This window comes from Anabrus simplex, chromosome 1 (genome assembly GCF_040414725.1).
Source record: "Anabrus simplex isolate iqAnaSimp1 chromosome 1, ASM4041472v1, whole genome shotgun sequence".
Classification (NCBI taxonomy): Eukaryota; Metazoa; Arthropoda; class Insecta; order Orthoptera; family Tettigoniidae; genus Anabrus; species Anabrus simplex.
In genome coordinates, this window is record NC_090265.1 from 992,422,578 (window position 1) to 992,494,666 (window position 72,089).

The window sequence follows — 72,089 nt, forward strand, 5'->3', positions numbered from 1 at the left end:
CTGTAATAAGAAAATATTAATAGGAATTGTATATAAGCCACCTAATATTAGACAAATGGGGGAATTCGAAGCAGCTTTAACTGATCTTATCTCGGTCTACGAAGATGTCATAGTCATGGGGGATTTTAATACTGACTTGTTAAAACAAACTAGTGAATCGGATAAGTTGTGTCACATATTCCATGCTCTGAACATGGAAATCCTACCACTTAAAGCTACGAATCATGTCTACTACCCTGACCACTCGACTCACACTTTAATTGACCTTATAATTTCAAATCAACCCCAGAAAGTCGTTAAGCACGGACAGATCCCTGCTCCTGGGATTTCAACTCACGACTTATTGTACTTATGTTACTCTATCCGAGGACCGAAGTATAAAGCACGCTATGTTATTTTAAGAGACATAAAACATATTGAATTAGATGACCTACGTAATGACGCATATAACTTACCGTGGGATGACATACGTAATTTTCATGACATTGACTCAAAAGTCAACAGATTCAACTCATTAGTGCTGAACTTGTATGACAAACATGCTCCGGAGAGGCAGGTAAGATTTACCCGCCCCCCTTCTCCCTGGCTGACGACCGAGATAAGATCTGTTATGGCCAGCCGTGACCGTTGGTACAGACAATTCAAACGAACACGTGGCAAATATGACTTTGAGCAATACAGGATACTTAGAAACAAAGTTAAACAGCTAATTAGAAACAGTAAATGCCGCTACTTTCAACAATTAGCGGGAAATAATAATTTAAACCAAACTTGGAAGAAGTTACGATCTCTGGGCATAGGCAAAGCCATAGAAGAGCACATTCCCACCATATCTCTAGATACCTTAAATGATTACTTTTCTCAGCCTAAAGTCGGACCAGTTCCATTACCAGCTAATCCCACAAACTTAGCACGCTCTTCCGAGTGCGACCAGTTCTCTTTCCACACCGTTAGCGCAAATGATGTTAAACGTGTACTGTACTCTATCACTTCCGATGCGACAGGTAATGACGGTATCTCTATAAAATTAATTAAAAACATCATCGGGGCTGTACTACCAATACTGACTCACATATTCAACTACTGCCTGACCAATGGAGTATTCCCTAACGTTTGGAAAGACGCACTAATAAGGCCTATCCCGAAAAACAATACCTTGGATTCTCCATCAGATTACCGCCCTGTGTCCATCCTGCCACCCCTCGCAAAAGCACTCGAACGTCTGATTCATGCACAAATCACTGTATACCTGACCCAAAATTCCCTCCTTGACCCTTTTCAATCCGGCTTTAAAAAAGGACATAGTACCGCGACAGCATTACTGCGAGTTACGGACGACATCAGACAAGCGATAGACCAACGATATGTGACTGTAGCAACACTACTAGACCTAAGCAGCGCCTTTGACACAGTTAGCCCTGGGTTACTATTGCTGAAACTCAGTAGTCTCAACTTTAATATGACATCTCTTAAATTTTTTAGCTCCTACCTCACTGACCGTCGGCAACGAGTATCAGTAGGAACAATGTACTCAGGATGGCACAGCAAATCAATAGGTGTCCCGCAGGGGTCGGTTTTGGGCCCACTTATATTTGTTGTTAGTGTGAACGACATAGGGGACGCATTGAAATATAGCAAGTACCATATCTATGCAGATGATCTTCAGATTTATTATCACTCATATCCACAAGACATAGATGTAGCCATTGACAGAGTAAATTTTGACTTACGACGACTGAATGACTATGCAAAAAATAACTGCTTGTTAATAAATCCTAACAAAACTCAGGCTATTATATTTGGTACCAAAATAAACCTCAACTTGTTAAAAAGTAGACATGTACCCCCAATTATTTTAAATAACATTGTCGTGCCCTATTGTACGTCAGTGAGAAACTTAGGCGTTATAATGACTGAGACCCTCAACTGGACTGAACAAGTGACAAATACATGCCGTAAAGTGCAGAAATCCCTTTTTCCTCTCAAACGCTACTCTACTATATTTCCAAAAAATCTTAAAATACAACTGGTAAAATCCCTAATCTTACCAATTCTAGACTACTGCGACACTGTACTTACGGACATATCTCAAGACAGTAACAAGATGCTTGAACGGAGTTTAAACACCTGTATTCGATTCATATTTAAGCTGCGATATGGTTCTCACATTTCACCTTATTACACGGAGTTGTCATGGCTTCGTGTTCATGAGCGTCGCAGTCTCCACATGTTGTCTCTTCTGCATGGAGTTCTAAACACAGGTGTACCGAATTATCTCTCTTCAAAATTTAATTACCTCTCCTCCTATCATAACCACGATACACGATCTGGCTCCTGTTTAACAATATCTCTCAGTCACTCCAGGACCTACAACCGCTCCTTTGTAGTCACTGCCGCGAGGCTGTGGAATACCCTACCTGCTACCATTAGGGATTTGCGTTCTCGTAGGAGATTTAAGATGGATTGCCGAAATCACTTTCTGAATACCTCTAGCTGACTTTCGATGTGTGTAGTGTGAATGAGTGCGTGAATGAGCATATATTCATAAAAATTAGAAATATATTTGCTAGTTATAGGTTTTTTTTTTCTTCTGTGTTTCCGTCTCTTATTATCACTAGTGTTAGTTTTATATTTATTATCATGTACACTTAGATTGTAGTGTTGTACATTCTATAATAGTTTTTTTTATTACAATCTCATAATTTTCTATTAGTACCATATTATTTTAAAAGATCTGTTTATTTAAATATTATATGTACGTTACTCATTTTAAATATTGTGGTTAAGTGTAAGAGAGGGCCTTGAGCCCTAACTTCGCCACGAATAAAGACGAATTACTTACTTACTTACATATTTGTCGTCATCCGGCTGTCCTCAGTTATAATCTATTTTCTCTATTAATTTCAACTTTTAAAACTGTATTATTTTCTTCCTTAATTACTCCGTATGCATGCTAGAGCTAATCCCGGAAGCTGGGCACTCCTTTCCTTGAGGAATTATTCTAAGCTATGCAAATGTATAAGTTTGGGCCCCGTAAAATATCGAAATATGGATGCAATTTTAACGACGGTGCAGACCTTCGTTTCGAGATAATTGGTGGCTAATCGGTAAGCCGTATCACAAATCAGAAAGCACAATCGCGTTTCATTTTGTAGAGATCTACAACTTCGGTCCTATGACTTTTTGATGTTTTTCTATCCTTATACGTTAAGTATAGCTGTATTTCTCGATTTCAAGTTAATTTTGTACTTTTACAAGTATATGTTATCATTTGGCACACTTATAGGAAAGATAGAATCATGACATTCGGCACGTACATTGGCATGACCAGTAGCAATGTGATAGCCAGCTGTCACATGAGTATCAAAACAGTAGTATGTGAAAACTCTACAAAATTTCACCCCATTCAATGACTGTAACTCAATCTATCCTATCAATATAGGAGATACGAGAAGATGTCGTAAGTCCAACCATGTAGAACATTGAAAGAGGCGTCTGATGGTGGAGTCCGTTAGATATGTCGTACAGTTTCCAAGCAGTAACTCTCGAAATAAAGGTCTGCACTTCTAGAGTGTGTCTGGACATTGACTGTTTTGGCGAAATTTCCGTACAGTTATCCGTTTCAGGTGTAATAATGACCATCTGCATATTTTTAGCTCTGGTGTCTGTTTTTGTTTGTTTGTTTGTCTGTTTGTCTATAACTTGGAAACTACTGGATATATTTCCACCAAACTTTATATTTAGAATGCACCTGTCCTTGGGTAGGTTTTAGGGCATGTATTGTTTCTAAATCCCTGAAATGACTGGTGGTTTATAGGAAACCGAAACCATGATTTTGCACTCCCACAAAATATACACAACCAAACTTAATGGAAATCTACCTGCCTTTATGGAAATTAATTTCTAAACTTTTTTCTCATGTGCATCATTTCGATTCGCGGATTAATAAGGGAGATATCATTAACAGACCGTTTTTCCGTACAAGTCCCACCGGACTTAACTCAAAAGCGGGTACGTGTAAAGCGTATTTCTTACCAATTGAAAACTACTGAAGATATTTGAACCAAACTTTATATTTAGCATCCACCTGTCCAAAGGTTGGATTTAAAGGTCAAGAACATTTCATGTTCCATGAATGGACTAGCGGTTTATAGGGAACCGAAATGGTGTTTTTACTCTTCCACAACATATACAGTACAAGACCAACCTGACTGGAAATCGACCAAACTTGATGGAAATCCATTTCTAAAACATTTCTTTCATGTGCATTTTTTCGACAGGAGTATTAATAAGGGAGATATCATGAACGGTCGGTTTTACAGGTTAAGTCCAGTGCACATGGTCCAAAAAGTGTTGTACATGTAGTAGATTCCTTATCTATGTACATAAATAAAATCGTAACGACTGTGTGCATGTACATTGACTATTTGGGAGAAATTTTCGTACAGGATAATAATGACCATCTGCGTATTTTTTGGTTTAGTTTCCTGAAAGTCCTAATTTTTACTCTCCTCGCCCCAAAACTAGAAGAAGAAGAAGAAAATTGAAATTTGAAAAATTATACGTTTTAGCCTGTAACAGACGGAAAACTTCCAAGATATTTAAATTTTTCACTTTCAATCCCCGAAGAATATCGAAATATTGAGGCAATTTTAATGACGGTGCAGACGTTCGGGAAGTCTTATCATATAACGAACGGCACAACCTCCGTTCAATTTGGCGTGATCTACAACCTTGGTCTTATGACTTTTTGTCGTATCTGTATGACTATGACGTTTGATTTTTTTTATTTCTCGATGTTAACTAAATTTGGGCTTTTCACGTGCATAATTCACACTTTCAATCATTTATAGGACAGATAGAATCATCAAACTCTACACGGAAATTGGTCCACCCAGTAGCCATATGTGAGCCAAATGCTATGTATGTAGCTGTCACATAATTATCCGAAAAGTAATGCAATGTGAGATAATCTTACACGAATTTTACCCTATTCAACACTTCTAACTCAATCTGACCCATGAATAGATGAGATATCATAGGATCAGCTATTTAGGACGCTAAATCCGGCGTCTTATGATACAATCCTTTGTCGATATGACGTACGTTTAGCAGCAGTTAAACTGTAAATGAAGGTCTTCAATATTGTAAACAAGCATATACTTTCGTATGTCGATCTATATATATTCAATGATTTGTAGCGATCGAGAAAGGGTGTGTCTGCTATTGTAGTCAGCACCTACTCCCCACACCGACTTTGACTGGCAGTAGGAATGGGGTCCTTCTCCAACTCCTGTGTAACTGGCATTAGTAAGGAAGGCCTACCATTGTAATGAATAATTCACTTCTCGAATTGACTTGCAGAAGGCAAGGGAGCATGCAGTTTTGTTTTAAACTCCGCTACCCGATTGTGTTTGGCTGGAGGCAATATAAACAAATGTACCCATCTAAAATGTGACTTGCATTAGGCATAGTGCCCTGCTACTTTGATGGAAACTCACCAACTTACGCCAACTCTACGCAGACAGTCAAGGGCGAGGTATGGCAGAAGGCATCAAGGATGAGCTGCAGAATCCAGAAACTGAGGTTTTAGGACTAATAAAACCAGGTGCCAAAACTGAAGACGTCCTTTCAAGTTGTGATCCTGTGTTAGAGAAGGACAACTATGTGGTAATTGTGAGTGGTACAAATGACATTGCTGCAAATGAAGGTGAGGAACTAATTACGACTCTCAGAGGTAAGATTTCCAAACTACCTGACTCAAAAGTAATTGTAGTTAATGTGCCACCTAGGTATGACCTTTCAGAGGACTCGTGTGTGAACAAAGCTGTACATGATGTAAATATAAAAATCAAGAGATTAAGTAAGAGTTTTAGAAATGTCTATGTAGTAGATACTTTAGGTCTTGGCAGGCAAATGTTCACTAGGCATGGGTTACATCTGAATGGTAATGGAAAAGCTAATCTCTGAAGACAAATTGCTACAATTATCAACAGAGATTTGCAAACTAATCTGTACTTAAGAAAACCCATACCACTAAACTGGCACATACAGGGAAACTTGCCAGAAAACCCAGACCCTTAAATCAAGATCTATGTACAAGGATCTGGGTTCCAGGGACGTTCTCCACTCATGAATCAAACGTTACCCAATTGCAACAGTCAAGTTTTAGGGAGGAAGGAGGTCTGAGATTGCTCTTGGTAAACTGTCAGAGTGTAGTAAATAAACAATTAAAATTCGGTACATTGATTGAATCTTATGAGACTGATGTGGTGATAGGAGTAGAATCATGGTTGAGAGAAGGGGTGGGTAATAGAGAAGTATTTCCAGAAGGGTACACAGTCTATCGTAGAGACCGAGGAGATAAAAAAGGAGGGGGGGGGTGTTTATTCTGGTGAAGGAAACTTATTGTTCACATGAATGGTTTACCGATGAAAGGGATGAAATATTAGGGATAAAATTAGTTTGTCATAATATGAAGGAGGTGGGAATTATAGGAACATACAGGCCTGGAAGAGAGGAAAGAGATATGGAAATATTTGAGAAAATAATAGATTATACTCATAAAAACAATAATAATGATATGGTAATAATTGGGGGAGATCTAAACTTGCCTGAAGTTGAATGGAATGGAGCTGCAAGTGAAGCCCATGAACAGAAACTGGCAAATAAGTTAATTTGGGAGGGAGGATTTACACAAGTAGTACAAGAACCGACTCGTCTCAATAACTTACTAGATGTATTCCTGGTTAAACCATGGGAAATTGTTGATAAAACTGAGGTAATTGAAGGAATAGGTGACCATAAGGCTGTAATAATGGATGTAGGACTGGTACCAAAAAGGCTTAATAAGAGGGTCACACCAGACAAGAAATTATACAGAAAAACTAAAGTTGATGAATTTGGGACTTACCTTAAATCACAATTCAGTTGTTGGATAAGTGAAGGGAGTAATGTGGATACACTTTGGGCTAAATTTAAAGGAATCATTTGGGAAGGAGAGAAGAGATTTGTACCTATTAAGAAGGGTAAAATGACCTCAGACCCTGTTTATTACACAAGGGAAATAAGAAAATTAAAAAGAAAATGTAGAATAGTAAACAGGAAAATCAAAGAGGGTAGGGAGAATAGAGAAACTAGAAAACAGCTAATGAGGGAACTGAATAGAGTGAAAAAGGAAGCAAAAGAGAATTATATGAATGGCATTCTTCAAGAGGGTAATGACCACAAAGGGAAATGGAAAAAGCTGTATTCATATATCAGGAATCAAAAAGGAAAAGGAATCCAAATTCCTACAATGGTGGGAGAAGGGGGTGAACACTATTTAACAGATACTGAGAAAGCAAACCTCTTCAGTAGGGAATTCAGAGATTCAGTAGAAGATTGTCAGGACTTGGAAACCATAACAGAAGATAGAGAGGGAGAGACACATAGGGAAACAAGAAGCTTCTCAATCACAAATGAAGATATTTTCAGAGAAATCCAACTGCTTCAGCAAGGAAAAGCAGCAGGAAGTGATCAAATTACTGGGGAGGTATTAAAGACAATGGGGTGGTATATAGTGCCTTATTTAAAATTTCTCTTTGACTATGTCATAAATAATAGTGTAATACCAAAGGAATGGAAGGAATCTATAATAATACCAATTTATAAAGGAAAGGGTGATAAAAGGAAACCAGAGAACTACAGACCAATCAGCCTGACCAGTATAGTTTGTAAAATACTGGAGAGCTTAATAGCAAAATACATCAGAGGGATATGTGATGATAAAAATTGGTTCATGAGGAGCCAGTATGGATTTAGAAAGAAATTTTCTTGTGAGGCACAACTGGTGGGATTTCAGCAGGACATATCAGATCAGTTGGATTCAGGAGGCCAGTTAGATTGCATAGCCATAGATCTTTCCAAAGCCTTTGATAGAGTGGAACATGGAATATTATTAAAGAAATTGGAGGGAATAGGATTGGACGTAAGGGTTATACGTTGGATAAGAACATTTCTAAATTCAAGGGTTCAGAAAGTCAAAGTAGGAAATAATATATCACAGGAAGAGAAAGTTTGGAAGGGAATTGCACAGGGTAGTATAATCGGTCCGTTACTTTTCTTAATATACGCAAATGATTTAGGGAACAATATAACATCGAAAATAAGATTGTATGCAGATGACATAATTGTTTATAGGGAAATAAATAACATTGAGGATTGCTCAGAATTACAAAGGGACCTTGAGAGTATCCAAGAATGGGTTGAAGAAAATAATATGAAGATTAATGGAGGCAAATCAACTGTTACAACATTTACAAACAGGTGCTTTAAAACTGAATTTGAATATACTTTGGATGAGGTAGTTATCCCTAAAGATGGCAAGTGCAAATACTTAGGTGTGAGATTTGAAAGTAATTTGCACTGGAAGGGTCATGTTGATGACATTGTTGGGAAAGCATACAGATCGTTACATGTCATAATGAGGCTACTTAAAGGATGCAACAAAGAATTAAAAGAAAAAAGTTACTTAAGTATGGTTCGTCCATTATTGGAATATGCAAACAGTGTTTGGGATCCTCACCAAGAATACCTAATAAAAGAACTAGATAGTGTGCAGAGGAAAGCAGCAAGGTTTGTAACAGGGGATTTCAGGAGAAAGAGTAGTGTATCAGAAATGTTAAAGGAACTTGGGTGGGAAACTTTAAGTAAGAGAAGGGAGAAAAGTAGACTTATAGGATTATATAGAGCCTATACAAGAGAAGAAGCATGGAGAGATATCCGCGAGAGGCTTCAGTTGGAAAATAATTATATTGGTAGAACTGACCACAAGTACAAAATTAGAAGGAATTTTAGCAGAAGCGATTGGGGTAAATTTTCATTCATTGGGAAGGGCGTAAAGGAGTGGAACAGTTTACCAGGGGTAGTGTTTGATCCTTTTCCAAAATCTGTACAGATATTCAAGAAGAGAATAAACAACAGAGAAAATAAATGAAATGTTAGAGGGCATTCGACCAGTGCAGGATATTGTAAATAAAAAATGTGTGTGATTAAATTAATTCCATCCCCTTGTCTATGGAATTTGGACAGCCCAAGTAGGGGACTGCCTGTAGGGGTGAAGTACAGTGGGGACTTCGAGGGCCCTGGGACCGCTACGGTAGCTGTGAAGGCCCTTCAGGAACTCTGAAAAGTGGTGGCAAAAGGGGCTCTGGTTAAGACGCAGCAGGTCGTTATGCTACTTAGGTTCCAAAATGGGTAAAATATAAATATGTAAATAAATTCAATGTTAATTTTAATCTTATACCAGTTGTATATTATTATTATTAGAAGTAATTTCACATACTGTATATGAGTTGTCTATGTTTGTAAGATATTATATAAGTAGAATTTTGTAAACAATATAAATTTATTAAGGATGATTATTAGCGTAAATTGTATAATATTGTATTCTAGGAAAATTTTCTTCATATCTTGTTAATTTAAAATTTAGTGCTTGACAATAATGTATTTTAGTGTACCATTTGCCACCGAGGTAGACACCTCATTTGCAAATAAAGAGATTTTGATTTGATTTGACTTAGTGTGACTGACATAAGCTGGCTGGCAGTAGGAAAAGAGGCCTGTCATTATAATGATAACTGCACAACTCAATTTCGACTGGTAGTAGAGAAGTTGCCTGCCTTTATAATAAAAACTCCTCAACTCTAATCTGTCTGGAAGTAGGATATGGGCCTGCTATTGTAACGAAAACTCCCCAAATCGATTGTGACCGCGCAGTAGACAGTGGGGCCTGCAATTATAATGTAAACCTCCCAACTCAATTGTGAATGGCAGTAGGCAAGTGAGCCTGCCGTTATCATCACAAATCCGTAACAAACACTTTACATTGGAAACAACGTATGGGGACCTCCCCATGCTGTTTCTTGGATAACGCTAAGAGACATGCGATTTTAAAACAATCATATTTACTGCATGTACAGTATTTACTTCGGTATTCGAATACAATGTAGAATATCGTAGCGAAGCACGGGTACATTCGCTAGTTACCAATAAATGAACACATGAATACATTGGTTTCGCATTCCCTTCTTGGGCAACTTTGACTTTGAAAAACTGTTGACGAAAAACCAAAATTTAAAGAGTGATTCCAAGTGAAACCGAAAGTTAATTTTCTTTAGCAGGTTTATCCCCAAATGGATAACAATGCAACGTATTGAGTGGATCCTTCGTCAAAACGAGGTATCATATGTTATCTTATGTTGGAACAGTCATATACTTTAAGAAAGATCTATAGAGTAAAATATACTCATTAAAAATATCTGACACTCAAATAATCAGTTCATGACTAAGAAAAATACACGGAAATGATTGCGTCACTTGAAAAAGAGTGATGTCGTTAACAATTGAAAATAATGCTCAAACAAGCAAATGACTTAAATATTGTGAACAAGTAAACGATCAAGAAATGATCTCCCAGTACCTGAAATAAAAGTCTGATCTCATAAATTTAACAGTTAAAATACCCACGGTATCCCCTGCCTGTCGTGAGAGGCGACTAAAAGAGGCCCCGGCGGCTCTCAACTTGGGAGAGTGGGTTGGCGACCACGGTGCCCTTAGCTGAGTTCTGGCATTGCTCCCACTCACTTGTGCCAGGCTCCTCACTTTCATCTATCCTATCCGACCTAACTTGGTCACCTCTTGTTCTTTCATAATCCCGACGGTATCAGAGCATTCGAGGCCTAGGAAGACTTTCGTTTTCACGCCCATCGTGGCCCTTGCCTTTCTTTGGCCGATACCTTCATTTTCGAAGTGTCGGATCTCTTTAGTTTTCCTCTCTGATTAATGTTATACAGAGAATGGCTGCCTAGTTGTACTTCCTCTGAAAACAATCACCGCCACCATCTAACAGTTAAAATTAATTTTAAGTAATTAAATTTAACAAATTTGCTTAATTCAAGAAATTTGGGGATTTAACCTGCAAGCTAGTGATTGGTTTTAGTTTAGATTATCAACACTGTCAGCTCCTGACGTAGATAAAAACTATTGCATACCAATTTGAACTTTTCGCCTTAACGTTCCATAAAACAAACACAAACACAAAATGCACTCACATGTGGACTACTAATGAGAGCAACAGCTTCACTGCTCTTGAGTCCACCTGGCACTCAAAAAAAAAACCGTAAGAAGTGCTGAACAACACTATCCAACAATACAGTAAACATACGACAGTCAAAAACCCTCTATGTCCTGCAAATAAAACAAAATATATAATATAAACACACTATATGGTTACACAAACGTAGATGAGTGGTCAGAGGCACGGGCCGTTAAAATTGGGGTTCACGCGGTGGAGCTGTTCACGTCTGACTAGGTTACACAACGGCTGTTCGGAATGTGGGACCTATCAGATATGTTGACAACACGCACAGTGACAAATAACTGACCCCACTAATGTCCTTACTCAAGAAACAAATTCAAAAATATCAAAAATAGAATTACATACACTCAGTGGCTCTGATTTTAGGGGGGGTCAAGCCGTTTTCTGCTCCCCATAAATGAGCTTAGGAAGGCAGAGTGCCATCCCCCCTCCCGAAAAAGAAAAATTTCTCGCCCTAGATGTTAAGTTCCGTTAAAAAGTAGAGTTTGGTAGTCTTCGGGAGGCTGCTAAGACGTTAAATCTGAAGAAGATAGTACCGATCTTATGTCAAGAAATGAGATTAGAAAACGGGCAATCCTTCACAGAACTAGAATGGAGATTGTTCTGACGATATGTCTGTTGGTAGAGCTTTTCACATTTCGTATCATGAAATGCACAATATGCAGTAATAGGACATTTATTAAGAAAATGTATTTATGAAGCAAGTTCTATTTTTATAACTTGTGATTCTTTTTGATAGCTTCGTACATAAACATTCCTTCCAAATATGTATTTATGAAAAGTTCTATCTTTTTGTTTACTTCTGAATATTATTGAAAACTCCGTACATAAGACTCGTACAGAAATGTATTTGAGAAACAAGCTCTATTATTGTTTTTTTAATGTTTTGAATGGGAATGTTTGCATTAATAACTGTTCCTCATTTCACATGCCTGTGCTCGTGTTAATCATGCTTCCACAATAATTAACGCCTGCATACACTACGAGAATTACTTATTCCTACTAGTCAAACCACAACAATAAGCTTACATCATACCAACGTTCCATACCAGCATCCTATGTCCAACGAGATTACTTGCATTCAATAGTGAATGGTCACATCACACTACACTAGGGATGGCCATTAGTGAGGATTCAAACAACGTACACAATTCAAATAAAGTCTAGAAATCAATCTGCTAGAAAAGTGACTCTGCTTAATGCATTTAAATATAAAATATCCTCACTCTCGTGAAGGTCTATCCTCACATCTCACACACATACTATGCATTAACTTGACATGGTGTTCATAAAGGACAACAGTAACTTGACATGATGTTCTTAAATATATTTCTCTCATAAACTTACAAATTCCAATATCTTCGAAGCCAAATAAAATATATAACATTTAGCAAGCTTCATTTGGTTACGGTGGAAACTATATCTACAACTGCACTTCTGGACTATACGGTATCACCTAAAATCGTAACTGTGGGATCACCAAGAACTAGAGGGTTCATCTACTGAAAGATCCTGACAAACATTGTGACGTAGATTGTGCGATTTAGTTAAGATATCTTGAGGGCTTTCTCCAAAACTAATCTTTCCATCCCGGTTGTAAGAAAGAACTACCAAACGATGTCTGTGCATAGGCAACACTGCACCGAGGAGTGGATCACATCAACCAAGAAAAGAGCAGAGTGAGCGGAAGCAGTACTGGGGGGGATAGGAGAGGTTTACCGTGGTAGGTACCAAACATCAAAAAAGAACACCACCTTTCAAAAAAATTAGATGACCAAGTGTATTGGAACAGCAGATTTAACGAGAATACAGTACACACTAACATTTTTGGAGAAAATAGATCCTCGAATGTACCCTGGACATTTTAGGAATAGTAGCAAAGGGATAATTAAGCTAAACCATACAGAATTAAATTGACCAAAATGTATATATAAGAGATTAAAAAGGAACTGCCATGCAAGGTCCGTGTTTTTTACAGTTTTTCCAAAGTTATACAGATAATCATCTCAGATGATATATTTCTTAAATGGAGTTTCTAAACCTTTGAAAGAACAACTCTTATTTTTTGTCAATAAAATTGGTGAAAAAAGTTTATCACAGTACACACCTTGTTAACCAAGGAGATATAGTCCGAGCAAAAATCCCAGACATTGATTACAAAGGCAAAATAGCTCGGGTCCCCGTTTAAAGGAAAAGTTTTCGAAAGGGGACTAACCCACAGATAAGTTTGACAAAATTACAAAAATCGTTACATAGAACACTGTGTCAGCGTGAGTCTTAACCATATAATGGAACTAGATCACAAAACCAGTTTCCTCAATTATTATTATTTATTTTTTTGAAAAGGGAGGTGTCACACACACACAATCACCTCAAATGATAATTATTAATATTATTATCTAATCAAATTTGGAGGGAACAAGTACACTTTTACCATGAAGATCAAGAAATATTTGGCCACACTAAAAAAACCGAATACGCCTCCAGGGCGCCCTAATATCAAAAGCATATACACCTAATAAAAGAGAAAAGGGTAGGGTAAAAAGGAGGATCAATACAATAAGGATAAGTGAGGATTAAAGAAAGGAAACTCCGACTGCGTAATGCTGGAGAATGTTTGATCTGCCAATTGTTGTTTTCCAGAATCATCTAAGTTTGAGAAAGTTCTGTTTGACGATGTTTAGGCTCAGTCCACATCACCAATTATTTCAGCACTTAAAATTAATAATCTCAATAAGTTTTGAAGGTGGCAAGGAGTTAGGCTCGAACCAAGCCCTTGAAAGTTTTCGTAGCATGCCATCACTCAAAATGCCGAACAGGCCGAGTTTAAAGTTTTCATAGCATGTCATCACTCAAAATCCCGAACAGGCCGAGTTTAAAGTTTTCCAAACAAGTTTACTAAATGATATGTTTAGCTCAGCAACGTCCTTTCAGAATAACTCCATCAGCTGGTAGGGAAGAAAATGGCGCAGCACACGGCAAGCCGTGCGAGGTCGTAGCCCCTCCACACACACACACACACACACACACACACACACACACACACACACACACTATTTACAGAAGATGATGCCAGTCTGCCCAAGACGGGCCAAGCAGTCCAATATATACACGCCCGGAAGCGAAGACCAGTTCATTCGAGAACATGTGATGTGGCAGATGACGTAGTAGGTGCGAGGCAGACAGAAAGACAGCAGTCAGTGTGTCGAAAAATGTCGGAGGGTAACGACAGGTGAGTAAGGTAATTCCGATGATAGGAAGAAGTATTGATAACCAGAGCAGATAATAATAATAGCATATAGTCCTGTAGAAACATAAAATTGTAGAGTATGTGGAGATGTACATGCGACGAAGTTTGCAGAAACTCGTAGAACGTCGATCGAGAGGTTATGGCAGTAGCACGTTACAACATCGCTCCAGGCTCTATTAATTCCTGAGGGTTTGTCATGCGTCGCTCCGTACAATATCCCAAACTCCATATAACAACATAACATCTCAAGGGTTCACGGGCTACATTCTGGACAATAAACTGTGCGCAACACATAACATCTCAGGGGTTCTCATAGCATTATCCTGGATAATATCCACTCACTGAGACAACACAAATTATCTGAAACAATATCCTACAAGACAAAACATAAATACGCGTCAGCCCATAACTTACGAACATAACCTCAAAAAAATATCAATTTAGACTTGGACCTCAAATCTATCCTGAATTATACTAAATACACCTACTGCTTTCAAAATGAGGTTATTTTGTTACTTCCGCGCGAGCGATTTAGTTGACGAACTTGCCAGATTTGCTATGCCAGAGAGCCGGCCGCTGCATGTTGCTGTTCCTCGGAGGAGGGGAGGGAATGGAGGGGAAGTGGGAGACAGAGACGTGACATACGACACATCCTGAACAGAGTCCAAAGGTTGTGAACTGTGCATCTAAATAGGAGGAGAACATATTGAACATCTACTGTAATCAAACCATTGGGCGTATTGTTTCCTTCGTTCAGTATTTCAATTTACAACGTTGTGAGTAAAGGAATACACAATCGTGAGGCGGCAGCGTTGTATCTTTGAGCTTGTTAAATAATAAAGAACGTTACTGCGACCAACGTACGAGAGGAGAAACGATCTGTTGCATTCCTCGACTGACAAGTGTGTCTTAATTACAGTGTGTTCTTGTACTGTGTTTGCAGTTACGGCTGTTTAATAAACGAACTGTGGATATTGCCTGTAAGGCCCGGCACACACGTTCCGGTATACCGGAGAGGTTTACCTGTACAGGTCACCTGTACAGGCAAACAGGAGCGTGTGTGCCAGCCGCTTCAGGCCAAACTGCACAGGCGAAGCGACTTGTGCAGGCGACCGGAGAAGAATCGAAATTCAGTTCTTTTTACCTGCGCAGGCGTGTAGATCTGAGCGTGTGTGTGAGTCAGTCCGGCACGCCTGTACAGTTTTTGGATAGTTCTGGCTAGTTCCTTGAGTAGGGAGCGTCGGTCGTTTTTGTATTTTCGTGTAGGGCCTACAAAGCGTTAACTAGTGACTGCGCGTACGATAGTACTAGTGACTTTTGAGCTCATCATGTCAAGCCGAAAACGGAACCAAGTGATAGAAGAGTTTATTGAAATATATAGGTCGGAACTTTCTCTGTGGCGGGTGCAAAGTAAAGAGTACCACGACCGTGAAAAGAAAGATGCAGCCTATGATAGACTTGTAATTAAATTAAAGGAGTTAGAACCTGATGCTACAAAGAAATCTGTTGTTAAAAAAATAATTTAAGGAGCAATGTATGTAAAGAGAATAAGAAATGTGACATGTCAATGAAATCCGGAGCTCAACAGAAAATGTCTACATATCAAAATTGTGGTACTTAGATTTGATTTTCTTGGTGATCAAGATATTCCTGCTGCGTCTGTGTCAAACTTGGATGACGAGGATGGAAGTGAGATCGATGAAGTAAGTACTCAGATTAGTTATATACTCATATAATTATATACCTAATAATCATACTCATATAATTTATATTTATTTATAATTATTAATTAAAACTCGTATTTTGAAGTGTAAGAATTATTAACTCACCATCGCCAAACTTCTGTCTGTCTATTTTGTGTTTCGAAGAACCCTATTGTCTTGCCATGGAACTTTGCCTTCATTCATGAAGTAGGATGTGAACAACTCATTGCTAAGCTGTTTAGCAGCAGAAGTTATGTTCCCTTGGTTCAGACGTTTCAATGCGATCATATTCGATTCCGAGGTATCCAAACCTGCAATAGTAGTATTTCCATCGTAATGCTCCTGATAGACACTGTTTGGAGGAGCGTAAAATGAATATTTTTCCATAAAAATATGCAATGTACACGATGCCTTCACCACTTTTGTTATGTCCACTGGTTCTAAATTTATGTGAGTATGAAATATACGGAATCTGTACGCAAGTATTCCAAAACTATTTTCGACATCGTGTCTTACTCTTGAAATGCGGTAGTTGTAAATTTCTTTACTAGCTGAATCTAGTTGCGCTTTTCGAAAATATTAATTGTAAGAGGGAAGGCGTCATCAGCCACAAAAACATACGGGAACTTTTCAGTAACATTGTATGGCGTTGGAAGTTTTCCATAGAATTTAGTATTCTGAAGAACGCCTCCATCAGAAACACATCCATTAGTTCCAAAATCCACTAAAAGGAACCGATAGTTAGCATCCACTATTGCAAGAAGTACCATACTGCGTCTGCCTTTGTAGCTGAACTAAAATGATCCGGAATTCGCTGGGGGAACTATGTCTATATGTTTACCATCCATGGCACCAACACAATGTGGGAAATTCCATGTTTCAAATGTTTTGGCAGTAACTTTCTATTTCTCAGCGGAATCTGGAAACTGAAAATAAAAGTAAATTAGTAATATTTATTCACAGTGTGGATGTATAGCTACGATGACTACAGCAGTCTTTATAAATTTTGTTTTATATGTAAAATGAAAATAACACAAAACCAAGGCTTGTTTAAAAATGTTGGTTATAAATAAAAATAATAGAATTTTACAATAGTACAGTACCACTACTTGTTTAACAGTTTTTTTAAAAAAAGGTTTGTGTTATTTTTATCTCCCATTTTTGTCCTATTTTAAATTGTAATCTTGATCTAAACAATAAATACAGGGTAAAGGACTTTTAATGTTTAATAATATACTTCTTTCAGGAGGGAATCGAAGATCCTGTCCCACAAACACCCAGCAATGAAGAACTCTCGGAGAAAAACGAGAATCCTCCAAATCATGCAAGACCGAATTCAGACGAACGTGCGGTACTCCCGAAATCACGACCTAATTTGGCTAAAAAAAGGACAACTGAGGAATTGACCAATGATGTTCTGCTGTCAGTGAGAGATCATTTTAGAAAGCTTTCTCTCCAAGAGGTCAGGTATGACCTAATTGGAAAATCTATTGCAATGTGAGTTAGGTCAATGGAAAAACGCCAGCGTTTGATTGTTGAGAAAAGAATTAATGACCTCCTATTTGAATGGGAATGCTTAGCGTGCCAACGAGTTCTTACACCTTCGGATATCTGGGCAGTCCCAGCTCAAGTACGAGCTCACCAAGTACTTCCGAAGCTGCTTCATATGATCCATTTACTGAACAAACAACGACTGCAAGATTTGTAACCATTGAAGAACATCCGCTTCCACATTCAATTGCTACCTACATAGGTAACTTTAATAATATTTGATTTTTAATTGACCAATACTATTTTTTCTAGTTTCGTCTATTATTTATTATTATGCTTCAGTTAAAATGTTGTCTTTGAACTGTAACAAGAATTATTAAGATAACAAGTTTTTAAAAATCTGTATTTATTATACATACCTGAAGATACACTTTTTTCAGCACCTTGTAGATGGCTTCACATGTCTCCGGAATTATTCTGCCAAGAGCTTGGAGTGATATTACAGTACAATATTTGAGGCATTCATACGATCGACCCGTTGCAAGAAAATTCAGAGTAGCTGTCAGTCTTTCATGGAGAGAAATAGAAGTTCCCATAATTGTATTTTTTTTTTTTTTTTTTTTTTTGTATTACAGGAGTTACTAGTGACAAGAGTTTTTGGTAGATTTCTTCAATTCATCCGCAAATAATTACGGTAATCTGTAGGATCTGAACTTAACTCTTTTAGTAAACTTGTACGAGTGTATTCATTTTTCTTTGTAAGCCACTCTTTACACCAGACTTTGCGTTTTTGCTTCTTTTGACACTTCACGGCCACTAACAAACCGACTAAAGCGATCGCGTCGTCTTGTTGGCTCGCCATCTCTCGACTTTTTAGTTAAAATCTTCTTGTTTACCGTAACGTGTGTGAGCTCTAGCCTGCACAGGTTTACCTGGAGGGTATACCGAAACGAATGTGCCGGGCCTAAGGCCGGCCATACACGTTGCGGCGTACCGGAGAGTTTTACCTGTACAGTTGACCTGCACAGTAAACCTATACAGGCGACGACCTCATACACGGTACGGTTTGCCCATCAGTTGAACTTATGGCATCGACATGACGATTCCTCGGATTTCTTCAACTTTGTCAATAATTTTATAAAAGCGGCATCTCTCAGTGCACGATTATGATATTCCTTGCTCTTCACACGCCACAGACAAGGTTCAGATTTGTACAACTCGATAAACTCCTCTAAAACTTGAGTTCGCTTACGGTTTGACATCTTTCGTATAGTATTCTATCAAAAGAAAACAAAAAATCACCGGTAACCAAAAAGAAATTACAAAACAAAACAAACCGAGTGGTTTTGTAAAAAAGTAAACAGAACGCAAGACCCTCTTCCTACGCTTGTCCTGTTTCAACTGAGCTGAAACCTGTGCAGGTCTTGGGTGAATCACACAGACGAGCAGTTATGTTCAACTGCGCAGGTAACGGAATTGTTTTCCGATTCTTCCTGGCTCGCCTGTACAGGTCTGGCCACCTGTGCAGGTTCATCGAACGTAGGTGCCATCCACGCTCCGGTTTACCTGTGCAGGTCAACTGTACAGGTAAACCTCTCCGGTACGCCGCAACGTGTATGGCCGGCCTAAGAGACAAGGGCAATTGTGTGCGAGTCGAACGAGGAAACTGCTTGTGTATAAGCCCTGAGCATTATCTCTGTCTCAATCATACACCCCTTCTCTTCCCTGAAGTACGACAGCGGCTGGCTCTCTGGCACAGCAAATACGGCGAGTTCGTCAATTTGAATCGCGCACCCGGAAGTGACAAAGTAACCTCATTTCTTCGAAAAGAAACATTTTCTCCGCCGATCCTATTGCACCATTGTTTTCAACATAACACGGAGAGCATCCCTGATTTGTTTGTCGGAATAGCTGTATATTATGAAGCTGCTTACTGTCCATTGTTTACCGAGCTCGATAGCTGCAGTCGCTTAAGTGCGTCCAATATCCAGTATTCGGGAGATAGTGGATTCGAACCCCACTGTCGGCAGCCCTGAAGGTGGTTTTCTGTAGTTTCCCATTTGCACACCAAGCAAATGCTGGGGCTGTACCTTAATTAAGGCCTTTCCTCTCCCATCGTCGCGATAAGACCTATCTGCGTCGGTGCGACTTAAGGCAACTTGCAAAAAAATGTCCATTGTTTGGAACTTTCCACTAATCATACTATGTACTTCTGTCTGTGCCGGTGCGACATAAAGCAAAATTCTAAAAATAAATGTGTGTGGCTTGATATGATGTTACACTAACCTAAAACAAACGACTCTAGTGGGATTTGAACCCCGTCTTAACCTTTCGACCGTCCCTCAGGATATTTACCCTTGCGCTTAAAGCAGGATGCGTTGCGAGTGGCTTCGACTTCGAAGTTAACCCATTATTTGGTACCACTATCTATTACTTGATGCTACTTATTTATTTGGAGACCTCCCCTAGTAAGGCTAGCGCGATAGGTTTCGATCCAAGTACCCAAGTTGAAGAGCACAGACGTCGTTCAGGCTCTGTAACGTATTGACTATTGGTTCCTTTCTCTCAGAAAATCGCTTGTTATACAGGTGTTGCGACTGTGATGACTTCTGTCATTTTTCCCCGTAGATAAATAACATATCATCGTACTCGTCAGTGGGATATATCGTGAATGTAGATTAGTAATAACAATTATGTTCTCTTCCGTTAGTTAAGTGAATGAACAGCTTAGTGATATGAACCTTCTTTCATAGAATCCGAGTTCAGGTAGCATAATGTACGTTCTTAATAAAACACTATCGTTTCAAAGGAGACGCTCTTCCATACATAGGTGATATTAATAATTTCAAAACCGAGCAAGTGTCCGGGCGGTTAGGATCGCTCAGCTGTGAGCTTGTTGTATTCGGGAGATAGTGCGTTCTAACCCCACTGTCGACAGCCCTGAAGATGGTTTTCCGTGGTTTCCCATTTTCACAGCAGGAAAATGCTAGGGTTGTACCTTAATTAAGGCCACGGCCGATTCCTTCCCACGCCTAGCTCTTTCCTATCTAAACATCGGCTATAAGCAAATTGTAACAAAAAATAAAAGAACTGTACATATACTAAATTCGAACCATCGGTCCATTTTCAGAACTCAAAGATGGTTGGTACCTTACCAATTCATCCAGAATATCCACATACCATTGTTCAAAAAGAAACGCCCTCCTAAGCATGTCCTTCCACCATGACATGTAATTTCCATGAGATACATCTCATTCATTTTTTTTTTTTTTTTGCTAGGGGCTTTACGTCGCACCGACACAGATAGGTCTTATGGCGACGATGGGATAGGAAAGGCCTAGGAGTTGGAAGGAAGCGGCCGTGGCCTTAATTAAGGTACAGCCCCAGCATTTTCCTGGTGTGAAAATGGGAAACCACGGAAAACCATTTTCAGGGCTGCCGATAGTGGGATTCGAACCTACTATCTCCCGGATGCAAGCTCACAGCCGCGCGCCTCTACACGCACGGCCATTCATGTTTTACAGCGATCATTTTGCGTTCTACTACAACAGATCACTTCTTAGAACCTATTTACTACAGTAGTTCGTAATAGCGGAACGTGTGGTGTAAAATCATTCAATAAATTATTATAAAATAACTCAATAAATAGCATGTTTCTGGAACGGTCCTTTCGTTTTGGCGCCAAGATTGCATATAGTCGTTTTTCCTGTGCAAATCTACTTTGCTTGTACGTTCCCGGCATATAGGTAGTAAGCAGAGCAATATCGACTCTAAGGACTAACTGTGTTACATGGGTTGCCTACCTTCCTGAATTATACGAGGCTGATGGACAAAATAATCTGTATATCGGTATATAATTTTAATTGTAGTATACTTTGCTACAGTCATATATCATTTATTAATTTTTACTGCGGGGTCAGTATCAGACAGATGAAAGATTAATGAAACCACAAAAAAGACGATGGAATTTATAACTGGCCTACCTAGAGATATTCACTGTAGGACTTCTCCTTTTGTTAAGGATTATGCCATTCTTGTGTTCCACTGTCTGGTATGGCCTGTACAAGATCAAATTATCATTATGAGCGGCCAACGGAGACGAACGATTACAGGACCAGAAAAAGGGATAATTTATGATGATTCGCTTATAATTATAGTAAGATTCAAAAGGCCTATTATTACAGTCAATAAAATGTATTAATGGTTTCCCTCCGACCGTCAGGCTACTTCATTATAATGGAGTGTCTGCTAGTAAATCGTCGTCGACGGTGAATACTCGTTTCCGAGCATACAATTTTCCTGGCTAACAGCTCACTTCAAATTCACAGCAGTTCGTGTTTATACTTCCGGTGGCTGTACAGGCCGATTCTTGAGTAGAGATGAAACCGTGCAGCTTGAGGACGGGGGAGATCTTGACTGGGTTTGGCGAAGTTTGTATTCCTGTCACTTCATTTCTTCATGTCTTCGGCGTCCTTGTTCGAACTGTAGAACTGAGGCGCAGATAGCTTCCCGACAAAGTATATCGCCTTCAGCGAGTGCTTCACAGGTTTATGAGTTTATTTCCGTTGTCATTCATCCGGCGCACATGCCATGCCCATCGAAGGCGATGGCCAACGGCCAATTCTACCAATCCTTCTACACTCTTTACTAGTATGCCCATCCCGCGGCCAGGATAGCTAACGTAAAGATATCCCGACTAGATCTCAGGGGTCATTATTTTCGCAAAGATTTCATCGAGGGATTCAAACAACGCTGATACGCTATGTAAACCTATCTATCATCGGAACTGATGGACGTCTCCATCCGACATATCATGAAATTGCAAGAAAACGGATAATTCTACAGCTTAAATCTAAGTTGATCTTTGTTACTATGGAAAACATCAATAACACATCATATTAACCTTAATTAATGTTATTTATTCAAGAAAGTAAGAGTCCGACTCGTTGGCTGAATGGTTAGCGTACTGGCCTTCGGTTCAGAGGATCCCGGGTTCGATTCCTGGCCGGGTCAGGGATTTTAATCGCTTCTGATTAATTCTTGTGGCTCCGGGACCGGGTGTTTGTGTCCGTCCCAACACTCTCCTCTTCATATTCACACAACACACTACACTACCAACCACAATAGAAACACGCTATAGTGATTACATCCCTCCTTATAGGGTTGCGTCAGGAAGGCATCCGGCCATAAAACGGGGCCAAATCCACATGTACGACTCGGTTCCCACCCGCGACCCCACATGTGTGAGAAAAGCGGTAGGAAAAGAAGAAGAAAATTCAAGAAATTAATAATTAAGTGGATGAGAAAGGTAAAATGTGAGAATTAAGTTTAAAATTTGATTAATATTCATTCCTCTCATATGTAATAATCACCTGTGCTCATATAATCGGCATCAGTTATGCTATTTGGCTTCTTGCCTCCCCTATTTTTCACTATTTTTACAATATATCACAATTGAAATGGATCATTAATTATATCCAATAAAATTTCCATTAAAATATATGTATTATCCGCACACTTTATCTTGGTGCATTTACACTCTAGTGCTGATTCGGTCGACCTCGGCGATCTTCGAGATTCGTACTGGCAACCTTTAAAACACAAACTATGAATCGCTTAAGCATCGTTGTGCGACATCTGGAGTACACTTTACGTACTAGTACTGTTGTTGTTTACAAAACAAAGCCAAAGTATAGAATTCATGCTAGGAACAAGATTCGCATCGAGAAATATTTTATAATGTTATATAATGTGTATGTGACATAGTTGTTGGCTTAAGATGATAACGGTTTAGAAATTTCATATCGATCGATCATATTCTCGATTCAATTCAGATTTCATTTTCATTCAGTTGGCAGCACCAGGCAGCACTATCGATACCGGGACAGCTCCCTCCTTACTCCTCACCCCCGTACACAAATGCACCAAGATAAAGTGTGCGGATAATATATAAATTGCATCTTGACATGGGACATTATTGGTTGTATCGATCTAAAGGATCATTCTGTACATTATCATATCGTTTGTTTTTCAAGAATCACCTAAATCGCAACTTGCTTCCTTATTTTACATTACTTTTCATTAACTTTGCTTAGGACAAGTTTTGTTAACAAAAGACTGATATTTTATTTCGTAGCATTTCAATACAAGCTTCTGGAAAAGATAAGTTTCTCACTCGACAGCATAAATCTGCTTCTATTCAAGTTAAAATTACTATGTTAACAAAACAACATATGGGTCAGAGGGTTCCAAAAGAGGAGCATAAGTTCATATTACACAACCAAGAATAGATGATAATGATGATGATGATGATGATTGTTGTTTAAAGGGGCCTAACATCTAGGTCATCAGCCTTGACCAAGAATCACTTAAATGAAACGTTAAATAGAAAGGGCTGAAAAAATAGGCTAGGTTGCCGAACCCACTCAAGCAATCCCGTGACATGACGTGCAGTAGAACCTAATGGGGCAGAAGGCCCGATGACACAGAGGATAAGCCATACTACATTGCGACTAGGAGGTGGAGGTGGGGTATAAATGTCCAGAAGCAAGAAGGAATAAATTAAATTTTTAAAATCTTCAGTTGCAATAATACAAAATGAATAAGGAAAACGAAGGTCTACACTCGTGCAACCTTAAGACACAGAACCTGCTTAGGATTTTACACTCGTGACAGGAAAGCCTAGAAAGCTGTACTTTACAAAATTAAGTTCAATTAAGGAATACCTACGATAAGGTAAATGCGGCTCGACCCTAACCGTTACATGCTAGAGGGGAACGCTGGTATTTTCCCGTCACCACACACAAGTTAAGTTCACATGATAGAGTAAGATTTTAGCCTACCTACCTTAGGTGTTGCCCAAGCTCGCCTGTAGCCTTATGTGAAGAGAAACTCACTGGTCATCGCATTGATCAAGATATAAGATCCAAGTTTGCTCTAAATTATAGAGACGAGCTGGGCGATGATTGGTTGACAAAATTTGAAAGAGTAGTGGAACTTAGAAACAGAAAACATGCACTAGCTAGTGCCAACCCATAACAGTTATAACACTCCACTAAAGAGTGTTCATTCTAGGTCCCTAGGTGACACTCCAAACGCAAGTAGTGACATCTGTCAAGAAACTTGTAAATGATGTGTTTTTCATAAAGTTCCATCTGTCTCCACGAGACTTCAAGACATTCAGGCATTTAAGGTGTTGCCTACCACTAGGGTGAAGCCTTACAGATGTAATAATAATAATAATAATAATAATAATAATAATAATAATAATAATAATAATAATAATAATAATAATAATAATAATAATTGTATTGGTTTGACGTCCCACTAATTCGTTTACGTGCCGGTAAATCGACATGAGCACCTTCCAAATCCACTGGAATGAGTAAGAACCGAGCTCGCCGATTTGGGCACAGGCGAACACCCTACCGCACCAGTCACTCGGCATATCCATAAGGAGAAGGATTTATCATAGACAGAGGATAGATTATTATAAGAGTATGAAGAGGAGATACTTCCGTTGCACTAACAGCTGCACTAATTCTCTGAGAGGCAAGTGTTTACATTGTACCAGGTCTTAGTGAGATCAGAGACAAGTTGGTATAAAATAGTGGAACATTCGTTTAAGGTATTGCAACGAGTATACGATTCGTTCTGGTGAACATTTAACAGTTACCCACAGAATACAATACGTGCTTCAGCTGAGGTCTCATTGTCATCGCTTCATGTTCAAAAGTGTTGAGCGCCTGACGGCTTCTTAATTTATATTTTCATTAACGTAAATTTCCTTATTGACACCTTCAATACATAATGACCCTGTATCATGCAATGGATCATGATGATAGTTTCCGTTTTAAGAGGACAAACAACAAGATGCCGGGATAAGTGGCTCAGAATGGTGGAAGCGCTGACTTTTCGAGCCTAAATAGACCCGTTCGATCCTAGCTCAGTTTGGTGGTATTTGAAGGACCTGAAATATGCCAGCATCATTTTGACAAATTTACTAGCATGTCCTGCTACTTGGCTAAATGGTTAGCGTGCTGGCCTTTGGTCCAGAGAGTTCCGGGTTCGATTCCCGGTGGGGTCAGGGATTTTAACCTTCATTGGTTAATTCCAATTGGTGTTACGCGGTGCAGGGTAAACCAGAAGAAATGGGGTTTCGAAGTGGACAGTACCTTGTGTGTATGTGGAGAAGAGCAGACCACAGTCCATTTGCTGCAATGCAGTTCATGCCCATTCAGCTGCACAACAGAAGACCTGGTTAAAGCAAAGCCAAATGCACTTGGTGTTGCAAGGTTTTGGGCTCACATAGTTCAATGTGGCTCTTCGCCATTGGAGTATTTATATTATGTTTTATGTTTTTCCTTATCTTTAATTTTAAACTTATGTATGCTTCTGACACGATATAAATAAATAAATAAGGGGCATGGTTGTTTGTGCTGTCACCAACATCCCTGCAACTCACAAACCCTACATAACACTATCCTCCACCACAATAACATGCAGTTACCTACACATTGCAGATGCCGCCCACCCTCATCGAAGGGTCTTCCTTACAAGGGCTGCACCTGGCTAGAAATGAATAGCCACACAAAATTATTATTATTATTATTATTATTATTATTATTATTATTATTATTATTACTATTATTATTATTAGCATGTGAAAGAACTCCTTCGCGTTCAAAATTCGAGCATCTGGGTGTCTCCTAAAACCGTAAAAGTAGTTAATTTTCCTAAAGTTTTACTTTACTTCTCATCGACACATAGGTCTTATGCGACGTAAAGCAACTAGCAAAATAAAGAGCAAAAGATAGGTCTTATGGCGACGATGGGACAGCATAAGACTGGGAGAGCAAAGAAAGTGGCCCATGGGCTTAATTAAGATATAGCCCCAGCATTTGCCTGCTGTTAAACTGGGAAACCACGGAAAACCATCTCCAGAGCTGCCAACAGTCACTCTCTTCCGAATGCAAGCTCACAACTGCGCGACCCTAACCGCACGGCCAACTTTCTCGGTAAAAGTACTTCGTGGGACATAGAACGTTTATGTCTTCGGTCCTGATCAGGTAAGGGGTTGAGTGGTAAACAAATGCGATCGCTACATTTTCAGATAATATAGTATCCGACGCGACAAATGCATTTATTCCATGGCAACGCAATTCTTTACGTAGGATTGTCGAAGGAAAGGAATGAAACATAAGGACAAAATTTCAAAATGTATTGATAGAAATTACAACTGTACAGGAGAGAAATGATATTAATGCTATTAGTTTTACAACACCGATATGCCAGAATTTTGTTCAGTAGAGTTATTTTACGTGCCTGCAAATCTTATGTATGTGAGCAACTTCAAATACCTTCCAGACTAAGCCAGGATCAAACCCACCAATTTGGGCTCAGAAAGTCAGCGCCTTAGCCGTCTGAGCCAGTTAGTCCTGCGACTTATCAGGTTAATTCATTTCTAACGTTTGATATCCTTGTGGCAAAAGCTGAAGATGTGAAGTAGGGAGCCAATTAAATATAATTAGGTAAGAAAAGTTTATTGAAAAATTTATGGTTAACATTGAAGCTTTCCACGAGATCAATTGCCGAGTCTGTCATTACTTAACAATTATTTGAGAATCTCAGTCTTGGGAATACAAGCAAGTATAAGTTAATATCACACTCCCGTTAAGCCAACGGCCGTAGCCATGTTGAAACACCGGATCCCGGGAGAACTCCGAAGTTAAGCAACATTGGGCGTGGTCAAGATTTGGATGGGTTGCCACGCGCTGTTGGTGGGGGTAAGGGAATGGAGGAGCGGAAAGGAACTGGCCACCCTACCGTACGCAAACTTTGGCTCAGGCACGCCTCTACGGAGGTTCGGACCTGCCTTCGGGCAGAATACACCCTTACCTTATACTCCCGTTCATAACTCAAGACGTTTCTCGTCGTTTCTTCTTTCGAACTGAGGGAAATCCTAACATGAATCCTATTAGTACCGGGCGAGTTGACCGCAGCTGTGAGCTTGCATCCGGAAGATAGTGGGTTCGAACCGTACCGTCGGCAGCCCTGAAGATGGTTTTCCGTGGTTTCCCATTTTCACACCAGGCAAATGCTGGAGATGTACCTCCTATCGTCGCCATAAGACCTATCTGTGTCAGTGTGACCTAAAGCAAATTGTTAAAAAAAATCCTAGTAGCCGCACTAGCTTTCATCTACACTAGTGTTGGCTACTGAATGCATGATTCGAAGCAGTGTATCGAGTCATTCAAGTGCCCGAGTGAATCAATTCACAGGAACGGCGAGCTCCAGGCACACGATTCAGCTTAATCCCAGCGGACAGTGCTGAGTGGCGCATTCACGGCTCTCTAGCGGGACACTGGACGTTGGCGGGGAGCCGAGTTTCTGCTACAGCGAGACAGTGAATTATGGCAAACCTAAAGAATCGTGCGCAAGCACGGCTCAGTGAGACACAACGCACGCATGGTTCATTATCGGTACACTGGACATTGGCGGGAGCCGAACTTCCTCTGAAGCAACACATACAGAGCCATAGTACACTGGAAGAATCGTATTGTGCCATTTCATTGCCCTGATTATTTTAGAACAGAATATTAAAATCGTCATTTTTGCCGTGAATAACGATAAAGTTTCGTAAATCAAGCGGCAGAAAATACGAGTTCGAACATACAGACAAGTGGAATCAACGAGGCCGTAAATATGAGATAAAATATGCAGACAAACGGAATCCAAGTGGCCGTGATTAAGATAAATGCACCAATTTCAAATTGTTAAACCAACAGTAGGAACAATCGAACATTGCATTGGGATACGACACGAAGATTTTCAAGGAGCTACTTACGCGAAGAAAATAGCCGATTTTAAGAAAATAATTTCAAAATTATCGAGAAAATCAGTTAGAATATAAAGTCGTAACGCTATACTTCTCATAATTATATACCAAGTGGCTCACGAACGCCGTACTTTCTACATATAAATGTCCCGCATGCACAAATGATGAATGGGATGTCTACCAATTATTTTCACAGGGGAACTACTGTCAGCGGGCAGGTTATGTCAGAATAAGAAGAGATAAGAATCGGAGTGTCGCTCGCAGCATGTTACTCAGCGACACCGGTCTAATGCACCCCTTGCATTAGTAAACCTCGTTTTCCACCGCATACTTCTAGGTTGGTGTATGGTACAGCCGCACTATATTTGCTGCCTGCATATCGGCAGTGCCTAGTGTGATCAGCAGCGATGAATAGACAGACATTATTTTAAACTGGACAACCTGGTCGGAATGCAACAGAAGCTCCAAACAGGGGTATGCCTTCTACTCACGTGTTTCACCGAACAGTATTAGTTTTTGTTTCATGCAATCAACTCTTTTATCGAGCGGAATGTCTACACGTGTAAATTTACATTTACATAATAAAATAACATAATAAAAACGAAAGAATTTATTATTCTCTCGCGTTGAAATTACAATTAAATTAAATATATCTTTTGTTTACAATTGACTTTACGTCGCACTGACACAGCGGGAAGGAAGCGGCCGTGGCCTTAATTAATGTACAGCCCCAGCATTTGCCTGGTATGAAAATGAGAAACCACGCAAATTCATCTTCAGGGCGGCCGACAGTGGAATTCGAAACCACTATCTCCCGAGTGCAAGCTCACAGCTGCGCAACCGTAACTCCACGGTCAGTTCACCCGGTACAATTACATAGAAATACGGCATGATAATGAAATTAAAAATCATTTAGTATTTGAACACACACTAATAAACTAACCGACACTAAAGTGGCTGCCAGACTGACGAATGTGAGGAAGGGTAGTAGGGGTACATATTTTTTGCCACGGTCGTGGTCACTGAGTTATAATTCACCCACTTGCCCCGTGGATTATTCGTAATAATAGTTTTCCTTTGAGAATTTGATTCAGTGCTGTATAATAAAATGTTCACCAGGTCTCACAAACATACGACCGGGCAGGTTAAATACATTTACTTAATAAATAATATAACACAAAGAAATAATTTAGCCCAGTTAAAGAAACTTTGGTGTTATCTCCCGTTGAAATACAATTACAACTGAATATTTTTAACAATTGGCTTTACGTCGCACCGAGATAGATAGGATTTATGGCGACGATGAGACAGGAAAAAGCTACGCGTGGAAAGGAAGCGACCGTGGCCTTAAATATGGTACAGCCCCAGCACTTGGCTGATGTGAACATGGGAAACCACGGAATACCATCTTCAGGGCTGCCGACAGTGGGATTCGAAACCATTATCTCCCGAGTGCAAGCTCACAGCTGCGCGCCCTTAACTCCACGGCCACTTCACCCGATACAATTAAATAGAGGTACGGCATGATTATGCAATTAAAAATAATTTTGTATTTAAATACACACTAAGAAACTAACAGACATTAAAGAGACTGCCAGACTGACGAATGCGCGCGGCACGCGGGTGAATTATAACTCAGTGGCCACGATCTTGGCAAAAAATGTACCCTTACTACCCTTCCTCACAGCACATGCAAATTCTCCACTACTTGCCGTACTGCTATACAAATTGGTTAGCCGAGACGAACAGCATTTTTTGCGTATTTCCGTCAATAATCATGTTAATAATTAAAGAAAATAAACGAAGGAATTAGCAGATAAGATAAATTTTGTACAAATAGCTTTTTTAAAATAATTCCTAGTTCCAGCTGGTTAAAGTGGGACAGAAATGTAATGTTTACTCCACAAGTAGGGAGGAGGCGACTGTCCTCCTCACCCCACCCCCTAATCGCCGCTACTGTTTGTAGACACGCCAAAGATGCAGGAAAGGAAATCAAATAACTTATTAATTTATACACATGTAGACATTCCACTCAATAAAAGAGCTGCAAGTATGAAACAAAAACTAATACTGTTCGGTGAAGTACGTGTGTAGAAGGCATACATCTGTTTAGAACTTCTGTTGCATTCCGACCAGGTTATCCAGATTAAAATAATGCCTGTGTATTCGTCGCTGCTGATCACACTAGCCATTGCCGATATGCAGACAGAAAATATAGTACGCTGTACCATACACCAGCCTAGAAGTATGCGGTCGAAAACGATGTTTACTAATGCAAGGGGTGCATTTGACCGATAGCGCTGAGTAACATGCTGCGAGCGACACTCCGGTCCTTATCTCTTCAAATTATGACGTAACCTGCCCGCTGGCAGTAGTTTCCCTGTGAAAATCAGTTGGTAGACATCCCATTCATCATTTGTGCATGCGGGACATTTATAAGTAGAAAGTACGGCGTTCGAGAGCCACCTGGTATATATAATCCTAAGCGGAATATTCAAAAGGAGATAAAGAAAATAGCTAAGTGCTTATTAGGATTGAATTAAAGACTGACGAGAGTTAATTAGAGAAGACATTTGAAGAACGCTAACTTAAAGTATTCTAACATAAAACAAGACAATATTCAAGCCAACTTTAGAATCATTGAAACTACAGTAGCATAATTTACGACGTCATATTCTACCTTTAAGAACATAGAGATAGAACAAGAAGGCTTTGTAACTAGGAAGACTATGAAATTAACGGTCTTTGAATATGTTCCTTATGCATGTCTATGAAAACGTCGTGATGCCCTGCTAGACTGGAGATGGGGTTGACGACTGGCGGAAATCCAACCGACTTTTCCCGAGAGCGCAAGACCAACTACCACGACTCGGAGATGGCACAGCTCTAATCCAGAGATGATCGTCCCGTAGTAGGGCGAAATAAAGACTATCCCAGTCCAAAAACACAGGTAGAATAAGATAAGTTTCACGAATTCTATTCAAAATTAGTCATATTTGTATTTTCTAGTAGTAAATTGTTGATTGTGTTGTTATAATGGTTAAGTCGATATATCTTAGAGAAGTGATTCAAATGTGTAGTTTTAACGCGAGTGTATTGATAATGACGTTTAAATGAAGGTTTTAGGTAGTCTTCCAAAGCACATAAACATACCCATGTGTAGGGAAGGTTACACTCGCCAATGAAGTGTTATGCCAACAGTTTTCAGCTTATTTTCAAACAGTTATGTCATAAATAATGTGATCTGATGTATTTGAAGTGAGAAATTGGTGAATATCGAATTGTAGGTTATTGAGATCATAAGCAACATCAACTTATTGCCAAATGTAAGTAATTATAGGTTAAATATGTGAGTATTTTGACAAAAGAAGTGCATATTGATAGGAATGATAGTTGTTGATCCATAAAGCATTAATTTTATCGACATGTGGAATAACATGAGTTGAGCGTTACATTGAATAGATTAAATGATATTTACATATGCGGCGAAAAAGAGATATGACGGAAATAAGAGGTAAGGAAAGTGAATGTTGTGAATAATATGTATTCTTCGATAATCTAGTTGAGGGATTATGTTAATTATGATGACGTATGTGGAAAGAATTTTATGTAAGGTTAAGTAATGTTAATTGATGTAACGCAGATATGGATCAAGGTCATATTTGACGCTAGTAGCAACATGAAATATAGAATAACCTATGAAATGAGTTGATGGCAATTTGATAATGGACGTGCAGGTTAATAATACAGTATGATCATCAAAAATAATTTCAAATAACCTAAAGAATATGGTGGCATTTTCAGAGAGAATTTCACATGTTATGTAATATTTAAACTGATTTAAGCTGAAACAGCAGACTATTAATGGCAGGTATGATATTAGTGTCTTCATAATATTAGCTTATCGTTATTAATGAGTTAGGAAGTGCCGTCTATGGTATTCCTTGATTACTTACAACCATATGATTGAATTTATGAAGCGATACCACCTATATAACCTATTTGCAAGCTTGTTGAGACTATATTGGAAAATTTTACATATTTCTTAGAGAATATTTTGAACATGTCTGGTCATGATTACTAATATTTATATATATATACATATTGATAGGTAGCAACTGAAAGCTACAGATGTGAGACATTTTTTATTCTGCGTAGGTTCAATGATGAATTTAGTCGCGAACAACAAAGACAGTTTAGATATTTTCCCATAAAGAAACATTCTTGGATATTTGTATCATTTAAACTTAGTATTATGTAAAAACTTGATACCATATCAGAACTTAATATTTTGCTAGAACTTGGCAATCTGATAGAGTCCAATATTTCGTGAGAATTTGTCAATTCTTATTATTTATTCCCAAAGAACTTCATTTTATTTTATTCTTATTATGTCATTTCTATAATTTCAAGTTAATTAATTGACATGATTGTTTTCTTAATATCAATATAAAGAATTATATAATTTTAGTTATTTTTATAAGAGAATTAGAAGACGACGAATGTAATTCATGCCAGGTCAGGATAATTTCCATAGACTGATTTCAATCCACACAAAATTTTAACAAAGGAATTATTTTATCCACAAAGATGTGACCTTGGATGATGTTAAATATTTGAAGATTGTGAATTCAAAGTTATGATAAAGATAATAACTTCGCACGTTGAAATACCAATGTACACACAAATGATATTGAAAAAAAAAAGATTTAATTTATCCGGACATACAATATAATATTTTGAATAAATGTTAGTAACTAAGATTTAACTTATTTTTTGTTATTTATAGATTATAGAATTAATTTAAGATAGTTTCTTATTTGATGATGATTAATTGAATTTTAAGTCGGTTAATTTTGACAGAAATATCCGATAGATAGACATATACACTGAAAGATAGGAAAGGTGATTCTCAGTCGGATTCACGCCAAAAAATATTTTGATATAACTTATTCCCTGAGACGTTCTTCGTAGTTAGCCGTGGATTTTCTTGAACGCCAGCGTGTGGCTGGCTGGAGGAAAGAGAAGGGTCCCCAAATATGTGTTCGGCGCAAGAAAAATGGGTCGCCCAAATGGCTCAAGAAAACTTTTGCCGCCCAACTATGGCACAAAGAGAGAAAGGACACCCAATAACCCAGCTTGGTTCAAGAAAAATTGACGCTCATCGTGGTTGCAAAAAGAGACCTCCGGTTCAGTATGCTATAATGGACTCTCGAGCTCAGCACATTTGAAAATAATACCCACTTGCATTCACTGTCCTCTTCTTACAGGGAGGTTAAAATAATAGATGGATTTACTTGCAGTGTTAAAAAGGTAGTCAAAACATAATTCTAAAATAGCTAGTAAGTAGGTAGGCTATTAGGTTATACTATTTTTTAGTTTATTGAATCTTAGTATTATAACTCAGTAGACATTTGACAATTAATTAAACTCGACTCTAGCCTGCCATATGAGTCATGCTTATGACCACTCAAAAGTACCTGTTTTATATTGGGAAGAACGGCTCAGTATTCTCTCAGTTAGTATGTCACATTGTTGCACAAGACTTCAATCATATACGGACAGTAAGCGAGTCGGCTGACGGAATAACTTAACCAACAATATGTTGAATCAGAAAACCAGTGGGCTACTGTACCTCTCAGGTAGCCTATACAAAATATGACGATTCAAAAAATCCTCTGCTGATAGAAAAATATATTTTTCGAAAATGACTGAGCGAATTGGACGTGCTGTTAGTATCGTGTAGCTATATGCTTGCATTTGGGGGAAGGTGGGTTCGAATCCCACCTTCGGCAGCCGTTAAGATGGTTTTCCGTAGTTTTCTCATTTTCACACCAGTAAATGCTGGGACTGTACCTTAATTAAGGCCATGGCTGCTACATTCTTATTCCCAGACCTTTCCCATCCTTCGTCCCTGGAAACCTTCGGTGTATTAGAGTGACTAGCATTTTTTTCTAAAAAAAGGAGTTCATAGTATGAAAAACCAGAAGGCAGAAGCGAACAATAAATGCTGTTGCTGCTGTCTTACCAGTACATACTGCACAGATACATTAGGAGCGGTGCCTTTAATGGGCCGTGAATCGGATCACTGTATCGATTCAATAACGTGAACGGAATCAAATGAATCGATTCAATAAAATGAATCGGATATCCCATCACTAATCTACACTGAGTACGCTATACTGTTGATCACGATTTTGAAAGAAAATCTGAAGCAAGAAAAGTTATACCGTTAAGAGAACGCGAAGTGATGGAAATGTTAGTAGTGTATGTTGAGTCCCCAGCCGGACAGCTCAGCTCCACCATCACGTGTCATAGATGGTCTAGGCGTCATTGTAGAAGTCCACTGAATAACACTTTCGCACCATTCATATTAGAAATTGGCTGCATTACTATCATCGCTCATGCCTCAGTCACGTTCATAGCGACAAAGACAAGAACGAGACCGCGACAAGTGAATGAAAGTATTTTTGCTAGAGTTTTAACATCGCATTAACTCAGGTCTTCGGTGATAATGGGGTAGGAAAGGACTAGGAGTGGAACAGAAGACCCCTCGCCTTAGTTAAGGAACAGACCCGGCATCTGCCCGGTGTGAAAATAGAGAAACAAGGAAAATCATCTTCAGTGTTGCCGAAGGTATGGTTGGAACCCACCCTCTCCCGAATGAAAGGAATGAAAGTAACAAAAGTGTTTTAGGCCATACTAGAAGATGTAGTGCAGGGTAAATACTAAGTCTCGCCATAAATATCAAAAAATATGCCAATACATTTATGGTCTAAGTCCTGTGACATTTGATATTTTCTTTTCAGAATTCGACCCTGAAACCGCTGGCACAGCAGGCGAGCACTGAAAAGTTTTGCCTCGCATCCAGACTCTCGTTTCCACTTCTGTTGTTGGCTGGAAGAACTCAGCAACCAGTTTCCACAGTCCAGCTCTGGCTCATTTGCACACAATGAGAGACTTGACAAACACAGTGACTCAGCCAATAATAGAAATCAAACACTGTCTATATCGTACCTTGATAAGTATTGCATACATTCTGTATACGCATACACACCCAACATGAGGTCATCAATCATTTGGCGTTTCAGAATGAAATGACAATGTTATCCTTGAAAATCTATGATAAAAATTAATGATGTCATTCGTTTGACATTCCTTGAATTGCTACAGATTTAACGGTGCCACCGAGTGTCCGAAATTGCTTTCATAGAAGCCCGTTATGAGATCAGGCATTTTAAACTCCCTGCAAAGCCACCCGCGATCCAACTGCTTGGGAAGAGAAAGACAGCGACTAACCGACTGCGCCTCTAACGAGGATCCTACCCCAATCCAAGGTCAAAAAAGCAACAGGCTATTGACATCACTAGAAGTGCTACCGAATGTCTAGTTCTCAAGAACAACATTACCTGTTGTAACGTCATCTTAGGGGCAACATGAGTGTAATCAAAGTAAGGTTATTACCCCCAATGGGGAATGCAGTAGAATCCCAGTGAAATATTCTGTACATAATATATGCGCAGTGGAAATAAAGGGAATATAAGACGGGCTCAATGATATTGAAAGAGGACTGTTAGGACCGAATGAATATAAGGGCAAAACCGAGATAATAGAATGTCAAATATATATATAAATTCTTCCTTTCAAACCAGCGGAAAATACAACAATTTATTATCTACCAACAACAGTTTGATAATATTTTTAACGATAACCTGTATAAATTAATTTAACATTTACACTTTTTTTTTTACACATTAATTGCCAAGACACAGCTGATGATAAATAACAACTCTCATGAAATGGGCACGAGTCCCTGCCAACATCGAGAAAAGATAGTCCCTATCTAAAGCTTACAGGAGAATATCGTCGTTGCCGGGACAGAACCTCCTATGTGATAATATTTTGGAGATATACTGACCCGCAACACACCTGCTTAATAATACAAGTATGTGTAAAGATGTGATACATGAAAAGAGAAAACTTATACAGAGTACAAAACTTGCATAACCTAAATTTTAGAAGGGCCAAGATTGGAGAGATAGGATCCAGGAAAACACCACGCGAAATGTACGTCACGAATGTAGATAAAGAGATTATGGAGGACCGTCATTCAGTTTCCATGATGTAGATTGACATGGATAATGTTCAGTTTTGCTCAAAGTCTCATTGACAGTCCACAACGCGCGGATCATTCCCCCCACCCACCCACCCCCGTCCGGCACTCCCACCAAGGTACCCGTAGAAATAATTTTAAGTTAAACTTTAGATAAAATACTGTTAACAGTAGCGTAGCCAGAGTCGGCCGATTGGGGGGGGGGGGGCGGGCGCTATAGTTACGAAATGATGAAAGAACACAATGACGGTGCGTGTGCAGTGCGCGCCTGCATAGCTTGTCATTATAAGGACGCTGACAAGTGAATTATGTTGATATTCAGATTGTAGTACTCTACAGAATCTTACATTAATATACAGATGAAGAGCAATAGATCAAGGTCAACAGTTTTACAATGAATGGTATGTCCAGTTTACAATCTAAAACCCAACTTTTGAGGCTTCTTAGAAAATAGGTTCAACAGATCTGTTGGTTCTATAATTATGTCTCTGAATGTGTATTTAGTTCATTGTCAGTTTTTGTACAATTTCCATGGGGGGTTTAACCCCCCACCCCCACCAGTAACCCCCACTCGCTGTCTACGTCCCTGTCTGTTAATCGCAAACCTTGTCAAAGGAAATGGAAAAGAAGATTTGGATGATGCACAATGTAATCTGCGTCTGAATATGAAGATGACCTGTAGAAGACAGGGGTTAAATTTCACAAAACGTGCATCGTCATAGTTAAAAAACGGTCAAAGCAAATCTTAACTTTCACCATGAGCTCTGAATGAAGAATCAGTTCCTGGACTCATAACAAAAAAAAAAAAAATCATTCCGTGTAAATTAAACGCGAAATCCGTCGGTGTAATAAACAATTTAGTGTGGTCTCACATTGTGTTCATCCTATTGCTTGCTCCTTTTCTTGTTCTTATCTCTCTGTATGTGACTACATTTGACACTCACTTGTTCCTTTCCATTACTTATCCACTAGATGATGATGATGATGATGATGATGATGATGATGATGATACTTGTTGTTTAAAGGGGCCTAACATCGAGGTCATCGGCCCCTAATGGTACGAAATGAAATAACAAAAAGTTCAAATTCATCCACTGACCAAAATAAAATAAAAAATGTCATGAAGAAGGAATGGATGGACATGAACCCAACAAAAACAAAAACAAAAAAAACAGTGGATCACACTCAAAAAGAAAGATCGTAAATAATAGTATTACTGACCAAGGGACCACTTATAAAGCACAATGATGCTTGATGTCTACAGGGTGCAAAATCCACGTCTAAGACCCCACAGAATGGTACACGTCGCGAGTAAGGTAGAACCATGGTGTTTGTCATGTTGGGGTACTAATCAAAAGTAGCGAAGACTCACGGTGTTCCACACAAGATGGTACTACTCACAAGTATTGTACTTCGTATACGTAACGCAAACCTATGGTGTTTCTCACACAATGGCGCCGCTCATAGCCAACGCAAACCGATGATGTTCCTCACCTAGGTGTACTAACCACACTACCCCGTGGTGTTCCTCACATAGTGGTACAACTCACAGGCAACGCCCAGACCCGCGGTGTTGCTCACATGGGTATGACGCACGGGTACTGGAAAACCCCAGGCCAGGCTCTTGGCTTCTACTAATCACAAACCCATTTCGTACCTAATATAGTGGTACTACTCGCAAGTACAGGCAACCCATGGTGTTCCCCGCATGCTGGTACGAATCAAAAGTAGTTTCATGGTTCTAATTCAATCATCCCTTGGTCGCCCCTATTAGTCGCCTCTCACGACAGGCAGGGGATACAGTGGGTGTATTATTCGTCTGCGTCCCCCACCCACAGGGGGTAAAGAGAGAGAGAGAAAATAAGAAGAAAGAAGGGATCCGTCACTTCGAAAGATGAAGTAACGGACGAAGGAAAGGGCCGCGAAGGGCGTGAAAATGAAAGACTCCCTAGGTCTCAAATGCTCTAATACCGTCGGAGTCGGAAAAGAAAGACGACGAAAGATAGACGAAAGTGAGGAGCGTGGCACAAGTAAGTGGAAGCAATGCCACGACTCGGCTAAGGGCTTCGTGGTCGCCAATTCACACTCCCACACGCCCCTTTTAGTCGCCTCTTACGAAAGGCAGGGAATAGCGCGGGTGTATTCTAAATGTGCGTCCCCCACCGGCAGGGGGTAGTGTGTTTGGTCCGCGAGAGGTATTTTATTCCCCTCAAGTCCACCGGCAAGCCGCTTAGGACCCCCCTATCCGCCACATGGCGTATCACCTCTCCGCTTGCTACGCCAGCGTAGTACGTTCGTGGATTTATCCACTAGAAAACAAAATGTAATTTGGCCAACATATAAGCAAGACGAGTACAGTCAAATCCAAATAACCATCCAATATACTGCCACCCGCACGATGAGCAACGAACAGATATTTCTGATGAAAGTAGAACTCCTTCAGAAGTGTAAAGGCTGGATGCTACCGACCCTTATTAGGAGGTCATTAACTGGAGCGGTGTAGCGCAAGGGATTTATTGTACCTGCTCTAGTAGGATGATCACGGCACACAATAGGAATTTTCTTACGGCTTATCACTGTGGACTGTCCGGCTCCATGGCTAAATGGTTAGCGTGCTGGCCTTTGGTTACAGGGGTCCCGGATTCGATTCCCGGCAGGTTCGGGAATTTTAACCACCATTAGTTAATTCCGCTGGCACGAGGTCTGGGTGTATGTGTCGTCTTCATCATCATTTCATCCTCATCACGACGAGCAGATTGCCTACGTGAGTCAAATCAAAAGACCTGGTCCTGGCGAGCCGAACTTGTCCTCGGACACTCCCGGCACTAAAAGCCATACGCCATTTCATCTGCCCTGTGCGCCAAGTTTCTACGACGAATAGACGAACAACGTTAGTGTAAGAAAGAAGAAAAAGGAGTGTGCTCATAAAGAACAGTACCTTTATGTTAGTCAGCTGAACATTGCAAACCATGTTTCATTGTTGTGGGGGGGGGGGCATAAGCAGACGAAGTGCTGGAAACATTCTAAGTGAAAAACATAAGTTGGATATCCCAAGTTAATGCGAAAAGGGGAACATCAACCGAAGGCGTTATTAAGGAACAAGCTAAGCCTACTGGTGCCAAATTATGCATTCTGGTCATGATATAAATTGATGGTTACCTATTTCGGACCAAAAACATGTCATGGGCTAACGAAGCATGGGAATCATGGTAAGAGGAGCAGTTGTTGACCTGGCGGTTATACGAGAGGGCCACGAAAACGTTTCAGCAATAATTACAAATTACGATGAAAGTGATGAGTACAAAATGGATGAAACTGCTTTATGCGACAGCATGCAACATGATTAAATAAATTCAAACAATACCGCAAGGGGTTGCAAGAAATCTAAGGACAGGATAACAGCTGTATTTCGTACAAATATCAACGGAAGTATTACAAGAAATGTGACCGTGATTGGTAAGTCTGCTAAACTTCAGTGTTTCAATAATTTTAGCCCATCGGTTTACGTTAAGTATAGGAATAACAGACACGCATCGATGACCACAGTCGAATTCGAAAAATGGATGAAAGATTTCAACAGTGACATGAGAATAAAGAATCGCAATGTGTTACTCATTCTTGACAACGCACCATGTTACAAAAATTCCAGCTAATACAAGTAACATCAGAGTGGGATCATAAATGCACTGCATATATTCATCCTCTTGACGCGCGAATAATCGAAAGTTTGAAAGCACTTTTTAAGCGGTATTGAGTGAAAAGATTATCTAACAGATCAATGATGTGGATTCCGTTGTCAGTTTGTCGTTTAAGGATGTAGCAATCCATTGACGACATTGTTAACTTGAAAGTTCAAGCGACTGTGAAAATGAAAGTGGAATACTTGAGCTGGTGCATCAGTAGATCTCTACTACAGACCCTGAACAGTGTGCAGACTATTAGCGTGGTAATTTTAAACAGAATGCATTATTTCTTAGTGGAGACGTCCGATCGCCTCATTGCCATTCAATGAGCTCTTTCAGCTCACAGTGAGATCCGTAAAGTTCCGTCCAAAATACAATATTTTCATTTTTCAAAAGGATTCCATGTGCCGCCACGGTGCTGTGTGTATGTCAGGTATGTACTGTGTACTCCAGTGAGTCATTTTTCAGACCTGACTAAATGTACTTCACTTATGGTAACTGTACGGTATAAAATTTGCATGTAATATCAGTCATGGTATTGTACGAATACAAAATGTGAATGGAGAGTGTTACTGGAATGAAAGATGCCAGGGAAAACCGGAGCACCCGGAGAAAAGCCTGTCTTGCTTCCGCTTTGTCCAGCACAAATCTCATGTGGAGTGACCGGAATTTGAACCCTGGTATCCAGCGGCGCGGGGCCGGCGCACTGCCGCCTGAGCCACGGAGGCTTACGAATACAAAATACCTACTTAAATTAAAGGTTGAATTAATACTGTACGAGGGGTACACTTCCCCGACTATTTCAACTGCGCGCCTTCTCCACTATGGCCATTTAGGACAGTGCCCAAGACGTTTAAGACTTTCCAAAACTTTCTTCTCCGATGGTTGGATGGCTCTGCCATCTATTTTCTAGCAATCTCTAATGGGCTAAGCTCAAATGAATGTAAGAAGATATTTAATGTGCTGTACATGGTAAACCTTCAATCAATCAATCAATCAATCAATCAATCAATCAATCAATCAATCAATCAATCAATACTGACCTGCATTTAGGGCAGTCGCCCAGATGGCAGATTCCCTATCTGCTGTTTTCCTAGCATTTTATCAAATGATTTCAAAGAAATTAGAAATTTATTGATCATCTCCCTTGGTAAGTTGTTCCTATCCCTAACTCCCCTTCCTATAAGTGAATATTTGCCCCAATTTGTCCTCTTGAATTCCAACTTTATCTTCATATTGCGAGCTTTCCTACTTTTAAAGACGCCTTTCAAACTTATTCGTCTACTGATGTCATTCCACGCCATCTCTCCGCTGACACCTCGGAACATACCACTTAGTCGAGCAGCTCGTCTCCTTTCTCCCAAGTCTTCCCAGCCCAAACTTTGCAACATTCTTGTAACGCTACTCTTTTGTCGGAAATCACCCAGAACAAATCGAGCTGCTTTTCTTTGGATTTTTCCAGTTCTTGAATCAAGTAATCCTGGTGAGGGTCCCATACACTGGAACCACACTCTAGTTGGGATCTTACCAGAGACGTATATGCTCTCTCCTTTACATCTTTACTACAACCCTAAACACCCTCATAACCATGTGCAGAGACATGTACCCTTAATTACAATCCCATTTATGTGATTTCCCCAACGAAGATCTTTCCTTATATTAACACCTAGATACTTACAATGATCCCCAAAACGAAATTTCACCTCATCAACGTAGTCATTCAAACTGAGAAGACTTTTCCTATTTGTGAAACTCACAACCTGATTTTTAGTGCCGAAGTAGTCAACACTTCACCTGGTTACTCCTCTAACGTAATCTGCCTATCATATGCTTGTAACTAAGTTCACTACCCAATCCAATCCGTGGGAGTGTATGGAAATATAGTCTATCAGCGCTCTGGATTTTTATTTAATCTAGAACTTTCCCCTGCAGAGCTATTTAAGGAGAGCGCTTTAGGGCCGTCTTGTCTGATTTGCTCCGGTGTTTGAGAGTGCGACTTGACGGAGGTTAGAGGGGACCAGGAGCCAGGGCACTGCCGATTGAAGATGATCCATCGCTAACAGGTAATGGCATAATTTACCTAAACATGTGATTGTGCTGACGTGTGTTTCGAGAGGAAGATTTAATCTGTTTCTCTTCAAATCTAATACGTAATCTTTTATTTGGGGGGGGGGGGCTGAAATATAGGACCTTCTGTGCAGTCTTCGGACTCAATTTATATTTTCTACTGAAGAGACAAAGTTTTGCAACTGGGCGTTTGAAGGTCCCCTTGGGAGTGCAAATAGTGGCAACTCGCATCAAGCCGTATCTACCACGATCCCTGTCTGCCACACGAGAGGTGGCAAATTGTCTTCCTTGCGAAGAACCGGAGTTCCGGGTCGAAGGCTGACCCTTCCTGCTGACTACTTAGTCCGCTGCTGGCGTTGACATAGATAGTCCCTTGACCACCGTTTCCAGATGTACTGCCTGCAGCGCTGAAGTAGTTGCCACCTGGACAGACGAGAACCTGAAACTGCAAGTAAATCTGGCTTTGGGAAGGTTGTGAGAGGTTCTCCAACCAGCAAGTGACCGGGAGTCAGGAATAAATAGTCATCAGGATTATCAGACAATTTGGTTACAGGTCTCAGACTCAGGCCTGCCTCAATCTGGACTGACAACGTGGACATTTCTTCAAAATTCAGTAAAAGATTTCCCGCAATCTTCTTCAAATGGGACTTAGTAGACTTCATGCCAGTCTCCCACAGTCCACGAAAATCAGGGGCATGCGGTGAAATAAAATGCCACTGTATACCACATTCAGATGTGAAGTCATCCACTTTCCTCTGATGTAATTGAGATTTGAAGAGGGTGTAAAGCTTCTGTACCTCGTTTCTTGCTCCCACGAACGTACTTCCGTTGTCGCTGTAGATATTCTGGCAGATACCCCGGCGCGATGTAAATCTACGCAGAGCAGCTAGGAACACATCAGTAGACAGGTCAGAGACAAGTTCAAGATGGACTGCCTTGGTCGCCATCCAGACAAATAGAGCAATATAACATTTTGCCTTTGTTTTACTCTTACGGGTCCCTTGCTTAATGTAGAGTGGACCCCCTTAGTCAACTTCACAGTTCAAAAATGGTATGTCGCGTTCTACCCTGTGGTGTGGGAGTTGGCCCATGAATTGAATCGATGTACTTGCCTTCAAGCTGTAGCAAGGGAGACACTTATGCGTTATGTGCCTAATGACAGACTTGCCATTAGATATCCAATATCGTTGTCTAATGGTTGCAAGCAAAAGTTAGGGTCCAGCATGCAGAAGTCGCATGTGCTCGCACATTACTAACAATCTGGTCACATGATGATTAGGTGGTAGGATAATGGGATGTATCTGGCTGTACGTAGCTTGAGATTGTTCCAATCTTCCGCGTACCCTAAGCATCTGGTTTGCATCTACAAAGGGACGAAGAGACTAACTTGCTGTCCTTTGCGCAGATCTTGAAGCCATATTCTTGGGCAGGACGAATGATCCTGTGCGATGCCCCTTGAAGTTCGACTACAGTCAGACTTCCCACCCGTCTCATTGAAGCAGCAAGCCTGAGGTTGTCCATGTACCTCAGTATGAAGGCCATGACTCTCACCAGCCGTGACCAAGAAGAAAAGGGTTGGACGAAGTCTTCAAGGAAATGACTGACAACAAGTAAGCAAACAGCTGGTTTCCGTCGTTCTGGTATGTCAGTGAGTTAGGGAATTTTCTTCATGTCGCTGACAGGCCAAGCTGACTGTGTGGCTGGTAGAGCCAGGATGGCCCCGCCCACGATAACAGATTGTCTTGAAGAATATATGGTTCAATCCCCTTCGAAATTATGTCAGCTGGATTGTCCCAGAGGAGAAAGTCGTCAGACATCCATAGGTCGCTGGTTCAAATCCTGCCCGCAGGACGAAAATGTTCGGTCTCGTGTTCAAGTGGATCACTGATGTCGAACGAGGCCTAGCTCTTCCCACAGTTTACGAAATATATTTCATTATCATTAGGTGCAAAGGTAAGGCCAACATAATGTACATTACATACCTAATTCATTCATAAACGAATTACACTGTACAAAATATACACATGGGCGCTGTAGTCCATGATGTAGCACACCAAACTCAACACATCTACCCACGTAGTTCAAGTCTCGTAACTCAGTGACGCCGGTGAGTAGGGTCACCTAGTCTCCCCTTCCACAGGGGATCTAGCTGTCTGATTAGTGCTGCCCTCTGACGGACAAACATACACATAGCATTCAATACAGGATCCAAAAATTTTACCCTCCAAGGAGTTTCTTATAGCGACCAATATATCTACCTATGTGGGCATTTCACACTTCAAGAACTCTTAAATTCAGATCAATTGATTATTTGATCCAGCAACCTGATCAACAGCGCTACAAAATAGTCTTAAATTTGTGGTAGTGCCGGAAATCGAACTGGAGAAACGACATAAAATGCCTTAACCATCACTAATCCAAGAAATAATATTTAACAGTGTACGGTGCCATACATCCCGCCGACGGTGGAAATTGAACTCAGTTTATAAGAATTAGGGATGATGGTTAAAAGCTAAGTACCGAGCTCGATAGCTGCAGTCGCTTAAGTGCGGCCAGAATCCAGTATTCAGGAGATACTAGGTTCGAACCCCACTGTCCGCAGCCTTGAAAATGGTTTACCGTGGTTTCCACCAGGCAAATGCTGGGGCTGTACCTTAATTAAGGCCACGGCCGCTTCCTTCCCACTCCTAGCCCTTTCCTGTCCCATCGCCGCCATAAGACCTATCTGTGTCGGTGCGACGTAAAGCAACTAGCAAAAAAAAGAAAGCTAAGTATAGTTTCAAGAGAATATTTTCAGTGATGGAGTCTCGTTCTGAGAAAAGTATGAAATACTTGGATTCTTTGCAGAGCCTTGAAAACAAAACTCTTAAATCCTTACTAAATCTGCATGTCTGTTTGTAATTACTTCTTTTACGTAAAACTAACTGATCGATTGAGCTTCAATTTTTGTGCATTCGGTTAACGTATGCCTTAAAGGGACCGTGCAGCGAAAGAAACATATATATAAGTATTTGTGAACGGTTAGATGAGGATGTTCAGGAATGGTTTACGAAATATTCAAGTGATACAGGTTGTAATCTGTGTCTTCTGTGTTTTTAAAGTCCCCTGATGAGATTTTTAGTTCGGGCGAGCCTTGTAGCTACTCGAAGAAAGTTCACCAACATGTTTAACAGAAGTCACCGTGTCCATTCCTCACGTGTTAGTGTACGTAATCTAATATCTTGGATTTTGAAAAGTGGTGTACTAAGAATGATATGAAAATTAGCGTAACCAATACTAAAGTGATGCCAATTAGTAAAAAACCTAAGAGAACTGAGTATCAGTCAGTAATTCTTTTGAATGTCCGATTATATTGCCATCTATCGGGGAAAGATAACCATTACTGGGTGCTCTCTAAGACTAAGTACGGCAGTAATTTTGTCGTGTGGACGCTGAGCTGTTGATCTTTTTTCGCTAATTGCTTTGTCACACCGAGAAAAGCAGGTTAGGAATTCGAAGAAAGTGACTGTGGCCTCAATCAAGGTAGCCTAGTATGAAAATGAGGAACCATCTTCAAGGTTGCCGACAGTGAGGTCCAAACCCACAATCCTCCGAATGCAAGCTCACTGCGAACTCACTGCATTAGCTTTGCTGTGATTCGATCTCTCTTACTAGGCCTACACTACACTACTAGGTAACTCAAACTGCGTAGCCAAATCACTCGATAGGATGCTGAGTGTTCCACCAGACGTCTTTGTTCGTTTTCACGTACGAATCGCAATGAGTTTTAAGAAAAATATAGCCTTTCAGTTTTCAGTGTATCTAAATATGAAATAAGACATTTATGAGAACTCGGAAAACAGTACGAGGCATATTATAAATAAGAGCCTATTGCAGAAACGATGACTAGTTTTAACCCTTAGACAACGTCTACCTACACAATGTCTAAGTTACGCACGATGTCCCACTGCATATACAATGTTCAGTCGGTGTTTAGCTAGACGTCGTTTAAAGTTTCAATATTGGTTCGAAAATAGAAATAGAAGTATCCTCCATACAACTCTTTGCTTGTCGCAACTAATGAAATTCGTCGGTGCGCGCGCCAGACATTTCAGCCACATTGCACAAATACGGCTAAGTATGAGCATGACTTGCCCACAGATAAGAATATCGCTTTTGATGGAAATGAAATATCATAACTCATAACATTATCGAGACTAAAGCGGCATGTCACCGTACGAGGAAGTGTAGCTTTAATTATGGCGTTGTTACAGTGAGTGCAATCTAACTTGCATCGGCGAAGGGAAGAAACTATAGTACTGAATGAGATGTGCGGGCCATATAGATGTAGCTTACATTCTGGAGATCGTAGGTTCAAAACTCACCATCGGCAACCCTGAAGATTGTTTTCCGTAACCACAACACAACCTACTTTGTAGTGTCACTATTATGCAGGTGCATAGCCAGGGGGTGGTTACTGGGGGTTAGAAACCCCGCCCCGTGGAATGTTTACAAAAAGGAAATGCATAAAAACTGACAATAAACTAAATAAACATTCAGGTACATAATTGTAGAACCAACAGGTCTTTAATTCCCTTGTATCAGTGTCCTTATCATGACAAGTCATGCACCTTCATTGTGATATACCATCATTTCGTAACTACAGCACCCCCTCCCCCACCAATTGGCCGATTCTGGCTACGCTACTGCTATTATGTGCGCTTACTTGGCAGTAAATATGATTCAATCTTTCCCTGTTGGTGTATGTGACAGTCCTTTGACGATCGGGACAAGTTATTCTGATATGAATGTAGTCAATGTGACGTATTAGTCCAGGGAAAAATTATTCCAAATATAAAAAATACATCGGTTGCCAAGAATTGCAGTTAAGTTGACAGTTACTGGACTGTCCCTTGTGTCAGGCTCCAGAAACAAGTCCCTTATATTATCTCCTGAAAAGCGAAATTGTATTTCAAACTGTACCTTCCCGAACATTTCAAATTAATTGCTGCGATTTCGCGGCAACGATCCACAGGAGGCCGTCGGACTAACATTTCCTCCCGGAATCGTCTCAGCATGATAATACAAATTATATTTTTCATGGTACATAACCTATGATTGTGACTCGCTCCTAAAATTTGAGGTTAAACAGTGTCCTCGGCACCGTTTAACCATGGCCGGTTGAAATGAAATGAAATGAAATGAAATGGCGTATGACTTTTAGTGCCGGGAGTGCCCGAGGACATGTTCGGCTCGCCAGGTGCAGGTCGTTTGATTTGACTCCCGTAGGCGACCTGCGCGTAATGATGAGGATTAAATTATGATGAAGACGACACATACACCCAACCCGGCGAAATGAACCAATGATGGTTAAAATTCCCGAGCCTGCCGGGAATCGAGCCCGAGACCCCTGTGACCGGAGGCCAGCACGCTAACCATTTAGCCATGGAGCGGCCGGTTGAACATCGGTTTAGACAGTGTCTAAGTGATAAATATTGTATTTGCAATGCGGCAGCCATACTTAGACATTGTTTAGCCGTAAACATAGTCTAAATACCGTTTACCGTTTCCCCAATCGGTTTTTTCATACATATTGTATTTTCTCTTATTAACGAAGTCGACAGTGAAGAAAATGGCTTCAATCTTGGTAAATTTTAAGAATTTTTTCATTATTTAGCGTATATCATAAAATCCACATATATACAATTAAATATACTGTATTACAATAACAAGAAAACCATTTCATATCAGGATATCGATCCCTTCCATCCACCCTAGCACCGCCTCTGATGGTATAAAGAAATCAGCCCAGTTATCCGAGTAAGCACGTAGCTTGCAGCTGCCCACGATGTGAGCCGCGGGGCACAACAGTCGCATTCAGTGATAGATGGAAAGTACCGTATATAATAAACAGCTCAACAAGTTCCATCGCGTTCTTCAATTTAAAAATATTATGTTTTCCTATATAGTTATTTTCCTGACACCATAGTGCATGGATAGCGTGCCTGGTTCTTATCCAGATGCTCTGATCTAGGTCAGGGTTTTCGAGCCCACGAAAACTACAAGTCAACATTGTGGAAAAGAAGCTACTCTTGCGGAACATAACGTTGCTTTGTTTTGTGGGCCCGAATTTCGAACCCCTCCAGATCGATCCCATCAAATATTTGGGGGAATTATTTTTCGATTTTTTATTTTTTTTCTTTACGTCGCACCGACACAGATATGTCTTACGGCGACGATGGGATAGGAAAGGCCTAGGAATTGGAAGGAAGGTACAGGCCTTAATTAAGGTACAGTCCCGGCATTTGCCTGGTGTGAAAATGGGAAACCACGGAAAACCATCTTCAGGGCTGCCGACAGTGGGGCTCGAATTCACGATCTCCCGATTACTGGATACGGCCGCACTTAAGCGACTGAAGCTATCGAGCTCGGTTTTCGAATTTTTGAAGGGATCATGTGGGTATAAGGTTCTCTGATATAAAGTTTAAAGTTTCTAGGGTTCGTGGAAGTTCCCCATTAATTTAAGTAACATCAATTTTTTACTTACCTTTACAGATCGATATACTTCTAGTTCTATTCATTGGTATGGATTATATAACTATTATTGGCTAACATTAGTTTCGTTTCTTATTTTCTGTTAGAAATGGCTCTTTAACTAAAGGCGACAGTGACAAATTGCTGCTATGCTATCCTATTAACATTGATACAGAAAGGTTGCTTTAATTAAATTATCATGGGAAGCTGCCTCGTTCTCCGCAGTCGATGTTTGAAGGCCGTAGAGCGAGTCCCTAGATGAAGAGAGCGGCCGTTACCCTTTCATTGTCAGCACAGTTCCTATTATATAACGGCTGGATCTCCTTCACCTTAGCTAGCTGGCTGGGAAATGCCCGACCAGTGAACCTCTCCTCGGATACAAGCACCTAGGTTCACTTTGAAGCTGTAAATATTCTTAACAAGCAATATCCATGATATCCGCATGTCATCCAAGGTAACGGAACTCTATATTAGCCGGCCACATTAATATATTCACGCAGTAAAGTGTTTTCAGTCACTACCAGGTGTTGATAGTGGTGGTAATTATTCTTTTTTTATCCACAACGAGGGAACTGTCCTCCTTATCATTAATCAGAGGTGTTCTGTCCAGAGCCTTGTTTATTCACTACTAAAATATATAAGAACAGCAAGATGCAAAATAAACAAGAATTCATGAATCGGGCTCAGATGGCATCTCCAACATGCCACGCGCCTAATTTGAGGAACAAGTGATATAGCCAGACCCAATAAAACTTCAAATAAATAACAAAGAACAAGAAGATGGTTCAGGATAATTTCAAAGTTACAAGAACAATGTTGTCGAGTCAATTATTTTTGAGAAAACGCACAAAGTTTTGTAATAGGGCGTTTGTACACGCCTCTCGAAGTGCGTATTGATACAACATGGACTTGCCCACCACTACCGGGATGAACCGTCTCTATTACCCCAGTCTGCCACACAAAAGGGGGTAAATTGTCCTCCTTTACGATTACCAATGTACCATCTTGTAGACTGGCTTGTAGACCATTTATTGCGTTGCTGAAGTCAGTACAGTCAATGGAACATCTTTTTCACATATGTTGTCTACATCCATGGATTAGTTCTCTAACCTACCGTCCACCCTGAGCGTAAAACTTGCATCCAGGAAAGAATGCAGAGATTTTAACTTGCTATCAACGGGATACGAACGGCCTTGTTTCAGTGTTTGGATTTCTTTATAATAAGTACTTAACTGCATATTATGGACTATGACGTTCATAGATTTATGAAGCTCTGTGGCTGTCAGACTTTCAGTCAGGTGTTGTCCCATTTCAATACATTTGAGACTGGATATAAATCTTAGAACAATAATCTTGATCATAAGGAGAAATGATTCAGAATGTGTTCCCATGGCAAATGAACGGAAAGTAGAGTAATATTAGCATGTTTTCTTTCTGGGACTTATTTCGCTTAAGTTTCTTGTGATTTTGGTCAAGTGGTTTTAGATTCTTTAAGCCATGAGGGTCCCGCCCACCATGGCCAAGTTAGCTTCAAATTTTGAGAGTCAACTATTCTTCAAATTATGTCGACAGAATTATCTTGAGTAGGAACATGTCTCCAACTCTTTGTATGACATCTCTTCTTGTACTGTTGGGCCTATCATCAGAATGCCATTTGATGATTGCGAATTGCTAGGTTTAGCTGTCGCATTGAACACCGCACGAAGTTTTGTGGTGGTACTTTGTAATATCTTCCCTTGGGCACAGCACACATGTAGTAGTATGACTGCCTCTGCCAAATTTCTTCAACGGCTTCGATGTGACGTAATTCAGCATGTTCATCCATGAACTCAGCACAGGATTTCCCGATGAATGATTGGGGCTTCAGTCTCCTTTCCATTTTTTGAAACAATGAATGGCATTGTTGAAAGAATCTCCAAGTTGCTTTGGCTGGGTTCAAAAAAGCAATTTTACCATATACCTTCCCGTTTCGTCTCGAGGTGTGTGCTTCATAAAATGTTTTTCACAAAGTGTTTCCTCCTGAGAGAATGGAGGACCTTTAAACTCTTCTTGTTGCCAAAAACATTCTACCTTAGTGTGAAGAGGGTTATGAGTTGCTACACAACTTATGACAGCTGACTTTTTCTGACTTATGTTTGCAGTAGGTATGCAACCTCCGAGCACCCAGCAAAATACTGTATTCTGGATGGTAGGATGTCCTTCTTGGGTGAACTGGCCAGGACGTAAAATTTCAAGAAATACGCTAGCTCCTAGCAATACATCAATTTCTCTTGGTTAGTTGAATTTTGGATCTACCAAACTAATGTCAGGGGTAATTGCCAATCTATACAATCAATGTGAGAAAAGGAAGCTGTCCAGTAAGTGTAGGCAAAACTGAATAAACAATATGGCGGCTATAATCATGCATCCTAGATGAAATGTGAAGTCGGAAAATGTGTGATGACTCCATATCTCTGGAGTTGCTAATTCCTTGAACAGGAACGTGGAGTTGACTGAGAGCTAATCCTAACCTATCAGCAAGCTTTTTCGACGCGAAATTCATCCGTGAGGTGCTATCCAAAAGAGTGCGACAGTCATGAGTGCAACCTTCGCTGTCAGTAACTCTAATGATTGCAGTAGATAGCAACACATCACAGGTGTGGTAATTTCCCTTTAAAGAACAATATTATTACTGTTGGGAAATGTTACCGGTATCCTTGTGTAGTAATGTATGATACTGTTTGTTGCACAGTTTGCAGTTTCGAGAGGAACAGTGGCTGGTTAGATGACTATTCCTCAAACAATTGTGACAAAGTTTATGCCGTTTTACATAATCCATTTTGTTATTAATCTCCATATCCCTAAATTTTAAGCACTGGAATATAAGATGAGAAGCATCACATAGGTCACACGTTGATGATGTGGTCACAAAGGCTTGCCCTACACTTTCCTTTTTACTACTGCTGTATCTGGTTCCTTGGGGTTATCTCATTCATTAGTTTATTAGCTTTTTTTTGTTTTTTTTACAAATTGCTATACGTCGCACCGACGCAAATAGGTCTTATGGTAACGATGGGAGAGGAAAGGACTAGGAGTGGGAAGGAAGCGGCCGTGGCCTTTATTAAGGTACAGCCCCAGCTTTGGCCTAGTGTGAAAGTGGGAAACCACCGGGTGACTTCGCCGTGCGGTTAGGGGCGCGCAGCTGTGAGCTTGCATCTGGGAGATAGTGGGTTCTAACCCATTTGTCGGCAGCCCTGAAGATGGTTTTCCGTGGTACCTTAATTAAAGCCACGGCCACTTTCTTCCCGTTCCTAGCACTTTCCTGTCCCGTCGTCGCCATAAGACCTGTCTGTGTCGGTGCGACGTACAGAAAATTGTAAAAAAGTGGGAAACCATGAAAAATAATCTTCAGGGTTGCCAACAGTGGGGTTCGAACCCAATATCACCCGAATACTGGATACTGGCCGCACTTTAGCGACTGCAGCTATCGAGCTCGGTGATCTAGGTTTAAAGATTCAGCCTATAATGAAAACGTTTAGTCTGGAAAGAGCTGGGGGCAATGATTATAGAATGAAACTGAAGGGGGAGATTGGACATCCCAATCTTATTACATGCAAAGACAGTGGTAAACATTATGTGTGTTGCTACCTAATAAGGCAGTATTGTCGACATCAGCAAATAAATACCTGCCTGTCACCTGGCCGAGGCGGTAAAGCCGTGTTCGGTTCTCTCGGAAGGACGTGGGTTTGAATCCCCGTCAGAAAGTCGTAAATTTTAAGAAACGAGATTTCCATTTCTGGAGGTGTACATGGCCCTGAGGTTCACTCAGCCTACACCAAAAAGAGCACCAGGTTAATTCCTAGAGACAAAGGTGGTCGGGAATAGAACTAACCGCTGTAACTTATTTAATGCCGAGGTTACAGAATGTGGAAACCTCTCCCTTTCATTCCTCCAGAGGCCTCCACGGCCTGTGTGGAGATTGCTTTGTTTCTTGTTCTCACACAGGTCGCACCATTAACTGAAGTGAAGCTCTATGTAGACAATTAGTGTGATGAGAGAATCTAGCGGAATTAACACCTGATGTCAGCATGGTGACATGGAGTGCTATGTTTTATCCTGTCGTCAAAAATCCACCAACCTGGGCTGGTATTGAACCCGCGATGTAGATTACGAGAAGCACTGGATTACTGTCGCCAGCAAGTCAGGGATAATAGGGAGTGCCCTATTTGTACACTAATGGAACTATAGCCCGCAAAACCGCAACATTACCATCTCTGGAACTTCAAAATAAATGTACACTTGAAATGGACCAACCCACCGCACATATACCCATTTTTGGCCTTAGTTGGCCAAGATGACTGCTGCCTAGCTAGATGGCCTGCAAGTATTGGAGTCTTCGTGATCACGGTGACGACATTCTCAGCCGGATTAGCTCCTCTTCGTGTCTGACAGGTTTCAGTTAATATCACGAGGTAGAGTAAACTCCTTTCAGCCAACAGTTTAGAATTAAAACCTCTGAACTGCCCGGAAATCGGAATTTGAATTGTGCGGTTGAGGGGTAGGCACGCCACCCTTACATCACGTGGCTAAAGTGTTCTATAAACATCGGGAGTTGTACTACGCCTCTTGCTGATGTCTATGGATAGGAAACACTCCTTTTCCACCACGTCCTCATAAGTCAAGCCTTAATGGAGCCGCACCTCCAAAACAATTTCAAGCATTTCTGTAATACATTTGTGTCCATCATTGCAACATTCCACCAGGACGGTTGCAGCTGGTTCCTCGTGAAAACTACTAAGGAATAAGTAATGTGCTAGAGAAGTTGAAGTACAGCATGATTCAAAAGTAGTTCGGCAGTTAAACCCACACTACGTGAATAAGAAATTCATTACACCCCGAGAATGTTTCGCCTTCACGCTTCTCTCTCTATTTAAATCTGTATCCATAAAATCAAAAGCAAGATTTTTGCTCGCTATACAAATCTACACGCCTTCACTGAGCTTTTTTCTTTTTTATGCAATTTGCCTTATATCGCAATGACACACACACATCTTATGGCGACGATGTGACAGGAAAAGGATAGAAATGAGAAGGAAGGGGCCGTGGCCTTAATTAAGGTACATTCCCAGCATTCGCCTGGTGTGAAAATTGGAAACCACCAAGTGACTTGGGCGTGCGGTTGGGGGCGCGCAGCTGTGAGCTTGAATCTAGGAGATACGACAATAAGGCACAGGACCGAAGTTAAAGATCTCTCCTAAATTGAGCAGCAATTGTGTAATCTACTTTGTGAAATGAATTACAGTTTAGAAAACAGTTACCACGAAACGAAGGTCTACACCGTCACTGAAATTGCATCCATATTTCGATGTTTTCCGGAGCCTAAAAGTAATATAGTCGGCCCCGTTGTGAAGGGGTAGTGTGCCTGCCTCTTACCCGGAGGCCCCGGGTTCGATTCCCGGCCAGGTCAGGGATTTTTACCTGGACCTGAGGGCTGGTCCGAGGTCCACTCAGCCTACGCGATTACAATTGAGGAGCTCGCTGACGGTGAGATGGCGGCCCCAGTCTAGAAAGCCAAGAATAACGGCCGAGAGGAATCATCGTGCTGACCACACGATACCTCGTAATCTGCAGGCCTTCGGGCTGAGCAGCGGTCGCTTGTGAGGCCAAGGCCCTTCAAGGGCTGTAGTGCCATGAGGTTTGGTTTGGTTTTTAAAAGTAATATATTTGAACAGCCTAGAATTTTCCCTCAGAGGAAAGAGTGTCCAGTGAACAAATTATGTACATAAAAAGTTGTTTAATAAGAAGTGACATTTCACATATAGTCCACGTATTTTACTCAAAATCAATATTATAAGAGAAAATGGAAGAAAAATGTTGTGGTGTCCGTATAAACGCCCATTCTATTCAGTGAGTTTTAAATCACATGCATATCTAAACCTCCCCCTGGATATACTCTATATATGAAGTTTGGTCGAGATCTATCCAGCCGTTTCGCTATGATGATAGAACAGACGGACAAACAGACACGAAAGCTACAAACCGCCTTATACGGTCTTGAGTTGACTGTAATCGGATAAATATCTTAAAAATTGGCAAAAACAAATTAAATTACAGATAGCGGAACCCCTAGAACTTTATTTATATACTGTAGATAACCATGGGCACTTTTATAAGTGTAGACTTTCATTTCGAGATTTACTGCTTTTAAACAGTACGTCATATCAACAAACGGATCCCGCCACCAGATGGCTCTTTTAGTGTTCTACATGGTTGACCCCATGACATTTTCTCATATCTCCTATATTTCTTTGTTAAATTTAGAATCATTAAATAGGGCGAAATTTGGGTACAGTTTTCACACATTACTTTATTTTTCGGATACTTATGTGGCAGCTGGAATCATAAAATTTGGCTAACATATGACCACTGGTCGCGTCAATGTGTGTACCGAATTTTATGATTCCATCTTTCCTGTAAGTGTGCAAAACGATAATATGCACCTGTAAAGAGTACACAATTAACTTAAAATTGAGAAATGCAGCTCTATCTATGTATAAGGGATCGAGATACGACAATATGTCATAGGACCAAAGTTGTAGATCTCTCCAAATTTAAATGCAATTGTGCTTTCCGTTTTGTGATACGACTTACCGTTTAGCCACCAATTACCCCGAAACTAAGGTCTGCGCAGTCATAGAAATTGCCTCCATATTTCGATGTTCCGGGGCCAAAAAGTTATACATTTGAACAGCTTGGAAATTTTTCTCAAAGGAAATAGTGTCCGTGTTTCAAAATTAGCACTAGCATACATACGGAGTAATTAAGGAAGAAACTAGTGCAGTTAAGAAAGTTGAAATTAATAGAAAATAGGATTGTAACTGAGGACAGCCGGATAAGACAAATATGTAAATACCAATTGGATGTGCTCGACTAAGTGATATGTTCCGAGTTGTCAGTAGAGAGATGGCGTGGAATGACATTAGTAGACGAATAAGTTTGAATGGTGTCTTTAAAATTAGGAAATATCACATTATAATTGGAATTCAAGAGGACAAATTGGGGCAAATATTCGTTTATAGGAAGGGGAATTAGGGATTGGAATAACTTGCCAAGGGAGATGTTCAGTAAATTTCCGATTTCTTTGCAATCATTTAAGGAGAGGCTAAGAAAGCAACAGGTAGGGAACCTGCTACCTGGACGACTGCCCTAAATGCAGATCAGTAGTGAATGATAAAAAATGAAATGTCCCTCACTAAGTTGTGGTGATATGAGTTACAAATATAAGACGGCAGTAAAAGAGAAGAAATCTAGGCGCAGGGATTCTTAGGTAAATAGATAAGAAGATGACTTATGATGCTATTACTTATGCCTAAAGAGGCTAGAAATGAAGTGGGAAACAGAAGTAGAAGAGAAATACAGTAAAATTTGAAGCAAATGCTAAAAGCACCTTACGGTCTGAAATCATGGGCTACACTCCGCGGTACTTTAGAGCTATTCGCAGACGATTGTAACTTCCAATGGTATTCCGCAAATATCCCGCAGAATGACACCACGGCGTCTCTCTCGCCTTCTACACAAGGAACAACCACGAGTTTAAAGGAATGTTATGTTACTTCGCTGCTGGCAAGCAGCCAGAGACGTTGTCGGTCTGTCGCCCACTCAAATGCAGAGTATGAAACCGTAGAAACTAGTAATTTTCTCCGTCATTTGAAGAGTAAGCGAAATTATGCTCATTAAAAGTTGTTTAAAATGAAGGGACGTTTAACATGTAGTCCACGGATTTTAGCCTCCGTGGCGCAGGTGGCAGCGCGTCGGCCTCTCACCACTGGGTTCCGTGGTTCAAATCCCGTTCACTCCATGCGATATTTGTGCTGGACAAAACGGAGGCAGGATAGGTTTTTCTCCGGGTACTCCGGTTTTCCCTGTCATAATTCATTCCAGCAACACTCTCCAATATCACTTCATTTCATCTGCTAATAATTAATCATTGCCCCAGAAGAGTGCGACAGGCTTCGGCAGCTGGCACAATTCCTATCCTCGCCGCTGTATGGGGGCTTCATTCATTCCATTCCTGACCCTATCGAATGACTGGAAACAGGCTGTGAAATTTCATTTTTTCCCATGGATTTAACAGAAAATTAATAGTATAAGAGATAATGGAAGGAAAGTATTATGGTTTCCCTACAAACCCTCATACGCATATCTAAAACTTCCCCTGGATTACTATACTCTATATATGAAGTTTGGTTGAGATCTATCCAGCCGTTTCGCCGTTTTGGTGGAACAGACGGACAAACAGACACGAAAGCTATAAAACACTTATACAGTCTTGAGTTGACCGAAATAGGATAAAATCCGAAAAACTGGCAAAAAACTAAATTACAGACAGCGGTCCCCCTACAACTTCATTTATACACAGGGTAATTCACCTAAGACGTTACACGGAAATAACGTCTATACCATGAAATATATCGGTATTCTGTTTTCATATTCGTAAATAATACCCAGGGACTTGTAAAATTATGTGCTACGTACTTTCTCGGGGTGATTAATATCCGAGATATTGATAGCAACTCCATATTTTTAAATGGAACAGCAAAAATTCATATAGCTGGCTTAAAAGGTCAACTGCGAACAAGTTCAAATATGTAAATATATTCGAAATTGGACATTTACTTTTTGAGATATCAATAAGAACAGCATGCGCGGTTTTGCATGTATCACACAGCCTGCAGTCGGGCAAGGACATATTGACGCGCAAGCAGTTTCCTGGGTGTGATTCCAGCCACAGAATGGATACCAGGCATGTAAGCATATCGCACACGTGTGCTGTGTTGCAAAGTGTGTATGGCAGGTGAACTCATGACGAGACAGCGAGGGTTGATGATTTTAAAAGGAATAAAATAATAAATTTGACTTGAGAAAAGCAAATGAATACTGTAATGTAGTAGCGTGCATTCGGGTTCGTGTCCTGCCCCGCCCGACCTGAAAGTGATGTTCATGGTGTCCCATGTTCAACACCAGGCAAATACCGGACTGGTACCTTTGAGATAGGCCACGGCCGACGTCCTTTCAAAATCCTTCCCATTCCTATCCGTGGGGAAAGTCGCCAAACTGAGCGCAACCAGTTACACTTGAATTTCAAAACAAAACAAAAAAAGAATGTAATCTCCCTCCCCCGTTGTGTGTTCGTCAGTCATACAATAACGTTTCACACCCAGGGTATGTTATGGTACATTACATTATGTGTACGATAGTTTGCAGTACATGCCTGGTATCCGTTCTGGGGCTGGAATCAATGCCAGGAAACAGCTTGCGTGTCAATACGTCCTTAGCCGAATTCACGCTGTCTGATGGGACACGCAAAAGCCCAAATGCGGATTTATTGATATCTCAAGAAGTAACTGTCCGATTTTGAAAATATTTACATATTTGAACTTTTCCGTGGTTGAAATTTTAGACAAGCTGTGTGTATTCGTGCCATTCCATTTTAAAATATGGAGTTAGTAACAATATCTCGGTTACTAATTACCCCATGCGAATACGTAGCGCATTATTTTACAAGTTTCTGGGTATCATTTACGAATATGAAAACAGAATACCGATATCTTTAATGACTTAGACGTTATTTCCGTGTAACATCTTAGGTGAATAACGCTGTAAATAGAGTAATAAGTTACAAGATTGTGAGAAACTGCAAAATCACTTCGATAATGTTGTGAGATGGACAGCAGGCAATGGTATGATGATAAACGGTTAAAAGTCAGGTTGTGAGTTTGACAAATAGGAAAAGTCCTCTCAGTTTTAATTACTGCGTTGACGGGGTGAAAGTTCCTTTCTGGAATCATTGTAAGTACCTAAGTGTTAATATAAGGAAAGATCTTTTTTTTTTGCTATTTGTTTTACGTCGCACCGACACAGACAGGTCTTTTGGCGACGATAGGAGAGGAAAGGCCTAGGAATTGGAAGGAAGCGGCCGTGGCCTTAATTAAGGTACAGCCCCAGCATTTGCCTGGTGTGAAAATGGGAAACCACGGAAAACCATCTTGAGGGCTGCCGACAGTGGGGTTCGAACCCACTATCTCCCGAATACTGGATACTGGCAGCACTTAAGCGACTGCAGCTATCGAGCTCGGTAGGAAAGATCTTAATTGGGGTAATCAAATAAATGGGATTGTAAATAAAGGGTTCACATCTCGGCACATGGTTATGAGGGTATTTAGGGGTTGTAGTGAAGATGTAAACGAGTGGGCATATAAGTCTCTGGTAAGACCCTAACTAGAGTATGGTTCCAGTGTATGGGACCCTCACCAGGATTACTTGATTCACAGGAAATAATCCAAAGAAAAGCAGCTTGGACCCTCACCAGGATTACTTGATTCACAGGAAATAATCCAAAGAAAAGCAGCTTGATTTGTTTTGAGTGGTTTTCGACAAAAGAGTAGCATTACCAAAATGTAGCAGAGGTTGAGCTGGGAAGACTTGGGAGAAAGGAGACAAGCTGCTCGACTAAGTGGTATGTTCCGAGCTGGCAGTGGAGTGATGGCGTGGAATGACATTGGTAGACGAGTAAATTTGAGTGGTGTCTTTAAATGTAGAAAAGATCACAATATAGTTGTCCTTCAAGAGGACAAATTGGGACAAATATTCGTTTATAGGAAGGGGAGTTAGGAATTGGAATTACTTACCAAGGGAGATATTCAATAAATCTCCAATTTATTTGCAATAATTAACGAAAAGGCTAGGAACACAACAGATAGGGAATATGCCACCTGGGCGACTGCCTTAAATGCAGATCAGTAGTAGTTGTTTGATTCAGTCTATGTATAAGCAATGTTGTACTCTACCCTCCTTTCGATTTCCTTTAGTCCAGCACTTTTAGAGCTGTAGTTTATACAAAGTAATAAACAGTCAAATTGTTGTACGTCTTAAAATTCAATAATCGTTGAATATGGTTTTTTTTTTTTTTGCTTTACGTCGCACCGACACAGATAGGTCTTATGGCGATGATGGGACAGGGAGGAAGGGCTACGTGTGGGAAGGAAGCGGCCGGGGCCCAATTAAGGTACAGCCCCAGCATTTGCCTGGTGTGTGAAAATGGGAAACCACGGAAAACCATATTCAGGGCTGCCGACAGTGGGGTTCGAACCTACTATGTCCCAAATACTGGATACTGGCCGCACTTAAGCGACTGCAGCTATAGAGCTCGGACGGTATTTCTGTATTTATTCGTACCGACCAAGATCAGCTGCTTTCGTACTTAGCCGAAGTTCTGGCTGGATAAAGCGAACAGCGGACTGTTATGTTTACTGCGTTGCTGGGGTACAGTAAAATTGGAAAGAGAGGGGCATTCTACTTGTTTCCCTGCTGCTGTCATTAAGTGCCGACTTGTTATTCTGTGCATTATGATTGTGATCTGATAGGGTACTGCCTGATGTGGCGGAAGATCCTGACATATCAACTTATTCTGAGTATCACTGTTCATCACACGCGGCAGTTTGTCATGTCTTTCTCCTACATCCGCCGTATGAGAAAGGTTTATTAATGGAGATTAGTTCAGGAAAGGCTGGATGTTATGTGAATAATTCAGTTGTTGCTGCGCATTGTTGAATTGTTGTTATAAATTTACTTTTGTTGTAAATGCAGCTGATGATGATTAGGCAGATCTCGGCTGAAGTTTGATGCGGTTGACTGTCCTGGTAGCAGTGCAGATTAGTGATGATGATGGTTATTATTATTATTATTATTATTATTATTGTTTAGAGGGGCCTAACATCTAGGTCATCGGCCCCGTGCCGATTAGTTGCCTCGTATCTGGGACAAGTGACATGGTAGAACCACTACGTGCGTCACTGATTTAAATAAATCTTCCTAAGTCGTACAAACTTTACAGGTTCACTCACGAAAGTGCGTCATTATTACGTATTTGTGGAGGGAATAAAAACGATGATAGATAAAAAGCAATGGATAAAAAGTATGGCAATAGGTAAAATAATTTATGTCAACAAACCAACTTACAAAAATGACACTGTAAATAGTACATCAATAGGTCGCAACAGACTAAAAATTGAAAGTAAAACAGTTGCATCTGTCAATGTTGGTGACGTCAGCTGTTTTTAAGGACACTAATCTTGAAGCGTACATCCCAATTTCCTGATTCACAAGCAAGGTATAATTTGCAACATAGATACGATACTAACTGAAGAAGAAATATGGACAGAAATTCAGAGTGATTTTCCATTCGTCTCCATGAAACGCTTCATTAAGTTGAGTCACACCAATCGTGATAGGAGAATACCAATTCCAGTGAATCTGATTTCATTTCGACAGCAGCGTTTACAGTCTCATGTAATATTTGGAACCCGGTGTGCTGTACATTTATATGTGCAGTCTGATATAACCTGTGAAAAATATTTACATTTCGGGCATCGATCTTTGCAATGTCGTTTTTCTACGGTCCGATGCGGCAGATGTGTGGTACCTCATGCAGCTAACTGGCAATCTGAGCCTCGCTGTGTGAATTGTCAAGTATCCACACTGCGTTACAGGTCCAGCATAGAGTACAAGCAACGGAGAGCAGCTAAGCACGCCGCAGCCTATTCCAATACGGTTCAAGCAGCCGTTGCAATCCAGCTTATTCTCAAGTTGCCGGCACGGCGCCACTTTCTTATACAGTTCCAACACAGTTCCCACCCCTAACACAAGTGCACCAACAGAATTTTGTATCTGCGTCTTTTAGCATGCAAGATGAGAGATTATTTCAGGACAGACCGGCTCCATGGCTAAATGGTTAGCGTGCTGGCCTTTGGTCACAGGGGTCCCGGGTTCGATTCCCGGCAGGGTCGGGAATTTTAACTATCATTGGTTAATTTCACTGACACTGGGGCTGGGGTATGTGTCGTCTTCATCATCATTTCATCCTCATCACGACGCGCAGGTCACCTACGGGTGTCAAATTGAAAGACCTGCACCTGGCGAGCTGAACATGTCCTTGGACACTCCCGGCACTAAAAGCCATACGCCATTTCATTTCAGGACAACCAGCAGGTATCAATGATGAATTCACAATCTCTTTTTTACTAGAGGCTTTACGTCGCACCGACACAGATAGGTCTTATGGCGACGATGGTATAGGAAAGGCCTAGGAGTTGGAAGGAAGCGGCCGTGGCCTTCATTAAGGTACAGCCCCACCATTTTCCTGGTGTAAAAATGGGAAACCACGGAAAACCACTTTAGGGCTGCCGACAGTGTGATTCGAACCCACTATCTCCCAGATGCGAGCTCACAGTCGCGCGCCTCTACGCGCACGGCCAACTCGCCCGGTGAATTCACCATCTCCAGGAACTTCGTATAGCCGGGCAACTATTCCTACCCATACATAGTCTCATTCCACCAGATCCACGCTTGCCACCACTGCATCAACCAACATACTGTGATTGTTCCTAAATCTCTGACTATCTTTGGAAACATATAAATCTGCATTTAAAATGGAAAATGTGAAAATTAATATTCATTAAATAAAATACACAATCGTCGGACCTTGTACTCACACTTACTTCTTACCTGCTTACTTACACATGCGTTATTTGAAGGGCGCCAGCTACCACCCAGTGCAGCAATAATAGAATGAGAATCTTGACTATCTCTAGGGTGTGGGCTAATAAGCTTACTTTTGACAACATACCATATAAGTTCTGGGAAAAGGAGATTGGCGTTCGGTTTCCCCATTAATTTTGAGGTTAAGATATTTTACTGTCATTGAAATAGTACTTCGAATTCATTTGATAGAAGAAAATATATTCTTTAAATAATTTCAATAAAATAGTGAGAACTGCTGCGATTAAAACAGATGAGAATATGACATTATGACATTGCAACTGAAAGAAACTAGGCATGAATTTGAATTCTTCTTGACCGGACATTTAACAATTTATACGAAATATATCCCTCACTGTTTCACTTGACTGTACCTTCAACACTTTGAGTGCAATTACGACATATTCCTTAGATCTGGTGTTTACTGTAGATGTGTCACGCCTAATTTGGTGATGTATCCATGTGACTGCTTCTTCTCCATGTCATATGACTTCTGTGTAAGTCTGCACTGTATGACCTCATTGCAAATCTTCCCGTCCGTGTCTTCAACTAAGAGACCGACCAACTTTGGCCTCACTCTTTCAATGACCAACGACTAATGGCTCATTAAGTCTTCTCCATCTCGTTCACACTCGTTGACTCTCGTTGACTGACCGACTTAGGCAACTGCTTCCAATTGAATAATGACTGACGCTACAATACGCAGCCACCTTATATAGGCGTTAGGTTGACGCACCTACGTAACCTCCAGAAACAACTATAATTTACTCCCACCTCGCGACAAATATTACATGCAATGGTGAAGTAGCCTGGGGCTCCCTAGGAAAATCAAAGGAACTGAGCTCAGTGCTAAATACTCACGATGACGTAGCCATGACTTAGCGATGACTTTGCATTTACTCCACCAGTATTGCACAATGTAACAATGTCACATCCACATCTGATATACAGTAACTCTTTACTGTACATGTCTTTAGTGTTAATCTACACACATGTACGTATGAATACATTTACCTACAATCACGCAAGCGACAAGCATTGCAGAATGGAATTGAATAATAATTATAATACAATAATAGTAATCTCACAGATAAAATAATAATAGTACGGACATAATAATAATAATAATAATAATAATAATAATAATAATAATAATATCACAGATGAAATAATAATAAAAATAAAAATACAGATATCATCTTCTAACGGGATTTGAACCGTTACAATACATTCTGCAGGACGTTCCTGTAAGTCCGATAACCTATAATCCGAGACACCCCCCCCCCCCATGTCCACATCTGTCACATAAGAGAATAAGACCATCTCCATCACAAGGTGAGCAACTGATTGATAAAATCATCCAACTTATTTTGAATGTGATTTGGGAATTCCGAGCTTCTCCTTCAGGCGCTCTTCAGCTTGGTCCACATCGTCACAAGTTCACGAGTCTCCTAAGTTCACAACTTGTACTGTGCAACAGGCAATGTTAATAACATGTGTTATACTTGACTTCCTGTTCACATTCTTCGTTTGCTAAGGACTATTCCTAAATTCAGCGTCAGCTTATTCAGACTTTTATTTCATTTATTTCTTTTGGGTACTAAAGTGTTAAATATTTACAGTGGAAGGCTAGATCGGCCATTGCCAACAAGGAAAGTCTCGAACATGCCCTCTACCGTTTAGCAACATATTGGTTGAGAAAGCATACACACGGAATCCAAATTAATAGCAGACGAAAGTTTCTCAACTGTTACTCACACAAGAAACATAACATCCTCCTGTCACCCATTCAATGTTTTTCAAAGACTTATGTGAAGCTTTGATTTCTACGAACATTTCCATCTGGAAAGTGAACAATACCGTATTCATTTCAGAGATTTCTTAGAAAAGTACACGGGCCTTTCAATTCCGGACCAGTCTACTTTGAGAAAGAACTATGTATCCCACTGCTAGAGAGTACTATAAGCAAAATAATAGCACAAGTCTGCGGGAAAAATATATTCGTCTCTATCAATGAAACTAGCGAAGTTAGGCCGTTACGTTGCCATTGTTATCTGGGCTACGTTGGAAGAAGATAGACCTCACGGCAGAGGTTTTACACTCTGTGAACCATTCAGAAATATATCGCCTCTTTGATAAATCAATGGCACTACTGTAGCCTGATGGTGTAAGGTATGACGATGCAGCACCTTACATAGTTAAATCTGCTAACGCCATCAAATCATTTTACTCAAGAAGGTGCATGTAACTTGCCTAACTCATGCATTCCACAGGGTAGCCTAAGAAGTCAAATCAAATTTATCTAAAGTTGACAAGTTTGTTTCGCAAACCAAGAAGATATTTCTTAAGGCTTCATCGCGCCAGTAACTTTTTAAATCCCAGGCACCCGACATTCTATTACCACTGCAGCCTTGCATCACACGTGTATCGACGCCTGTGGTTTAGAACTGTGACAGCTTTCAGCCAATGAAATATGTAATAGTTTCTCTCAACGAGCAAGATACCATGACCATTCACATGGCCCAAGAATCGCTTTCAGATACGCAAATGGAGGAAAACTATCATATATCAAGCGAATTTCGGTTACTTGTGGTCAAACATTACACGTCTTGCACGAGAGAGGCGTGGCTCTCGAAATAATGATGAATTTATTCAGAACAGCCGCATACCAATCAAAATGCGTTCATGGTGATTCGTGTGAGAAATACCTGTACCAAAGTGATATCTGCACTGGTGTACGGATTTGTTGTTTATAGGGGTAGGACCAGGAAGAAAGTGACCGTGGTCTGTGTATTTGGTGATATCTTAGAACGTTTATTCTAGAAGACCACAGAAGAATCATTCTAGGCTGGACAAGAATAGATTTCAACCTGTTTTCCTATTTAATTATGATAAAGACTGAGTCTTAGGAAAAAATGAAATGGCGTATGGCTTTTAGTGCCGGGAGTGTCCGAGGACAAGTTCGGCTCGCCAGATGCAGGTCTTTTTTATTTGACTCCCGTAGGCAACCTGCGCGTGATGAGGATGAAATGATGATGAAGACGACACATACACCCAGGCCCCTTGTCAGCTAAATTAACCAATTATGGTTAAAATTCCAGATCCTGCCGGGAATTGAACCCGAGACCCCGATGGCCAAAGGCCAGCACGCTAACCATTTAACCATGGAGCCGGACTGAGTCTTAGGAAATTTTGTTTAACTATGCTGAACAAAATACAACACATTTAATCAGAATTAACAGTCGAAGACGACCAAAAGGTTGGAAGGACATTGCCATTGAGGATTTGTGACACACACGCTATACATTTTGAATCCTAATGGAGTGCTATGTCTGTTTCTTATGCAATTAACATTTACATCCTAGTGCTTCGGAACCCATCTAAATGTGTAGGAATTTTTAGCTTCTTATACTTTCAAGATTTTAATTCATTAATTAATGTTATTGGTTTTACGTGCCACTAACTACGTTTTCGGTTTTCGGAGACGCCGAGCTTCCGGAATTTTGCCCCACAGGAGTTATATTACTTTTTAGTATAGCTACTGCAGGAGATTGACGTATATGAGCACCTTCAAATACCACCGAATTGAGCTAGGATCGAACCTGCTAAGTTGAAATCAGAAGGACAGCACCTGAATTTCAAGACTGTAAGTTATGCAAATGTTAATTTGCTGAAGTAAACGTTGTTATTTGGCATATGATCTTTCTGTTATAACTTATGACCTTCGACAACCTGTGTTTACGTACGAAGTGAACCTGGCAAATTACATGACGAAATGCTGAAGTCTCATTGGTCGAGCTCTGCAGATACGCGTCACACAATGACCTTCTCTCAAATGTAGGCACACCCAGCTTCAAATTGCTGACGTCAGGAACTTGAGATTAAATTACGGTATAATTATTAATTTATGAATCTGAAACCTTTATTTACAACTGTAGTTAAAACCGTGATCAAAGAAGTCCGCATTGGTTTTTTGCCAGCACATTGGACAATATCTGTAGAATAACAAATGCGTAACAGATGCCTTACGTTTGTGACATGAAGATGTAGTTTGCTGCAATCCTGAAAATTTCTTTTCACATTTTTAAACAGCTAACAGAAGTATCCGTCGTATGACTGCTTACTGCTTGTACTCACCGCTGACATGTTAGTTTTGGAAGGAATTTAATTCGAAGGACTGTACACATGTTGACTTTACTTTTTCTATCATTATAGCGATGTTTTAGGAGATTACACAGGTGCAGATTCAATACATACCTACACATAAATGGCCACCATTTTGAAGAAGCTGAATATATCAAAACTGAACGTATATCTGAACTTAATGTCTTAGATACCAAAAAAAAAAACTATGTCCCAACAGAGCTATACCCTACCAAGCGACCGCTGCTCAGTCCGCAGGCCTGCAGATTACGAGGTGTCGTGTGGTCGGCACGACGAGTCCTCTCGGCCGTCATTCTTGGCTTTCTAGACCGGGGCCGCTATCTCATCGTCCGATAGCTCCTCGATTGTAATCCCTAGATAGACTGGACCTCGAACTAGCCCTCAGATCCAGGTAAAATCCCTGACCTAAACGGGAATCGAACCCGATGCCTCCGGATAAGAGGCAGGCACGTTACACCTTCAGAGCGGGATCGACAATATCTCAGATATAACCACACAAAATTTCAGCCCAGGTTCTTCAGGAATGTAAGCATGGTTGGGCAAGGAACAGACACAGTCACATTTTTAAGCTGTCAAGCTACCGGTACTTGTCTATGCAACTGAGCGCCCAGCCTGGGTAGAATTCACACGATGACACTTATCACAAGCAACACGCAGATCCGTAGTGTTCCTCGTATAATGGTACTGCTCCTAGGTAACGTAGATCCATGGTTTTCCTCCTAATGTGGTACTAGTGCAAGTGACGTCGACCCGTGTTGCTGCGCATGTAATGCTGATTATTTCAAGAGCTGATCCCGTAACATTAACTTTGCTCACTAAGGATACTGGTCATAAATAATGATTCCAAAAAGTATCCATATATGCCTACTGTGGGCCAAACATCATCCACATTCACATCTTCCACGGAAATACTTCAATAACTCACCGGACGTTGCCTGCATTACACACAAAATGTCTCCATATATAAATCAGATGCTAGCTTCACTCCCTAGTCTGACACTGTCCTTCCATGAACTACCATTATTACTCAACTTGTTGAAAAGCAATCAATCTGCAGGATTCAACTCTGCTGCAAATCATTTATCAACAATAGGACTATTAATATATCCTTTACCGGGCGAGTTGGCCGTGCGGTTAGAGGCGAGCGGCTGTGAGCTTGCATCCGGGAGATAGTGGGTTCGAACTCCACTGTCGGCAGCCCTAAACATGGTTTTCCGTCGTTTCCCATTTTCACGCCAGGCAAATGCTGGGGCTGTACCTTACCGGTAATTAAGGCCACGGCCGCTTCCTTCCAACTCCTAGGCCTTTCCTATCCCATCGTCGCCATAAGACCTATCTGTGTCGGTGCAACGTAAAGCCACTAGCAAATATATATATGGTTCACGGTGTGCGTTACTGTAGTCACGTCCTAGTTCGTAAGCCATGGACAACGGCTGAGTGGCCCAGTATGTGGTCCTGAGAGTCGTGGCCCCTCTTGGGCTCAGGAGGTTAGGACTATACGGTCCGCCGGTGGTCCATAACTCGTTAGCGGAGAGAGCCTCACATTGACTTTGTGTAAGTAGGGTAGCATCCTGCTTCATGAATTTACCGAGCTCAGAACATTTTAAGCAAGCCTCGCACCTATGGGAGTAACGGGAGTCTCACTCACATTTGACAGGCGAGGGACTCCTCGGAAAGAACTTGGCGAACGAAATGAAATTCTATGAGGAGCTATCAATATTAATGGGGCTTATGGAAGAAAGGAAGTAGAACTGGCTGAGTCAGCAAAGAGGATGCATCTGGATGTGCTAGGAGTAAGTGATATTCGGGTAATGGGAGAAAAGGAGGAAGAGATAAGAGATATTAAAATGTACTTGACGGGTGTTAAAAAGGGAAGGGCAGAGTATGGGGTAGGACTGTTTATCAGGAATACCATTGAACGCAACATAGTTTCTGTTAGGCACGTAAATGGGCGAATGATGTGGGTAGATTTGGCAGTTGAAGGAATTAGGACAAGAATTGTGTCCGTGTATTCACCATGTGAGGGTGCAGATGAGGATGAAGTTGACAAGTTTTATGAAACATTGAAAGACATCGCAATCAGGGTCAACAGCAAGGATAGGATAGTGCTAATGGGCGATTTCAATGCGGGAGTTGGAAATAGAACTGAAGGATACGAAAGGGTGATTGGTAAATGTGGAGAAGATATGGAAGCTAATGGGAATGGGAAGCATTTGCTGAACTTCTGTACTAGTATGGGTTTAGCAGTTACGAATACATTCTTCAAGCATAAGGCTATTCGCCGCTACATAAGGGAGGCTAGGGGTACCAGATCCATAATAGACTATATCTTAAACGACATTCGAATTCAGAAACTCTGTTAGGAATGTACGAGTTTTCCGAAGATTTTTCGATGATACAGACCACTATCTGATCTGTAGTGAACTAAGTATCTCTAGGCCTGGGGTAGAGAAAGTGAAATCTGTCTGAAACGAGTAAGGGTAGAAAATCTCCAGGACGAGGAAATTAGACAGAAGTACATGGATATGATTAGTGAGAAGTTTCGAACAGTAGACAGTAAGCAGGTTCAGGATATAGAAAGAGAATGGGTGGCATACAGAGATGCTGTAGTAGAAAAAGCAAGGGAATACCTAGGTACAACTGTGTGTAAAGATGGGAAAAGGCGAACATATTGGTGGAATGATGAAGTGAGAGCAGCTTGTAAACGTAAAAAGAAGGCTTATCATAAATGGCTCCAAACAAGGGTCGAGGCAGTATCATTTATTTATATTAATATTAAAGTGACCCGCCACGTTATAATTTTGTTACACATTTGTGGGCCGAGTGGGTACGTCACATACTTACAGGGGTTAGACAAGGCTGTAATCTTTCATCTTTCCTGTGTAATAAGTTGATGACTACTGATAAATAAAATCATGAATAAAAATATATAAATAAAATTACTCAAAAACTTAATAAAATTAATAAGCATAATTAATCGAAATGTCCGTAGTATGGGCGCCAGAGTTCACCAGAATGGATCCCTCGAATTTAGATAAGAGCATGATAAACTTTATATCCCAGGGCGTGTACATAATGCTGCGTACTGGTACATCTGCTGCAGGCCTTACCTAACCTCCTGAAAACGACTAATTAGGTAGGAACTGCACCTAGGTTCATCAATAACACTGATTCTAAAATAGCTAACTATATTCTGAACAAATTCCGTGCATGAGCACCTCATCAACATACAACATTATACATATAATACACACATAAAATATTGCTGGAAGACTCCATATTTACAACAACAACAATAATGAAAACCGTGGGAAAACGAAAGCGAGAACTAAGCTACCATTTGTAGATGGTCCGATGAACAATGTACATGTATGAAGATAAACACCCTTCACTGTCTCTATATCAATTCGTTTTACCGATTCTCATAATCGGCAGTTATTACATCACACAGATACTGTACCTTGTACTACTGTGTTCACATATTTTAACACTTGTTGTAAAGATATATAGGCTACACACGTCTGTCGATCCTCAACATATAAATTTATGGAAAGCCTGAGATAGCTTTCACCAACATATAATGCTAGGCCGCCACAAGTGCTACAATACTTAATGCGCAAGCACTCTCCACAATCAGCCACTTTCCACAAACATAACAAGACTACGCTCCACGAACGTTTGAAGTCCAGTCCATTGCAGCCGTGTCACTCCAGTACCGTGTATCAGCACCACTTCCTTCCCGTACAGTGCGTCAGTTGTAGTTGTAGTTATCTTCCTTCTCCTTCCTTTACAATCACCTCTACAATCACCCTTACAATGTTTCCTACAATCTCTTACAATGTCCTCGGTTGCCGCCGTATGATCAACCTTTATAGACATCAACATCCCCCTCCTCTCAGATGATACGTCTGGATTGGTGCTTGCCAGCCAATCATGGGTGGTCCTCTTCTCAAGCCCAAGCCCTGAACTACTTCTTCCTCCCAAGACAATAACAAACTATCGGGAGTTTTACATGAATCATCAAATTTCCCTGGTACAACAACAAGCTCATCTCATCAGGCTGGGATATATACATGACTCATGAATTTCCCGACACAAGTACATCACAACAGACACTGGGGTAGCCATATGGCTCATTCAAATTACCAGAGTTATTAAAGCAATGTTTTCCCACTCATGCAAAACAAATTACTCATACCTACATATGTGGATATCTTCCAGCTTACCAATATAAATGGCAAAATATACAAATGAAATATAATAATAATGATAATAATAATAAATCGAATACTGACAATAATATCTCTAACTTCTACATATAATTCGGGGGTGTGATATATGTACTATCACACCTGTTCGTAGTTTACATAGATCATCTGCTGAAAAGTATAAAATGGCAGGGAGGGATTCAGTTAGGTGGAAATGTAGTAAGCAGTCTGGCCTAAGCTGACGACTTGGTCTTAATGGCAGATTGTGCCGAAAGCCTGCAGTCTAATATCTTGGAACTTGAAAATAGGTACAATAAGTATGGTATGAAAATTAGCCATTTGAAGACGAAATTGATGTCAATAGGTGAGAAATCCAACAGAATTGAATGTCAGATTGGTGATACAAAGCTAGAACAGGTAGATAATTTCAAGTATTAGGTTGTGTGTTCTCCCAGGATGGTAATATAGTGAGATTGAATCAAGGTGTAGTAAAGCTAATGCAGTGAGCTCGCAGTTGCGATCAACGGTATTCTGTAAGAAGGAAGTCAGCTCCCAGACGAAACTATCTTTACATCGGTCTGTTTTCAGACCAACTTTGCTCTACGGGAGCGAAATCTGGGTGGACTCAGGATATCTTATTCATAAGTTAGAAGTAACAGACATGAAAATAGCGAGAATGATTGCTTGTAAAAACAGATGTGAACAATGGCAGGAGGGTACTCGTAATGAGGAGATGGAGGCTAATTTAGGAATGAAGTCGATGTATGAAGCTGTACGCATAAACCGGCTTCGGTGGTGGGGTCATGTGAGGCGGATGGAGGAGGATAAGTTACCTAGGAGAGTAATGGAGTCTGTTATGGAGGGTAAGAGAAGTAGAGAGAGACCAAGACGACGGTGGTTTGACTCAGTTTCTAACGAATTAAAGATAAGAGGTATAGAACTAAATGAGGCCACAGCACTAGTTGCAAATAGAAGATTGTGGCGACGTTTAGTAAATTCTCAGAGGCTTGCAGACTGAACGCTGAAAGGCATAACGGTCTATAATGATAAAGCGTTTATAAATATATACATACTTTTCCAGATTCTGCACTTCGAGCAGATTTAAGGGCCCCAGAGGTACATTTCCTTTGGCTCGGGTGACATTTTTTGACAATACCCTTGCCTTCCGTCCCGAACTTCCCTTCACAGAGTGAAGAAGTATAATGATTGTTGGACTTGACCACTGTAGGATGAAAATCCCCCCGGCTCTGCCACTCTCAGCACGCGAGCACCCTTGGCCGGATGCTCGAAATACTCCTTGAATGCGTTAAAAAGAAGTGCAGTATTTTTGGCAAATCATTAGAGT